The sequence below is a fragment of the Arachis hypogaea genome, chromosome 16 (assembly GCF_003086295.3).
Source record: "Arachis hypogaea cultivar Tifrunner chromosome 16, arahy.Tifrunner.gnm2.J5K5, whole genome shotgun sequence".
Taxonomy (NCBI): Eukaryota; Viridiplantae; Streptophyta; class Magnoliopsida; order Fabales; family Fabaceae; genus Arachis; species Arachis hypogaea.
In genome coordinates this window covers 80,445,348-80,517,436 of record NC_092051.1, presented here as the reverse complement: position 1 = coordinate 80,517,436, position 72,089 = coordinate 80,445,348, and the positions used below count along the sequence as shown (strand labels likewise).

Genomic DNA, 72,089 nt, shown 5'->3' with positions numbered 1-72,089 from the left:
GAAGTCTTGAAGTAATTGCAGTAGAATTCCCTTACCCAAGATGCATTGACCTCAGTCATGTTTCTTTCCAGGAAGAACCAGCCTCTTTGTTTGATTTGATCAGAGGTGTATTGCTGGAGTTCTTCTGGGATCTTCAGAGTCCTCTCCAGGTACAGGTTCCTGGAGGCTACAAACACCGGATACTTCAGCTCACAGTATCGGTTTGTAAACTTTAATGGATCATTAGCAGGGAGCAGCTGGTCGGCCTTCCCCTGCGGGGTAAAATTTTTTTCCCGCCAGGAGTCATCGTGCATGATATCCATGATGGACATAGCGGATTCTCCTCTTTTACGTCTGCCAGTAGTTGCCTTTGTTTTTCCCTTTCTCTGGGTGGCAGACGTCCTGAAAAACAGAAAACCAGGATATAATAAAAACAGAAAAATAAATAGGCAAATAATAAAAAGAAATACAAAGTGGCAAAGGAGCAATAGGATAAGGAAAATGAGTTAAGTAAATGTGCATTAAGGATTGTATAGGTGTTAAAAGTCCGAGAAGGAGAATTCACAATCCAAAATGTAATGGAATTCATGTTAAATAGAAAAATTAACATCATGCCATGGTTAGAATGTTAAAAGAAAGTGAAAGAAAATCAGAAGAGAAGTTTTGAAAGGTTAGGTTGGTTAGAATTGAAAAAGAGTTTAGGGAGTTAACATTATTGAGTTAGTAAAAAGTGGGTTAAAGTAAGTGGCATAATGAAAATATTCCAAGTAACAAGTATTCACAGTTAGAAGCTAAAAGTAACTCATATCCAAATAAGAAAAACAGGTTGATGATGATTCAAATAGATATAGAAATAGCAAAAATTGGAATCAAACATTAAAAATGCAAATTAAGAACCAGGAAATCAAAAAGAATAAGAAAGCTTGCCTTGGCATTCATGAATTGTTTTGGTTAAATCTAAGGGAAGCACAGTTGAAAATGCCAAAATCAAGACATGAATGGAAACATTTTACAAAAATTTGGGCAGCATTCTGGCTAAAATTGGATTGTCCCAGAAAATAAACAACAACAGAATAGTTCATATGAATCAAAAATACAGCTGCAATTACATATAAGGAATAAGAACATGAAAAATCAGAGTAAAGAGCAGCATGAAACAAGAAATTACAGCATATGAACAAAACTAACATCACAGCAACAGCAGAATTGCAAAAATAATGAAACAAGAAACACGAACAGCGCAATTAAACAACCTAAAATCCACTACAACATGCATATCTAACTAGCCTAATGACGAACATAAACAGAAAAAATATGAATTAACTACGAAGGATAGAAGGGTGGCGTTCGTCGGAACCTGGTAGGCGTAAAAAAGAGAGTGGGGCAGAGAGGTGGCTGGGGATGACGGCGGTGGCGTCCAGCACGGCGGAAGAGGGTGCCGCGGCGGCGGTGGCTGCTGTTCGGAGGAAGGGAGGGAAAGGTAGGGGTAATAGGGGTAAGGGGTAATAGGGGAAGGGAGGGGGGCGTGTGGGTGGCACTGGGCAGTGGTGACGGGCCAGCGGTGGTGGGTGGTGGTCGCGGAGGGGGGCAGTGGCGTTAGGGGGGAAAGAAGAAGGAAGAAGAAGAAAGAAGGAGGAAGGAGGAAGGGGGGTGGGTGGCGGCGGCGTCTGGGTGGTCGGCGGCGTGATGGTGGTTTGGTGGTGGTGGTGTGATTGGAGAAGAAGAGAGGGAAGAGAGGGGTTTGGGGGGGCGCGACTGGTAGGGTTCGCGTGACTGGGGGGTTATAAATTTGAATCCACGCGATCGCGTGGGGCACGCGGTCACGTGGTTGGGCTGAAATGGTGATTGACGCGATCGCGTCAGTGGCGCAATCGCATGGAATAGCTAAAAGAGTGAATGACGCGATCACATAAGGCAGGCGATCGCGTCGATGGAAATTGTGCTAAACGTACGATTCCAGCATCATTTCAGCGCAACTCTCTGTCTCCTTTTGGGGTGTTGCCCAATCCATGCGACGCGATCGCGTCGCTCACGCTATCGCGTGGGATTGAGGTTGTGCAAGTGACGCGATCGCATCTGGGACGTGATCGCGTGGGTCATTTGTGCAAAACGCACAATGGCCGCACGATTCCAGCCTAACTTTCTGGATGTTGGATCTTTACGCCGATCTCCAGGGCACGCGGCCGCGTGGATGACGCGGTAGCGTGGGAAGTGTTTTTTGCAACTTGACGCGATCGCATGAATGATGCGGTCGCGTCGCGCACCCCTTTTTTTTGTTATGCAGTATGCAGAATGCAATGATTAATATGAATGCGATGCAAAACTCCAGGTTCAATATAATAAAATAAAATAAAACTTGAAAGCGAATAAAACTAAATAAAAATTGAAGAAGGAACGATCAATACATGGTGGGTTGTCTCCCACCTAGCACTTTTAGTTAAAGTCCTTAAGTTGGACGTTGGATGAGCTTCCTATTATGGCGGCTTATGCTTAAATTCATCCATAAATCTCCACCAATGCTTGGAATGCCAATAGCCTCCGGAGTCCCAAACTAGGCATGTGAAGCTTCTGAGCAGCTTCAAACAAATTGTCAGGCTCCCGGGGTGACGAATGTCAGCATAGATTCTAGGATCCCAAACTTTGCTTTTAAATCCGCCTTCGTCTTGATCTATACTTTTCCATCTGGGCGGTTTAGAAATTAGATTCTCACCAGGATAACCAAACGTTTTCCGAGATCCATCCGATTGATCATGGTGCCAATCCGTGCACTTCGAGTTGAAGCGTGGAACCTTATTGAACTTCGTGCACCAGCTCTGGGTACGAGCTATTTTCCTTTTACTCTTAAAGCCGCAGAGAACTCTAAGCTAGCCATCTGTTTCAAGCAAACCATATTCAAGTGGAAAAATACAGTTAAAGGTTAAGGATTGTACCCACTTGAAACTTGTATTGGGTGGTAATGGTCTTGGGATAGGTGGTTCCAGTGGTTCTGTGAGTTCTACTCCCTTGTGCTCTTCTGTGAATTTCTCCACTTCCTTGCAGGATTCTTCAAATGTATCCATGTCCTAATCAAAGCCATCTATGTCTTCCTCATCACTTAAGTCATAAACTGGAGGTTGAGAGAAATCTACCTCCGTATCATCTTCGTAGTCACTTGGGGAAGATCCTTCGATCTCAGAGAATTCACTTGCGGATGCAAGTTCATTGCTAGGAGAACTTGACTTGAGATTATCATCATCAAGGAAACTTGCTTCTTGGGTTATTCTATCTAGTTCTTTATGAAAGACTTGCTCTGAGGATTGCGCACAATCCTCCTTAGCATCAATTGTAACATCCTTGACAGAATGCTCCACAACTCTGGATTCCCATGGAGGTTCAGCGTCTCCTAAGTCTTCAACCAACTCTTCTTCTTCAATAATGACAGCTTCCTCTACTTGTTCCAGTACGAAACCATGCTCTGTCTTGCCTACTGGAGTTTCTAGTATCTCCTTCATGCTACGCTCTTCATTAGATTGTCCACATGGGGCTGTGGGATGTCCTTGAATGTTCGAACGTCTAGAAGATAATTGACTTACTGCTTGCTCCAGTTGATGAAGGGTTGTTTGAAGTCAATTTACTGTTTCCTTGAGGCGAACCTCTAATTCTCGGGGTGATAGATTTGGATACGGTACAAGGAGAAGTGGTGGTGTTTGGGAGTAATTGGATTGGAATCGGGGTAAATGCAGATCATACGGTGGTGAATGGTGAAAAGGAGCTTGTGAGTGTGGTGGTTCGAAGTTGTGTTGAGAGGATGGTCTATAAGCACAGGGTGGGGCTTGTTGGTAATTACAAGGTTGTCCACCACGTCTATTTGCTTCGTATGCATTGTAGAATGGTCTTTGTCCATGATATCTTGGAGGGTTTGTTTCCAAAAGGGTTGATCAGATCCTCTTGGCTCCATCCATCTTTGATTGCTCTGACTTGATGCATGTTCCTGTTATAACTTCCATTCCTTTCAATAACATTAGAACCAAACTCAAAGTGATAGGGGTGAGAATTCATAGTAGCTAAAAAGAAATAAATAGGGGAAAACTAAAGACAAACAAACAAGTAAAAGAAAAATATTTACAATAACCAATAATAAGGCACACGATTGCAGTTCCACGGCAACGACGCCATTTTAATGAGAGAACTTTTGCGTGGTCTAGAAAATTGCAGATAAATCCTCGTTGCAACTATAGTTCCTAAACCAACAAAAGTCCTTTCATACAAACGTTTTGGTTGTCACAAGTAACAAACCCCTAAATAAATTGATAACCGAAGTATTCAAACCTCGGGTCGACTTCTCAAGGAACTGCAGGGAAGTATGTTCTTATTATTGGTTATGGAGATTGTAAATTGAGGTTTTGAGAATGAGGAGTGAATAGTTTAATTAGCAAATAAAGTAAATGAAGAAAAAGCAATTTAAATGGCAAGTAAAATAAATAATTGACTGTAAATAAACTTTTGGCAAGGTATGAGAAATTGGAGGTCCTATCCTAGTTATCCTTATCAATGATGATGAGAATTGAATCTTAATTCCACTTTGTTAACCTTTACTAAGATAAAGGAAGGTCAAGGGATTAATTGGTTTGATTTTTGAATCCTATTTATTTCCTAAGAAAAGATTGGGATTATTGAAGTTCAAATTTAATTAACAAAGATAACAATTATCATTCATGTTTGAGTTTGATAACTCCTGAGTTACTGATTTCTTAACCAAGACCGAAAGGAAAAAAGTAAATCTACTAGAATAAAAATGCCTTCAGATGGGAATAACAATAATGTAAATAAAAGAAAAGCAATAATAAACTGAAATACCTCAAATAACATTAATTCAAAAGAGTAATCTGTAACATGGAAGAATTCATAAATTAAATTGCAACATCAAATAACCAACTAAAGTAATGGAATGAATAAAAAGTGAAAGGGAAGCTTAAAGTAGAGGAACATTGAACCTGGGATCGAGAGTCACTCCTAAAACTAAGAGAAATCCTAAATCCTAATCCTAAAGAGAGAAGAGAGAGGAGAGAACCTCTCTCTAAACTAAATCTAAATCATCAAAACTAACTAAAGTTGAGTCTCTCTTCGAATGGATGCATTCCTCCACTTCATAACCTCTGGTCTATACCTTCTGGACTTGGATTTGCGCCAAAAAGGGCTTCAGAATTCGCTGGGAGCGTTTTCTGCAATTTCTGGTGCGTGGCCTCTATCACGCATCCGCATGGGTCACGCGGTCGCGTCATTCGGAGTTTTTCTTGGCATGCGGTCGCGTCAGTCATGCGGCCGCGTCATATGTATTTTGCTCGAGGCGCGCGGTTGCATCAGTCATGCGGCCGCGTTGCTGCTTCTTCGCGCTTGGCATGCGTCCGCGTCGCCCATGCAATCGCGTGGATGCCAGTTTCTCCAAAAACTCTGTTTTGTGTTTTCCTTCCATTTTTATATATTTCCTTTCCATCCTTTAAGTCATTCCTGCCTTAGAAGATCTGAAACTACTCAACACACGAATCACGACATCGAATGGAAATAAAGGTAATTAAAATAATTAATTTTAAAGCATAGGAAACATGTTTTTCACATACATCACATAATAAGGAAGGGAAAGTAAAACCATGCAATTAATATGAATAAGTGGGTGAAGGATTGAATAAATCACTCATATTAAGTACAAAATATATCATAAAATATGGGTTTATCAATGTGCTATTTTACTAATCAGAGGTTTTCCAAAATGGTTTTTTTTTAGTTTGATAAACAGGAAATTAAATTGGAGAATTTATGTAATTTAAATAAAATCTCGACCAGGAGAAGATTAATCGGAAGTTCTATCTTTGTTGGAATTTTCTCAAGATCAATCAATAATTAGAAGTTGTTTCCACTTAGTTAACCCTCAACGAATGAGGGAAAGTCAAGTTAAAAGTCAACTTCTATTCACAAGTCCTTGGGAAGGATTAGAGTTAGTGACTGATAAACCCTGATCTTATGGGTATAACTCTCATCCTAATGCATATAAATCTAATGGATGTGGTGACCTTTATTGTGATTATCAACAACCACCACCATATGCCTATGAACCACCCCCTCAACATGACTTTGAACCACCTTACTCACAAGCCCCATACCACCAAACACCCCCATATGACCCCAATCCTTATCCACCATATCAACCACCTTATGAACCATATGAACCACACATGGAACCACCACAATTCCAACACAACTACTCTCAAGAACCACCTCGATATACACCTCTACACCCTTACCAAGGTGAACCAACTTCCAATCATGAAACCTTCCTCCCAAAAAATGAACCTTCTCTTCCACCATCACCTCCCGATGAAGCCCCCATGCATGAATTGAGAGATCTTGAATCTCATATCTTAAGGCGACAAGAGGAGGATGAAAAGAAGTTTAAAGAGCTAGGAGCCAAGATGGTTATCCTAGTGGAAGCCGTTAGCAATATGGCCTCCTCCCGACTAAGCCTAAGCAACCAAGGCACTCCCATTGACGAATATGGAGAAGCAATTAAGGAGCCTAGTGAGGGAGTGAGTTTAGAGCTTCAAGGTGAAGAAGAGGAGTTGAAGCAAGGAGTGCAACAAGAGGAGGAAGTTGAGACAATTGAAAAGGAAGAAGTGGTTGAGGACCTAGGAGATGTTGGAAGTCCATGGGAATGTAACATTATAGAGCCCTCTTCCAAGATGCTTGATGTTGATGTTGAGGAGGGTGTACAACCACCAAAGCATATTATGATTGAAGACTTTGAAGAGGTTGATCAAGAGATGGATTCAATCATTGAGGAGTTCCTATCTACAATTGAATCCTCTCCCATTCGGCTTGAAATTGAGATCAAGGAAGAAGATGCACAACCTCCCATGCCCTTGGTGAGTAATGAAGAAGAACTTGAATTGGAAGCAAGTCACCAAGAGGAAGAGGTTGAAGTGGAGGAAAGTTGCAAAGAGGTGGAGATAATCAGGGAAGAGCACAAGGGAGTGGAACATGCAAGATCATTAGGACCATCCCTTCCTAAATCTCCATCCAATACAACATTTAAGTGGGTAAAATTCTTATCCCTAAGCTTTAATTTCTCACTTGAATATTGTTTGCTTGAGATGGATGGGCAACTTAGAGCTCTTTGTGGAGTCAAGAGTAGGAGAGAATTGGTTAATGGGTGGAAATACCATTCAAGGTTTCTTATGGTTGGAAACTCAAGGTCTAAGTGCAATGGTTGGTATAGTCCTCAACTAAAGGGGTCGAGGAAGATGCTTGGGTGTTTATTTGAGAATTCAGATCACTTCTCACCCAATAGAAATTGTGATGATCAACTTGAAGATGGGTGTAGAAACAAGATTTGGGATCCGGGAATATATGAAGACCAATTTTGGAAGCCCTTAGCTTGTGTGGAACTTCATCAAAACTTGGTGCCATTGATCTTGAATTTTGGAGCTTACTTGAAGTCCAAGCATTGGTGGAAGTTCCAAGATGAATTCAAGCACAAGCCACCATAACAAGGAGCTTCCCAAATGTCCAACTTAAGGACTTAAACTAAAAGTGCTAGGTGGGAGACACCCCACCATGATAAATTCTTTTCATTTTTTCCTTTTGTACATATTGGTAATTAGTTTAATTTCATGTTTTGTTTTGTTTGTTGAGTTTACTTGGTAGTTTAGTAGATCAAATAAGGTTTTATGGTGTTTTGGTAGCTGTTTGGAGGTTTGGAATGCTTGGTTTAGTGCAAGTACTTGGAAAAATTTTGAAAAATAGAGCACCAACCCGCGCGTGCGCGCACATGGCGCGTACGCGCGCCTCAAGCATTTTCGATCATCCACGCGGACGCGCCATGTACGCGTATGCGTGGATGCAAAGATTTCACCTCCAAGCCAAATTCCAAAGAGTTGTGCCTAACTTGCGCCTACTTTGTGCGCGAGGCACAAACCAACTCGTGCGTACGCGTCCATGAGCCAACCTGCGAATCGACGCATGGGCGTGCATGACGCGTCCACACCGGTTCAAAAAAAATTTCTTCCATTTCCTTTTATTGCATTTGCTTATTTTCATTTATTGCGTTTTAATTTTGTTTTTATAGCTTGTTCTTATCTTCTTTTCTAAGTTTCTTATTTTAATAATGGTGTTGAATGCTTTTACTCAATTGTTGAGAATTTCTTGGTTAATCTTGGTGCTTCTTGACTTGTTTGATATTGTTGGGTGATGAAACTTTTAAATCAATGCTTAATCTTGTATGACTCTTATATTCTTTGTGCATTGATATGAACTTGCATGTCTTTCATGACCTACTCTTTCTATTTGAACTTGATGCTTTTGAGTGCTCTTCATGCTTTAACTTGTTCTTGTATCAAGTATTAGATAATATGCCTTAGCTTATATTATTTTCTCACTTACATGCGTAGCTAACATGTAGTGAGAACCTTACTCTTACTTGGCATTAGCCCCTGCCTATGTTCTAATTGCTTTCATGTCTTTGTTATAGGCTTAATTCTCTTTCTTTTTCTTTTCTTTTAGGTTGGCCACCAAGAAGGAAAGGAATGAAAAAAGCTTCTAATGGGGCAACAAACAAGTCCACCTGCACAACCTTTTGGAGGAACTCATTAATTGTAGCAACCCGTCCACCTTGCTCTTCTTTGCATGCACCGAGGACGGTGCAAATTTCTAAGTGTAGGGAGGTCGTCCAACCGACATCCATGGGTAACAACTTCCTTTTTCAACACCAAATTCTTAATTTTTGTCCTTGTTAGTTAGTTGTTGCATTGCATGATAGGTTGCATGCTAGTTAGAAATTGTACATATTTTACCACTTCTTTTTATGTTAGGACTACTTGGTTAGGGTGATGATTTCTTTTCCAAGAAACTATTTTTAGGGCACCCTACCAATTTGGAAAAAAAAATTTGTGTTGAACTTGCTTGAAGAATGTATTTTGGAACATGGTTTTTGAGCTAAGAACACAAGCATGTGAGTTTTGAGCCCAATTGTGTGGTTACATCTTATAACCACTTATTTTCATTCTTGTGTGCATTGTTCTCTTTCTATGATTGTAATCTTTGATTTGTTTGATTCTTTATGTCCATTATTTCATGTATACATGCATTTATATGATTGAGGCCATCATTTCATTTAGCTCACTTACCCAAATAGCCTACCCTTCATCAACCATTGTTAGCTAAATTTGAGCCTATTGAACCCCTTTTGTTCTTAATGTTAGCACAGTACTACTCCTAAGTGAAAAATAATAAACGTCCTTAATTTGGATCTTTGAGGCTAGTGAGGGTGTGTATCATTTGGATATGGGAACCTTAGGACATTGGTTGAAGTAAAAGTGTATTTTTTATTTTTGTTGAAAATCATGGGATTGGGTACATGCTTATGCATTAAATATGTAAAACCATATGCATTGATACGTTTGTATATACTTTAAAAAAATGTGTGTGAAAAAAATTATATATATATATATATATATATATAAAGAAAAAAAAGGAGAAAAAGAAATAAAAAGGGGACAAAAAGGCCCCAAAGTAAAGTTCAATAAAAATCAATGCATATGGAATGTGAATTAAAGAGAATGCATGAGTATGTGAAAAAGTGGGAATCATGGGTAGCTAGGTACTATATTAGAATTTTATAGGTTGTTGTATGTGTTTAGTGAGAGCTTAGGCTAATCAAAGATACAAATTTCAAGCTCACTTGACCATATGCATCCCTACCTTGACCCTAGCCCCATTACAACCTATGAATAAGTCCTCATGATGAATGTATGCATGCATTGAATAATTGTTGATTGCTAGATGAAAGACAAATCTTAGAAAGCATGAGTAGAAGAGAATTGAGAGAATCGACCCTATACACTTGAGCGATTAGAGCGGATACACTTCCGGTGAGGGTTCGATGCTCAATTCCTTGTTCCCGGCTTTCATGAGCTTTCTTCTCGCAAGTCTATTTGAACTTCATTTTGATATTTGAATTGGTAGGATTCATGAATCATAATATGATCTTAGCCCAACTTGTGCATATGTGTTCTTGGGGATTGATTTACTTTTGACCAAGTAGGTAGAATCATATTGCATTTAGTTGCATGTATGTAGATAGGTGCATATAGTTTATTTGCATTGAATAAATGTTCATACCCTTTTCTTGTCCTTCTTTATTCTTAGCATGAGGACATGCTTGGTTTAAGTGTGGGGAGATTTGATAAACCCCGATTTTGTGGTTTATCTTGTGCTTAATTTGGGGGATTTTATCACCTTTTCTCACATTTATTCAATGAAATAGCATGGTTTTGCAATTCTCCCTTGAGTTGTGCTTAAGTGTAAAAACATGCTTTTAGGCCCTTAAATTGGTGATTTTAATCCACCTTAATTCCATTCGATGCCTTGATGTGTTTGTTGAGTGATTTCAGGTTCATAAGGCAAGTATTGGATGGAAGAAGTGAGGAGAAAAGCATGCAAAGTGGGAGAACTCGTGAAGAAATGAAGGAACCGTAAAGCTGTCAAGCCTGACCTCTTCGCACTCAATCGACCATAACTTGAGCTACAGAGGTCCAAATGAGACGGTTTCTTGTTGCTACTACTCTATTCTTCTTAGTTCTCTTGTCAATTTTACTTTTATGTCTCTTTTTATGTTCATGAGCCCTTTGTTGGATTTGGATCTTTTCTTTAATGAAATTTAATGTTTGATGTTCTTTTATTGATGATTTGAGTTGTTGATTTACTTTTCTTGCAATTGGTAGTTGGTAGATTTTATTATTCTTGCACATTTACCATGCTTTCCCTTTGTACCCACCAAGTGTTTGACAAAATGCTTGGTTGGGCTTTAGAGTAGATTTTGAGCATTCTTGACTTGGAAAGAGTAATTGGGCAATCTTGAGTCATGAAAACCCAACTTATGTTGGTGATTTAGAGTTGTTAGCTAATATTGTTTCCATTGATGCTAATCTTTTGCTAATTTAATTAGTGAGTTGATTAGGACTTTTGGAATATTGTTTCCATTGACGCTAATCTTTTGCTAACTAAATTAGTGAGTTGATTAGGACTTTTGGATTGAGATTAGCTAGTCTTATTAGACTTTCTCTCATGGAAGATAATATGATACCTTCTTCCAATGTTGGAGATGACGTAATACGATAAATTCTTGTTATTATTGTAGTATGATTGATTAGTCTTGTTTGACTTTCTCCCTATTTGTTGGAGTTGACTAAATAAGATGAATTGATCATTGCATGACTAGGATAGAAAGCCTATGATCTCAATCTTTGCCATGAATGTCTCTCTTTATTAATTGCTTTCTTTAATTGCTCTCTTTACTTTTTTTGTCATTAATTTTATTGCCCTCTCATCAATCAAAACCCCCTTTACCCCTTCATAGCCAATAATCATTCATTTCGTTGCAATTCCTTGTGAGACGACCCGGAGTCTAAATACTCCGGTTAATTTTCATTTGGGGTTTATGCTTGTGACAACTCAAATTTTTTATGTGAGAATTATTTATTGGTATAGAACTATACTTGCAACGAGATTTCAATTGTGAAATTCTATATCAACAAGAATTCGTTCATCAGTGACTAACAAGCTAACCAACAACGAACCAATTATAATTGAACTCTTGAGTATTCCAACTCAAGGTTCTCCTTTTAATCAACTCCCAATCAAGTTGGGAAACTACTCCATTATCATAAATGTAGACTTTACAAAATAAAAAGGGGAAATAAAAAGAGACATGATAAACGATAATCATAGAGATCAATTAAAATAAAAATAGTCTTGCATTAATGAACTCTAAAAGTAATCCAATGTTAACTCTGGACAGATTAAGGATATGAAAGAGTAAGTAAAAAGTAAGTAAACAAACTAGAATGACCAAGTCCGGAGGTAGACCCTTCTCAATAACCGAAGCCAAAATCTTCAAATCCTCAATTATGAGTATATAGAAAAAAACCTAGGGGAAGAGTGAAAATCAGAAAAAAAACTAAAAATTATGCGGAATGAATGTCGTCCTTTGTCTCTGCATGTTCCCTGGCTCTAATCTGCATTTCTGGGCCGAAAACTGGGTTAGAACGTGGCCCAGATCTCACGCCAGCGACTTCTGTAAATTCTGCAGATCGCGCACGCCACGCGACCGCGTCGTTTACGCGTTCGCGTCATCCAGCATTTTTCCGTGCCACGTGTGCGCGTTGTCCACGCATTCGCGTCACTTGTGCAGCTTCCAATCCACGCGGTCGCATCAGGCACGCGAGCGCGTCACTGAGATTTTCTCCAATTCACGCGGTCGTGTGAGCCATGCGCACGCGTCACTTCTCGCTGGTCATCTCTTCAACTTCTTGTGTTCCTTCCATCTTTGCAAGCTTCCTCTTCATTCTCTAAGCCATTCCTGCCCTATGAAACCTGAAACACTTAACACACATATCACGGCATCGAATGGTATAAAGGAGGATAAAATAAAAAAATATACAATTAAAAGATCTTTAGGAAGCAAGTTTTCAATCATAGAACATTTTTAGGAAGGATTTGTAAATACATTCAAATCATATGAATAAGTGGGTGAAGACTTGATAAAACCACACAATTAAACACAATATAAATCATAAAATAGTGGTTTATCAACCTCCCCACACTTAAACATTAGCATGTCCTCATGCTTTAGTTGAAGGAGATAAATATGAATGAATAGGGACATGTAAGACTCATGCAATGCAATGCAACCTATATATATGAATGCAACTATATGATTTTGTCTATCTGATTAAAAATAAATAAGTTCTCTAAGACAGAGCATAGAACAAATTCCACTAATTCAAATCATACAGTAAAAGCAAGTAAATTTGTAAGAAGACAGCTCGTGAAAGCAGGGGACATAGAATCAAGCATTGAACCCTCACTGATGATGTGTGTGTACTTTAATCTCTCTAGTGTATAGGGTAATCACTCTATCCTTCTCTAATCATGCTTTCTAATTTTTGTTCTTCTCCTAACCAATCAACAACATTTAATGTACCAATGCAAACATCAGGAGGTCTTTTCAGGGTTGTAATGGGGCTAAGGTAAGGATGAAGGTATATATGGCTAAGTGAGCTTATAAATTGAATCTTTAATTAACCCAAGCTTTCATCTAATCATATATGTGTATTCTATATAATTTCAAATTTCATACCTAGCTACCCAGAATTTCCTTTTCACATTCCATACTCGTGTATTAACTTTTTCTCTTACTTGTATCACATATGCATTGATTTTTTTTTTGAACATGAAAATAAACATAGCTTATCAATGCACATGGATTTTTAATTTTTATAGTTTCACATGAGTAGGTACCCAAATTCCCATTATATTATCATGACACATTCCCTTATTAACCTTTGTTCCCACAATCTTTCCAAACTCAATTAACACACAATTTCTATCTTAAGCTAACCAAAGATTCAATAGGGGTATTTAATTATTTTTCTGCTCAAGGCTAGTAAAATGGGGTTAAAACGGCTCAAAGTGGCTAACAAAGGTAATTAAAAGGGTAGGCTTATTTGGGATAAGTGAGCTAAACAAATAATGGCCTCAATCATATGCATGCATATAACACATTAACATTGGACATATAGGATAAAACAAATTTTAAATTACAATCATAGAGAAGTAAACACACAAGAAAAAATATTTATGGTTAAATAATGTAACCATGTACTTAGGCTCAAAATCTCACGGGTTGTGTATTCTTAGCTTTTTAAACTATGTTCCAAATAAAACTTCAAACAAATTTAACATAAAAATTTTGATTTAAATTAGTGAAATTTTTCAAAATTAGGGTCTTAGGAGAAACTTATTATTTTTTTTCAATCAAGTAGAACATGCATGCAATTAACCTATTACTATGCAATCTATCCTATTTTACAAAAGAAAAACTAACTAAATATCCTATTTTATTGGTGTTAAGGAAGAGAAATTACCTCCGAAAGTCAGGTACTGACCGACCTCCCCACACTTAAGGCTTTGCACCGTCCTCAGTGCCATCTGTCAGGAACAAAGGGGGGCTGGTAGCAGTATCTCCACAGTCGGGACCGTCATGGCTCCCTGTGCTGGTAAAGAAAGTGGAGTCTGGAGTGCCAGGGTCTTTGTCAGGTCTGTGGTTGCCTGTGAGTAGCTCCTTGAGGTAATCGAATCGGCGCTGGTTGCGGCGCTCTCGTAGCTTCGCTTTCTGGTCTTACCGGTCCAACCTCTCCAGTATTTGATGCAGCAGCTGACTTGTTGAAGGTGCTTGTGGTGTTGAAGGAGGAATGTCTGCAGAACGGTGGTGGTGGCCTGAGATATTTTCCGTTTGGGACGTACTGATCATCCCGTGGAAGCATAGCTTTGGTGTCCCCAGCTCTGTAGGAGACTCCAGCTGCTGAGACGAGATCTGAAACCAAGGCGGGGAAAGGTAAGTTGCCCGCAATCTGTACGTGTCCCATAGCATTTCGGATGTGTCTTGGTAGAGTCAGAGGCTGGTCTGTGAGGATGCACCATAGTAGAATGGCCATGTCTGCAGTGAAGGAGGACTCATGAGTGCGCGAACGATGGTATTCAAAAATCCAAGGTAAGTGCTAAAGCCAATATTCCCTTAGGGCGGGAACGATGGTATCCAAAAATCCATCTGCTGCCAGGTTGTGCAATAACTCTGAGAACAGCGTCCCAGTCAAATTTGTACGTCTAGCGCTTGAGTGCGGCCTCTTGAAATGCGTCCAGTCCTTCTGGAGCAGGGGGAAGATCTAGAGCTCATTGAATGGCCTCTTCTATAATGGGGACTTGCTTCTGCGGACATAGACAGACTGCAGGGTTGGCAGGTGGAAATTAGAGTAGAACTCGACTACCCAGGAAAGATTAACCTGTCGTGCCCCTCTTTTTTTTTATGCAATATGCAAATGCAGATGCAAACTATAGGCACTGGTACTGAGAAGAGTTATTGAAAAAGGAAATTAAGGAGAGGGGGAGGAACGATCATACCATGGTGGGTTGTCTCCCACCCAGCACTTTGCTTTAACGTCCTTAAGTTGGACGCTCCACTAGCTCAGTCTTCTACTGTGGGTGGATCTTCCAAGAGGAAGATCTCTAGCTCCTTGTTTTTCGCCATCTTTTCACCATGAAATAACTTCAAGCAATGTCCATTTACCTTTATAAGTTCGGAACTTGAAGGATGGCTCAAGTGAAAGACTCCGTATGGCTCCGCCCTCTCTACTCGATAGGGACCATCCCATCTGGATCTCAGCTTACCTGGCATGAGCCACAATCTGGAGTTGTAAAGGAGGACTAAGTCTCCAGGTTGAAACTCTCTTCTCTTGATGTTTTTATCATGCACAGCTTTCACCTTCTCTTTATACAGCCTGGAGTTTTCAAAGCTTCTAGGCGAAGGTTCTCTAATTCTTGCAGTTGCAACTTCCGTTCAGCTCTGACTTTCTCATAGTCCATGTTGATCTCTCTCACCGTCCAGAATGCTTTGTGTTCTATCTCTACTGAGAGGTGACAAGCTTTTCCATAAACCAAGCGGAAGGGACTCATTCCTATAGGTGTCTTGTATGCAGTCCGATATGCCCAAAGCGCGTCTTGTAGCCTGGCGCTCCAGTCCTTCCTATGAGGCTTGACTATTTTCTCCAGGATACGCTTTATTTCTCTATTTGATACTTCCGCTTGTCCATTAGCCTGCGGGTGGTATGCTGTGGCTACTTTGTGAATAACGCCATGCTTCTTCAATAGGGTGCTCAGTCTCCTGTTACAGAAATGGGTACCTTGATCGCTCACGATTGCTCATGGTGATCCAAAGCGACAGATAATATGGTTTCTAACAAAAGAGACAACAGTGTTAGCATCATCGGCACGGGTAGGAATTGCTTCCACCCATTTAGAAACACAATCCATAGCTAATAATATGTATGTAAAACCGCTTGAGTTTGGAAACGGTCCCATGAAGTCAATTCCCTAAACATCAAAAATCTCACAGAACAACATAATTTGTTGGGGCATCTCATCCTTCTTGGATATGTTACCAAACCTTTGGCATGGGAACAAGATTTACAAAAAGCAGTAGCATCTTTAAAAAGAGTGGGCTACCAGAATCCACAGTCTAGGATTTTTTTAGTTGTCCTTTGAGGACCAAAATGTCCACCACTCTCAGATGAGTGGCAGGCCTCTAAAATGGACTGGAATTCTGATTGAGGCACACATCTTCTAATTATCTGGTCAGCACCATACCTCCACAGATAGGGGTCATCCCATATATAATATTTGGACTCGCTTTTCAGCTTGTCCCTCTCGTGCTTAGTAAAATTTGGAGGGAAAGTATGGCTAACTAGATAATTGGCTACAGGTGCATACCAAGGAACTACTTCAGATATTGCATGCAAGCTGTCAAAAGGAAAAGCATCATTGATAGGAGTGGAGTCATCCTTAATGTGCTCAAGGCGACTCAAGTGGTCTGCTAATAAATTCTAAGAACCACTCCTATCCTTAATTTCTAAATCAAATTCTTGTAGCAGCAATATCCATCGTATTAGCCTTGGTTTGGACTCTTTTTTTGCTAATAAATACTTTAGAGCTACATGGTCTGAGTACACTACCACCTTAGTACCAAGTAAATAGGCTCGGAATTTATCCAGAGCAAAAATAATTTCCAAAAGCTCTTTCTCAGTAGTAGTATAATTAGACTGAGTAGCATCTAATATCTTGGAAGGATAAGCAATTACAAAAGGATCCTTACCTACATGGTGGGCTAGCGCTGCTCCCACAGCATGGTTGGAAGCATCACACATAATCTCAAAGGGCTGGCTCCAGTCTGGTCCTCCCATAATTGGAGCTTGAGTTAAGGCGGTCTTCAGCTTGTCGAACGCCACTATACAATCCTCACTGAACTCGAACTCAATATCTTTCTGCAGAAGTCTGGATAAGGGCAGTGCTACCTTACTGAAGTCCTTGATGAACCGCCGGTAGAAACCTGCATGGCCAAGGAACGAACGAACTTCCCTCACGGAGGAGGGGTAAGGCAGACTAGAGATGACATTTACCTTTGCCGGATCTACAGAAATACCAGTGTTAGAGACAACATGTCCTAGTACAATACCTTGTTTGACCATAAAATGGCACTTTTCAAAATTTAAAACAAGGTTTGAACTAACACACCTGTCTAACACTCTAGATAGACTATCCAAGCAAAGATTAAAGAAATCACCATATACGCTAAAATTATCCATAAAAACCTCCATACAGTTCTCAATAAGATCAGAAAAAAGACTCATCATACACCTTTGGAAAGTAGCTGGTGCATTGCACAAGCCAAAGGGCATTCTCTTATAAGCATAAGTCCCAAAAGGACATGTAAAAGTAGTCTTTTCTTGATCTTCAAGAGCTATATGAATCTGGAAATAGCTTGTGTAACCATCTAAAAAGCAATAATGTGATTTACCTGACAGGCGATCCAGCATTTGATCAATGAATGGCAGGGAATAGTGATCCTTACGAGTGGCCTGGTTGAGGCGCCTGTAATCAATGCAAACCCTCCAGGCATTCTGTACTCTGGTTGCTATGAGCTCTCCATGCTCATTCTTCACTGTAGTGAATCCAGACTTCTTGGGCACCACTTGTACTGGGCTTACCCATTCACTGTCTGAGATGGGGTAGATGATATCTGCCTCAAGTAGTCTGGTCACTTCCTTTTTGACAACCTCTAAGATAGTGGGATTCAGTCTTCTCTGGCGTTGACAAACAGGCCTTGCTCCCTCTTCTAAAAATATTCTGTGCTTACAAACTTGAGGGTTGATGCCTACTATGTCTGCCAAGCTCCACCCAATTGCCTTCTTGTGTCTCCTCAGCACACTAAGTAACTGCTCCTCTTGTTGGGAAGTGAGTTCCCTTGCAATGATTACTGGGAGCTTCTGATCATCCTCAAGGTAAGCATACTTGAGGTGGGGTGGTAGAGGCTTTAATTCCAATTTCTGCTCCTAACTGGGCACTGGGTCTTCTGGAGCTAGTAAAAATGGCAAGGTGTCCTCATTGTGTTCAGTGGGTTTCCCCACACTTGGACCTTGCTCCATGTGCATCTCTTCTATCTCTTCCTGATGAACTGCAGCTACAGTCTCATCAATGCTATCGCATTGGAAGACAGAATGATCTTCCGGACGGTGCTTCATGGCTTCATTCAGATTGAAGCTTACTGCTCGGCCGTCTATTTCAAAAGAATAGGTTCCTGAAAAGGCATCCAGCTTGAACTTTGATGACGGCTTTCCTGAGTCATTTTGGGGCATCTCCAGGATATAAAAGTCAATGGGAAATGTGAGCCCCTTAATGCCCACCAGCACGTCCTCAGTAATTCCAACCACTGTAATAATACTCTTATCTGCTAACACAAAATGAGCTGCCGACCTTTTTAAAGGAGGGAGCCTCAAAGCATCATATATGGACAAAGGCATTATACTAACACACGCGCCTAAATTACACATGCAGTCAGAAAATATTACACCCCCAATGGTTAAGTTAACTATGCATAGTCCTGGGTCACTACATTTTTCAGGTATATCCCCCATTAAAGCAGATATGGAATGGTGCACGAAATCGTGATCGTTCCTTCCTTGGTAACGGAACTGAAAAATTAATACGCACGTTCAATAATCTTAGTTCTTTGTCACAACTTCGCACAACTAACCAGCAAGTGCACTGGGTCGTCCAAGTAATAATCCTTACGTGAGAAAGGGTCGATCCCACGGAGATTGTCGGCTTGAAGCAAGCTATGGTCATCTTGCAAATCTCAGTCAAGCAGATTCATATGGTTATGGATATTTAATAATTAAAATATAATTTAAAATATAAAACAGAATAGAGATACTTATGTAATTCATTGGTGAGAATTTCAGATAAGCGTATAGAGATGCTTTTGTTCTTTCTGAACCTCTGCTTTCCTACTGTCTTCATCCAATCCTTCATACTCCTTTCCATGGCAAGCTGTATGTTGGCCATCACCGTTGTCAATGGCTACTTCCCGTCCTCTCAGTGAAAATGGTCCAAAATGCACTGTCACTGCACGGCTAATCATCTGTCGATTTTCGATCCTGCTGGAATAGGATTCAGTAATCCTTTTGCGTCTGTCACTACACCTAGCACTCGCGAGTTTGAAGCTCGTCACAGCCATCCCTTCCCAGATCCTACTTGAAATACCGTAGACAAGATCTAGACTTTCCAGATCTCAAGAATGGCCGCCAATAATTCTAGCCTATACCACGAAGACTCTGATCTCACGATCAGGAGGCTAAGAAATATGCATTCAAGCTTGCTTTCATGTAGAACGGAAGTGTTTGTTAGGCACGCATTCATAAGTGAGAATGGTGATGAGCGTCACATAATCATCATATTCATCATGTTCTTGTGTGCGAATGAATATCTTAGAGAAGAAATAGGCTTGAATTGAATAGAAAAACAATAGTACTTTGCATTAATTCATGAAGAACAATAGAGCTCCACACCTTAATCTATGGTGTGTAGAAACTCTACCGTTGAAAATACATAAGTGATAAGGTCCAGGCATGGCCGAATGTCCAGCCTCCATGATCTAAGAACTAAACGTCCAGAGATGTAAATAAAGTAGTAAAAAGTCATATTTATACTAAACTAGTTACTAGGGTTTACAAAAATGAGTAAATGATGCAGAAATCCACTTTCGGGCCCACTTAGTGTGTGTTTGGACTGAGCATTGAAGCTTTCATGTGTAGAGGTCTTCCTTGGAGTTAAACACCAGTTTGTAACCTGTTTCTGGCGTTTAACTCTGCTTTGCAACCTATTTCTGGCATTTAACTCCAGAATAGGGCAGAGAGCTGGCATTGAACGCCAGTTTGCGTCATCTAAAATCGAGCAAAGTATGGACTATTATATATTGCTGGAAAGCCTTGGATGTCTATTTTCCAACGCAATTGAGAGCGCACCATTTGGACACCTGTAACTCCAGAAAATCTACTTTGAGTGCAGGGAGGTCAGAATACAGCAGCATCTGCAGTCCTTCTTCAGCCTCTGAATCTGATTTTTGCTCAAGTCCCTCAATTTCAGCCAGAAAATACCTGAAATCACAGAAAAACACACAAACTCATAGTAAAGTCCAGAAATGTGATTTTTATTTAAAAACTAATAAAAATATACTAAAAACTAATTAAATCATACTAAAAACTATGTAAAAATAATGCTAAAAAGCATATAAATTATCCGCTCATCACAACACCAAACTTAAATTATTGCTTGTCCCCAAGCAACTGAAAATCAAATAAGATAAAAAGAAGAGAATATACTATAAATTCCAAAATATCAATGAAACTTAGCTCCAATCAGATGAGCGGGACTAGTAGCTTTTTGCATCTTGAATAGTTTTGGCGTCTCACTTTATCCAATGAAGTTCAGAATGATTGGCATCAATAGGAACTTAGATTTTAGATAGTGTTATTGATTCTCCTAGTTCAGTATGTTGATTCTTGAACACAGCTACTTTATGAGTCTTGGCTGTGGCCCTAAGTCTGTTTTCCAGTATTACCACCGGATACATAAATGCCACAGACACATAACTGGGTGAACCTTTTCAGATTGTGACTCAGCTTTGCTAGAGTCCCCAGTTAGAGGTGTCCAGGGTTCTTAAGCAAACTCTTTTTTTTCTTTGGACCTTGACTTTAACCGCTCAGTTTCAAGCTTTTGGCTTGACACCTTCACGCCACAAGCACATGGTTAGGGACAGCTTGGTTTAGCCGCTTAGGCCAGGATTTTATTCCTTTGGGCCCTCCTATCCACTGATGCTCAAAGCCTTGGATCCTTTCTATTACCCTTGCCTTTTAGTTTAAAGGGTTACTGGCTTTTTGCTCTTGCCTTTTGGTTTAAAAAGCTCTTGGCTTTTTCTGCTTGCTTTTTTTCTTTTTCTTTCTTTTATATATATTTTTTTCGCCAATTTTCTTTTCTTTCTTTTTTTTTCGCAAGATTTTCTCTATTCACTGCTTTTTCTTGCTTCAAGAATCAATTTTATGATTTTTCAGATTATCAAATAACATTTTTCCTTTTTCATCATTCTTTTAAGAGCCAACAATTTTAACATTCATGAACAACAAATTCAAAAGACATATGCACTGTTCAAACATTCATTCAGAAAACAAAAAGTATTGTCACCACATCAAAATAATTAAACTAGTTTCAAGGATGAATTCGAAACCATGTACTTATTGTTCTTTTGTAATTAAAACATTTTTCATTTAAGAGAGGTGATGAATTCATAGGACATTCATAGCCTTAAGACATAGACACTTAGACACTAATGATCATATAATAAAGACACAAACATAAATAAAACATAAGGCATAGTAAACGAAAAACAGGAAAATAAGAAGGAGATTAAGGAACAGGTCCACCTTAGTGAGGGTGGCGTCTTCCTCTTCTTGAAGAACCAATGGTGCTCTTGAGCTCCTCTATGTCTCTTCCTTGTCTTTGTTGCTCCTATCCTTAGTTGCTCCAATAGTTGTGGGGAGGAAAATGTATCCCTTGAGGTATCTCAGAGATTTCATGGTGAGGAATTTCCTCATGCTCTTGTTGAGGTCCATGATCTCTTGTTTGTTCCATCCTTTTCTTAGCGATGGGCATGTCTTCTTCAATGAGGATGTCTCTGGCCTTAGGTGCCATAAATGGTTATGAAAAAACAAAAAGCAATGCTTTTACCACACCAAACTTAGAAGGTTTTCTCGTCCTCGAGCAAAAGAAGAAAGAAGTGAGTAGAAGAAGAAGAAAATGGAGGAGATGGAGGTGTGTGAACGGTTCGGTCAAGGGGTTTTAGGTGGTTATGATGTGTGAAAAGGAAGGAGTGATGGTTTGAATTTGAGTGGGTGGTTGTAGGTGGGTTGTATGATGGTTTTGGAGGAGTAATGGAGGTGATTGGTGGAGGTTAATTGAGGAAGAATGTTATGAAAAGGTGTGAAGAGGAGAGAAGAAGAGGTGGGGTATGTGGGGATCCTGTGGGGTCAAGGACTTAGCATCCCTGCTCCAAGTGGGCGTGCAAAACGCCCTCTGTATGCAATGTTGGCGTTTAACGCCAGATTGCTGCCTGTTTTTGGCGTTAAACGCCCAAATGTAGCCTGTTTCTGGCGTTTAACGCCAGGTTGATGCTTGTTTCTGGCGTTAAACGCCAGCTTGGTGCTTGTTTCTGGTGTTAAACGCCAGACAGATGCTTGTTTCTGGCGTTTAAACGTCAGAATGCTCTTCCTCCAGGGTGTGCTATTTTTAATGCTGTTTTTCATTATGTTTTTTTATTTTTCAGTAGTTTTTGTGACTCCACATAATCATCAACCTAAAAATACATAAAATAACAATAAAAAATAAATAGATATAATTAAATAACATTGGGTTACCTCCCAACAAGTGCTTCTTTAATGTCAATAGCTTGACAGTGAGCTCTCATGGAGCCTCACAGATGTTCAGAGCAATGTTGGGACCTCCCAACACCAAACTTAGAGTTTGAATGTGGGGGTTCAACACAAAACTTAGAGTTTGGTTGTGGCCTCCCAACACCAAACTTAGAGTTTGACTATGGGGGCTTTGGTTGACTCTGCAGTGAGAGAAGCTTTTCATGCTTACTCTCCATGGTTACAGAAGGAGATCCTTGAGTTTTAAACACAAGGTTGTCCTCATTCAGTTGAAGGACCAATTCTCCTCTGTCCACATCAATCACAGCTCTTGCTGTGGCTAGGAAGGGTCTTCCAAGGATGATGGATTCATCCTCATCCTTCCCAGTGTCTAGGATTATGAAATCAGCAGGGATGTAAAGGCCTTCAACCTTTACTAGCACGTCCTCTACTAGTCCATAAGCCTATTTTCTTGAGTTGTCTGCCATCTCTAATGAGATTCTGGCAGCTTGCACCTCAAAGATCCCAAGTTTCTCCATTACAGAGAATGGCATTAAGTTTATTCCTGACCCCAGGTCACACAGAGCCTTCTCAAAGGTCATGGTGCCTATGTTACAGGGAATTAGGAATTTACCAGGATCCTATTTCTTTTGAGGTAATTTATGCCTATCCAATGCATTCAGTTCATTGGTGAGCAAGGGAAGTTCATCTTCCCAAGTCTCATTACCAAATAATTTGGCATTCAGCTTCATGATTGCACCAAGGTATTTAGCAACTTGCTCTTCAGTAATGTCTTCATCCTCTTCAGAGGATGAATACTTATCAGAGCTCATAAAGGGCAAAAGGAGGTTCAATGGAATCTCTATGGTCTCTAGATGAGCCTTAGAGTCCTTTGGTTCCTCAAAGGGAAACTCCTTATTGGTCACTAAGCGTTCCAGGAGGTCTTCCTCACTAGGATTCACGTCCTCCTCCTCCTCTCTGGGTTCAGCCACACCAAGTAAGGTAATGGCCTTGCACTCTCTTTTTGGATTCTCTTCTGTATTGCTTGGGAGAGTACTAGGAGGAGTTTCAGTGACTCTTTTACACAGCTGGCCCACTTGTTCCTCCAAATTTCTAATGGAGGACCTTGTTTCATTCATAAAACTTAGAGTGGCCTTAGATAGATCAGAGACTATATTTGTTAAGCTAGATGGATTCTGCTCAGAATTCTCTGTCTGTTGCTGAGTGGATGATGGAAAAGGTTTGCTATTGCTAAACCTATTTCTTCCACTATTTTTAAAGCCTTGTTGAGGCTTTTGTTGATCCTTCCATGATAAATTTGGATTATTTCTCCATGAGGGATTATACGTATTTCCATAGGGTTCCCCATGTAATTCACCTTTGCTATTGCAGGGTTCTCAGGATCATAAGCTTCTTCTTCAGAAGATGCCTCTTGAGTACTGTTGGATGCAGCTTGCAATCCATTCAGACTCTGAGAAATCATATTGACTTGCTGAGTCAATATTTTATTCTGAGCCAATATGGCATTCAGAGTATCAATTTCAAGAACTCCCTTCCTCTGAGGCGTCCCATTACTCACAGGATTCCTTTCAGAAGTGTACATAAACTAGTTATTTGCAACCATGTCAATAAGTTCTTGAGCTTCTGCAGGCGTTTTCTTTAGGTGAATGGATCCACCTGCAGAATGGTCCAATGACATCTTTGATAATTTAGACAAATCATCATAGAATATATCCAGGATGGTCTATTCTGAAAGCATGTCAGAAGGACACTTTTTGGTCAGTTGCTTGTATCTCTCCCAAACTTCAGAGAGGGATTCACCTTCTTTCTGTTTGAAGGTTTGAACATCCACTCTAAGCTTGCTAAGCTTTTGAGGAGGAAAGAACTTGGCTAAGAAAGCCGTGACCAGCTTATCCCAAGAGTTCAGGCTATCTTTAGGTTGAGAGTCCAACCATATTCTAGCTCTGTCTCTTACAGCAAACGGGAAAGCATAAGCCTGTAGACCTCGGGATCAACCCCATTGGTCTTAACAGTATCATAGATCTGCAAGAATTCAATTAAAACTGAAAATGATCTTCTGATGGAAATCCATGAAACTTGCAATTCTGTTGCATCAGAGAAACTAATTGAGGCTTTAGCTCAAAATTGTTTGCTCCAATGGCAGGGATTGAGATGCTTCTTCCATGTAAGTTGGAATTTGGTGCAGTAAAGTTACCAAGCATCTTCCTTGCACCTCCACCATTATTATTGGTTTTGGCCATCTCTACTTCTTTTTCGAAAATTTCAGTAAAGTCCTCTTCAGAGTGTTGTGCTTTAGCTTCTCTTAGCTTCCTCTTCAGAGTCCTTTCAGGTTCCGGATCAGCTTCAACAAGAATGTTCTTGTCCTTGCTCCTGCTCATATGAAAAAGAAGGGAATAGAAAATAATAGGGATCCTCTTTGCCACAGTAGAGAGGTTCCTTTATGTGAGTAGAAGAGAAGAAAATGAATTCGAACACAGAAAGAGGGAGAGGGTTCGAATTTTTAAAAAGAAGAGAAGTGTTAGTAGATAAATAGAATAATTAGAAAGAGATGAGGGGGAGAGAATTTCGAAAATTAAAAGAAGAAAAAAAAGAAAAATATTTTTGTTTTTATTTTATTTATTAATTAGTATTCGAAAAAGTTAGGAGAAACAATTAATTAATTAAAAAGATTTTTGAAAAAGAGGGAGGTGATTTTCGAAAATTAGGAGAGAGAAAAGTAGTTAGGTGGTTTTGAAAAAGATATGATTGAAATAGTAAACTTTTAAAATCAAACAAAAAGTTAAGTGGTTAATTGAAAAAGATTTGAAAATCAAATTTGAAAGAGTGAGAAGTTATGAAAGATTTTGAAATTGATTTTGAAAAAGATATGATTGAAATTGAAAAAGATATGATTGAAATTTAATTTGAAAAAGATTTGATTTTTGAAAATTAAAGTTGATTACTTGACTAACAAGAAACTAAAAGATAGGATTTTAAAATTTAAAGAATGAACCTTTCTTAATAGGCAAGTAACAACTTGAAATTTTTGAATCAAAATATTAATAGTTAGTATTAATTTTGAAAATATGAGATAAAAATAAGAAAAAGATTTTTGAAAATCATTTTGAAATTTTCGAAAATCATAAAAGAGAAATGAAAAAGATTTGATTTTTGAAAAAGATTTGAAAAAGATATAATTTTTAAAATGAAAATTTGATTTGACTCATAAGAAACAATTAAATTTAAAAACTTTTTTACTAAATCAAACCAAATTTTCGAAAATTTATGAGAGAATAAGGGAAAGATATTTTTTTTATTTTTGAATTTTTAATGAAGAAAGAGAAAAACAATAAAAAGACTCAAAACATGAAAATTATGAATCAAAACACACAATGCATGCAAGAACACTTTGAATGTCAAGATGAACACCAAGAACTTATTTTGAAAATTTTTAAGAAAAGAAAAACATGCAAGACACCAAACTTAAAAATTTTTAATGTTGAGACACTAACAAATTGAAAATGCATATGGAAAACAAGAAAAGACACAAAACATAAAAATACAAAGATCAAACAAAGGAGATCATCAAGAACAACTTGAAGATCATGAAGAACATATGATGAATTTTCGAAAATTAAAGAAAATTATAAAAGCATGCAATTGACACCAAACTTAAGAATTGACACTATACTCAAACAAGAAACACAAAATTATTTTTTGGTTTTTATGATTTTATTAAATTTTTTTCTTTGAAAATTTTTTTCGAAAATAAAATTAACAAAAACAAAAAGCTTAAAATTAAAATAAAATTACCTAATCTGAGCAACAAGATGAACCGTCAGTTGTCCAAACTCGAACAATCCCCGGCAACGGCGCCAAAAACTTGGTGCACGAAATCGTGATCGTTCCTTGATAAACCACTATTTCATGGTTTATCTTGTGCTCAATTGAGTGGTTTTTATCAACTCTTTATCCACTTATTCATACTATTTGCATGGTTTTACATTTGCCTTCCTAATTATGTGCTTTGATTGAAAACATGCTTCTTTGGCCTTAAGTTCCCTATGTTTAATCCTCTCTTATTACCATTAGATGCCTTGATATGTGTGTTAAGTGATTTCAGAGATTACAGGGCAGGAATGGCTCAGAGGATGGAAAGGAAGCATGCAAAAGTGGAAGGAATACAAGAAGTTGGAGAAATTGCTAAGCTGTCCAGCCTGACCTCTTTGCACTCAAACGGCTATAACTTTAGCTACAGAGGTCCAAACGACGCGGTTCCAGTTGCGTTGGAAAGCTAATGTCCGGGGCTTCGATTTAATATATAATATGCCATAGTTTCCCTGACTCTAGGCGACGCGAACGCGTGCTCCACGCGAACGCATCGTAGTGACGAAAAAACCAGCGTGGCAGATTTCGCAACCAGCGATTTCTGGGCTGTTTCTGACCCAGTTTTTGGCCCAGAAAGCACATAGTAGAGGCTATAAAGTGGGAGAATGCATCCATTCATAATCATGCTCTCATAATTCACAATTTTAGTTTTAGATGTAGTTTTTAGAGAGAGAGGTTCTCTCCTCTCTCTTAGGATTTAGAATTAGGATTCTTTTCACTTTATGATTATTTCATCTTTTGCGATCACAGGTTCAATGTTCCTTTCATTTATTTTTCCAATTTAATTTATGAATATCCATGTTAGATTTAATTCCTTTTGTGAATGCAATTCGAGGTATTTTCATATTTAATTTTGCTTTGCTTTATTTATATGAATGCTTTTAATTTAATTTAGATATTTTCCCTTTTGGCTTTGGTTAAATAATTGGTGACTCTTGAGTTATCAAACTCATTGTTGATTGAAAATTGGAATTCTTCAAGAATTAATTCGAATTCCAATAACTCTGACTTTTTCCAAGGAAAGACTAGGACTTGAGGAATAAAAATTAATTCATCCACTTAACTTACCTTCATGGTTAGAGGTTAACAAGGTGGGAGAAAAATTCAATTCTCATTACAATTGATAAGGATAACCAGGATAGGACTTCCAGTTTTAATACCTTGCCAAGAGTTTATTTTATCATTACTATTTTTCTTATTGTTCAACATACTGTTTCCTTACTTTCAAAACCCCCATTTTACAAACTCATAACCAATAATAAGAACATACCTCCCTGCAATTCCTTGAGAAGACGACCCGAGGTTTAAATACTCGGTTATCAATTTTAAAGGGGTTTGTTACTTGTGACAACCAAATGTTTGTAAGAAAGGTTGATTGTTTGGTTTAGTAACTATACTTGCAACGAGAGTTTACTATAACCTCTAAACCATCAATCTTCAGTTCTTTCATTCCTTCCTTGGTAACGGCGCTGAAAACTTAATACGCACGTTCAATAATCTTAGTTCTTTGTCACAACTTCGCACAACTAACCAGCAAGTGCACTGGGTCGTCCAAGTAATAAACCTTACGTGAGTAAGGGTTGATCCCACGGAGATTGTTGGCTTGAAGCAAGCTATGGTCATCTTGCAAATCTCAGTCAGGCAGATTCATATGGTTATGGATATTAATAATTAAAATATAATTTAAAATATAAAATAGAATAGAGATACTTATGTAATTCATTGGTGAGAAATTCAGATAAGCGTATAGAGATGCTTTTGTTCCTTCTGAACCTCTGCTTTCCTACTGTCTTCATCCAATCCTTCATACTCCTTTCCATGGCAAGCTGTATGTTGGGCATCACCGTTGTCAATGGCTACTTCCCGTCCTCTCAGTGAAAATGGTCCAAAATGCGCTGTCACCGCACGGCTAATCATCTGTCGGTTCTCGATCCTGCTGGAATAGGATTCAGTAATCCTTTTGCGTCTGTCACTACGCCTAGCACTCGCGAGTTTGAAGCTCGTCACAGCCATCCCTTTCCAGATCCTACTCGGAATACCACAGACAAGATTTAGACTTTCTAGATCTCAAGAATGGCCGCCAATAATTCTAGCCTATACCACGAAGACTCTGATCTCACGATCAGGAGGCTAAGAGATATGCATTCAAGCTTGCTTTCATGTAGAACGGAAGTGTTTGTCAGGCACGTGTTCATAAGTGAGAATGGTGATGAGCGTCATATAATCATCACATTCATCATGTTCTTGTGTGCGAATGAATATCTTAGAGAAGAAATAGGCTTGAATTGAATAGAAAAACAATAGTACTTTGCATTAATTCATGAGGAACAGTAGAGCTCCACACCTTAATCTATGGTGTGTAGAAACTCTACCGTTGAAAATACATAAGTGATAAGGTCTAGGCATGGCTGAATGGCCAGCCTCCATGATCTAAGAACTAAACATCCAGAGATGTAAATACAGTAGTAAAAAGTCCTATTTATACTAAACTAGTTACTAGGGTTTACAGAAATGAGTAAATGATGCAGAAATCCACTTTCGGGCCCACTTGGTGTGTGCTTGGGCTGAGCATTGAAGCTTTCATATGTAGAGGTCTTCCTTGGAGTTAAACGCCAATTTGTAACCTATTTCTGGCGTTTAAATCTGCTTTGCAACCTGTTTCTGGCGTTTAACTCCAGAATAGGGCAGAGAGTTGGCGTTGAACGCCAGTTTGCGTCATCTAAACTGGGGCAAAGTATGAACTATTATATATTGCTGGAAAGCCCTGGATGTCTACTTTCCAACGCAATTAAGAGCGCGCCATTTGGACTCTTGTAGCTCCAGAAAATCTACTTTGAGTGTAGGAAGGTCAGAATCCAGCAGCATCTGCAGTCCTTCTTCAGCCTCTGAATCTGATTTTTGTTCAAGTCCCTCAATTTCAGCCAGAAAATACCTGAAATCACAGAAAAATACACAAACTCATAGTAAAGTCCAGAAATGTGATTTTTATTTAAAAACTAATAAAAATATACTAAAAACTAATTAAATCATACTAAAAACTATGTAAAAACAATGCCAAAAAGCGTATAAATTATCCGCTCATCATGGAACTACCTAAAGGAATAGTTTCTAATTCATTAATCTTATCCTTATGTATTCATAGATCCTTTAGAAATTTTTCATATTTAGGTACTTGCTGAATAACATCAAAAAGTAGAACAGTTACCTCAACCTTTTTGAAGATTTCTACCATTTTAGGGTCAAGTTCCATCTGTTTCCTGGATTTTCTTGCAAGGTGTGGAAATGGGATAGGAATAGTGTCTCTTACGAATTCTGCTTCTTTTGGTTCTCCATTCCTTGGTTGAACTGCTTCTTCTTCAACCATGTCTTGTATTTCATCTTCCTCTTCCACATCCTCCACTTCAACCATGTCTGCATCTGGGGCGTGTTCCTGTGGGCTTGGCTCCTCCTGATTTCTCTCTTGCAGTGTGGTTCCGGACCTTAGGGTGATGGCATTGATGCCACCCTTTAGATTGGGTAAGGGTTGAGAAGGAATTCCACTAGATCTTGCAGGTTGAGTGTTAGAAGTGCTGGATGATCCCATCTAAGAAATGAGAGCTTGTATAGCGGATGTTAGACCGTTGAGTGTACCTTCCATGTTCTTTTGTCCTTGTGCAATGGACTGAAGCAACTCGTCATTGGAAGAGGAGGGGTAAGTGATTTGAGGGACCTGCTGTTGGTTGTTCTGAGGTGCTTGGGCTTGCCTTAGGTGAGGTGCTCTGTAAGGCTGGTTCTGGTTCTGCTGTCTGTTGTTGTTATTATTCCACCTCTGATTTCCCTGGTTGTCTCTGCCTCCTCTGTTATAGTTGTCCCTCCAGCCATGGTTGGAATTATCTCTCCAACTATGGTTGGAATTATCTTGCCAACTTTGGTTATAGTTCCCACCTTGGTTGTAGTTGCCGCCTTATTGGTAGGAGCTTTGATTTGGGCGGTCATAGAAATTGTGAGTGGCTGCCAAGGTGTTGTCCTCTTGTTGGAGCTGTGGACACTCATCAGTATAATGACTATAATCAGCGCATATCCCGCATACCCTCTGAGGAACCAGTTGTTGACTATGTTGGGGTGAGGGAGGTTGAGACTGTTGTTGATTCAGGTTTATCTGCTTCAGTAGATTGGTCACCTCTCCCAGAGCTTTAGTGAAAGCAGCAGCCTCACCACTAGAGGACACCTCCGCAACAGTCTTAGGATGGTTGGTCATGTGTCTAGTGTTCCGGGTAGATTCAGCCAGATCAGCGATCAGCTGCCACGCTTCTGTCACCGTCTTGTACTTCTTCAGAGAGCTATTACTTGCAGCATCTAATGTAGTTTTATCTTGAGGCTTCATACCTTGTGTAAAGTAACTGATCAACACCATCTCATCAATCTTGTGGTAGAGACATGAGTCCAAGAGGTTTCTGAAATGTTCCCAATATTCGTAGAGGGTCTCTAATTCTCCTTGGATAATGCAGGAGATCTCTTTCCTTAGTCTGTCTGTAACTTCAGCTGGAAAGTATTTGTCCAGAAATTCCCTCCTGAGCGCGTCCCAGTCGGTAACTACTGGCTCCGATTGAGTGTAGTACCACTCCCTCGCCTTTCCCTCAAGAGAAAATGGGAAGGCCATAAGCAAAATAGTAGTTTCATCTGCACCATGACGCCTAACAGTAGAACAGGCTGTCCGGAAATCCCTGAGGTGCTTTATGGGCTCCTGAGCAGGTAAGCCATGAAACTTGGGTATCAAGTTGATTAGCGATGTCTTCAGTTCAAAATCTGCAGCCAGATCTGGGTGACGAGCTTGATACGTTTGCAGGATAAAATCTGGGGCTCCTGCCTCCTGGAGGGTAATCCTCCTAGGTGCTGCCATGTCACCTGCACGTGAATCAACTGAATCAGTAGTAGAGGAGCTTGTTTCCTCCTAAAATGTCGGTTCAGATTCGCTCTCAGATAAGACTGTTGAATTGGCAACAACCACTTCACCACCCTCAGAGGCTAACCGACGCCGAGCTCGCCTAATACGGGAAAGAGTTCTTTCAATTTCAGGATCAAAAGCGGCTGAGCTCGGATTAGGCAGTGAACGCATCATTCAATGAAAGAAACATACAGCTCATGGTAACAAAATAAAATAACATAAAATGCAAATAAATAAATTCCAACCAATAAATTAGCACTCTATTGCAACTCCCCGGCAACGGCGCCAAAAATTGACACGGCAGAAATTTGCAGATTAATAATTATTAAGAAAAATGGCATTACAAGTACAACTCTTAACCAGCAAAAATCTATTTGTCAATTTAGAAAAGAGTTGTCACAAATTTTAGAAATAAAATACTCGGAGTATGAGTCCCAGGTCGTCTCCCAACGAGTTGCAGGAAGATGTGCTATTTTACTAATCAGAGGTTTTCCAAAATGGTTTTTTTTTAGTTTGATAAATAGGAAATTAAATTGGAGAATTTATGTAATTTAAATAAAATCTCGACCGGGAAAAGATTAATCAGAAGTTCTATCCTTGTTGGAATTTTTTCAAGATCAATCAATAATTAGTATTTGTTTCCACTTAGTTAACCCTCAACGAATGAGGGAAAGTCAAGTTAAAAGTCAACTTCTATTCACAACCCCTAATCCTCTCCCTTGGGAAGGATTAGAGTTAGTGACTAACAAGCCAACCAATAACAAACCAATTATAATTGAACTCTTGAGTATTCCAACTCAAGGTTCTCCTATTAATCAACTCCCAATCAAGTTGGGAAACTACTCCATTATCATAAATGTAGACTTTACAAAATAAAAAGGGGAAATAAAAAGAGACATGATAAATGATAATCAAAGAGATCAATTAAAAAAAAATAGTCTTGCATTAATGAACTCTAAAAGTAATCCAATGTTAACTCTGGATAGATTAAGGATATGAAAGAGTAAGTAAAAAGTAAGTAAACAAACTAGAATGACCAAGTCCGGAGTAGACTCTTCTCAATAACCGAAGCCAAAATCTTCAAATCCTCAATTATGAGTATATAGAAAAAAACCTAGGGGAAGAGAGAAAATAAAAAAAAAACTAAAAATTATGTGGAATGAATGTCGTCCTTTGTCTCTGCATGTTCCCTAGCTCTAATCTGCATTTCTGGGCCGAAAACTGGGTTAGAACGCGGCCCAGAATTCACGTCAGCGACTTCTGTAAATTCTGCAGATCGCGCACGCCACGCGACCACATCGTCCACGCGTTCGCGTCATCCGGCATTTTTCCGTGCCACGCGTCCAGGTTGTCCACGCATTCGCGTCACTTGTGCAGCTTCCAATCCACGCGGTCGCGTGAGCCATGCGCCCGCGTCACTTCTCGCTGGTCATCTCCTCAACTTCTTGTGTTCCTTCCATCTTTGCAAGCTTCCTCTTCATTCTCTAAGCCATTCCTGCCCTATGAAACCTAAAACACTTAACACACGGATCACAGCATCGAATGGTATAAAGGAGGATAAAATAAAAAAATATACAATTAAAAGATTTTTAGGAAGCAAGTTTTCAATCATAGAATATTTTTAGGAAGGATTTGTAAATACATGCAAATCATATGAATAAGTGGGTGAAGACTTGATAAAACCACACAATTAAACACAATATAAATTATAAAATAGTGGTTTATCACCACTCATTCGAGACGGCCTCTGCTTAACGCAGGAAACTCTGCTCTGCTTTGGGGAATCGGAAAATGGCTGTAGGTAACTTAGTATCACTACAGAAACTCTGGGTTGCATCAAGCAACTAATATATATAAATATAGCTCTGGGTTGCATCAAGCAACTAATATATATATAAATATAGCTCTGGATTGCATCAAGCAACTAATATATATATAAATATCTCTTTATTATATTACTCTTCTCTTTATATCTCTTTACTCTGTTCTGGTTTCTCTTTTCTCTGTATCTCTTTACTCTGCTTTGGTTACTCTGTTCTCTGTATCTCTTTACTTTTCTCTGATTACTCATTCCTTTATATCTATGTTACCCTTCTTTTCTTTATCTCTTTACTCTACTCTGATTACTCTGTTCTTTGTATTTCTCTATTCTACTCTGATTTCTCTGCTTAACGTATATATTTAAAGCTTATGTAAATTTCGATATGAATAGTTAGCTTGTCCCAAGTATAGGTTCATTAAGTCTATACTGAAACAGTTTAACTTTTCATATAATACCTAACCCTAGTCGCAACTCAAGTACTAGCTAAGTTACCCTAGTTCGTTCACTAGTCTCTGTCTATTTTTCTGTCATTAAAACTTTACATACTTTTCTTTGACTTTTATCTTTTCTTCAACTTTTTATCTTTCTTTTATCTTTGCCTTACTAATATGTTCTTACCACTCCCTAAGTGATTTATGAAAGTAATTATGAGATTTTGCGCTTAAAGTTATCTTTCTAAAGCTTGTACAGAAAACTACCTTTTCCGCATTATTTTATTATTTTTATTAAAATATTATTTTTAATTAAATATTATTATTTAATATTTTATTATTATTTATTATTTTATTATTAATTTTTCGAAAATTATCTTACCTTTTACTTTTAACCTTTAAAATTCACTTTTTACCACCCGTAACTTTTAATATTTCTACTTTAACCACCCTAACTTTTAGAAATTACCAAATAACCCCTTAAACACCAAAAATTTTACTTCCTTGCCCTTTTAAAGATCTAAAGCCTGTTCTTTATTGTTCTTCATCACACTCAAAGTGTTCTTCATGTTCTTCATAAATTCTTCAGATTCTTTCTCTGTTTTTACCCGTTTTTCAGTCTTTTCAGCAACCGATTTTTACTATAATTCATAATAAATTAGCAGCCACTAAAACCCCATCTTTTCTACATGATTTTAACACAAATTGAACCCCAATTTAGGGCCTAGGGTTTCGTTTTCCAGCAGCTCCAAGAACATAAACTCAAAGCTTAAATTTCATCAAATTTCATCAAAATTTCACTAAATTTTCACCAAGAATCAATCATATATGCAACCAATTTTTAGCACAGCCAAATCATACAACATTCACACAACTCAAACACAAATAATCAAGATTAATTTCGTTACACCCTACCTTGATTTGCTGCTCCAAATCCGGTTACCCTTTGAAGTGTTCTTAAAGCACTTTTTCCTCCTAAAACACATCAAGAACAACTTTAAAACTCTAAACCATCAACTAAACAAACTTCAGCACTATCTTAGGAAGGTTATCCTCACCTTAAACATGCAGGAAATCAAATATCTTTGACCCACAAGTCAAGCTAAGCAAGAGATCTAAGGAAAACATCAAGAAAACACTTGTTTAAGCATGTTTCCTTGAAAACCAAATTCAAATGGGAAAGGGACAGCCATATAACCTTATTTTCAGCCTTGATAAGTTACATGGTTATGTAGAGAAAGAAGAGAGGATCATTTTGGTGAAATCGGAGTTTTGATTTGAGTTTTAGTTCAGAAGAAATCAAGCTTTGAAGATTAAGTGTTCATGAAAGTTTCTCTCTTTTCTCTCTTGTTATTTTCGTCCAAAATGAAGAAATGAGACAGCCTTGGAGTGTCTTGGGAGTGTAGGATGAGTTGTGATTGGTTGGCTTGGAGGTGGATTAAAATAATATTAAAATATCTCAGGTGTATAACTACTAAAACTAGGTGTATCGGAACACTTATAAAAACATCTCTAAAAAGTATTTTCTGAGCTACTAGCATAAATGACACAAGTAAAATATTTATTGTGAGAATAAAACATGTATAATGAGGCCTTAGCATTGCTAAAGTCATCAGAGAGTGCTGGTGCTAAGCTGCACCAGTAAACTGTGAACCCGGTTAAACCAATTTTCTGTTTTAAGTAAAACTAATCAGGTAACCTTATAATATCATTCAAGAAGCTTCTAATACTCATATAATGATGATATTATCCTATTATCTCTCTTCTCTCATGAATCAAGTCCGGTTCATCAAATTGAGACTATTTACGAAAAACCGAATCAAAACTCCTAACCGATACGGTTCAAAAACTAGGTTCTTCGTGACTGTGTTATCGAGCTTGCCTCATAAAAGGTTCTAACTTAAAGATGACATAATGACAATGATGATTGAGATACTTGATGATATATCAGAGGTTCTCCCCTTACTAATCCTCCGGAGAAATCTGTACTTTCAGAAAAGATCTCGCGTACTTAAAAATCAGGGTTGTTACATAGTTAACCTCTAACTATGGAGGAAAGTCAAGTGGACTAATCAATTTAATTCCTCAAGTCTGAGTCAACTCCTAAGGAAAGACTAGCTTTAGAGGGATCCAAATCAACCAGCAACCTTCAATTAACAATCAACAAGGGAGTTTGATAACTCAAGAGTCTCCAATTACTCGACCAAAGCCAAGAACATAAAAATCTAACTTAAAATCCTCCCAAGCATTCTATCAAACACTTGGAAGGCACAACATAAAAAACTAGCAAGGAATATTAAATCTAAAACCAACAATTGCAAGCATCAATAACACAAATTAAAGAAAGCAATCATAAATATGAAGTACCTCGAATTGCATTAAATAGAGAAATAAAATCTAACAAGAGAATTCATGAACCAAATAGCAACATAAAGTAATCAATAAGGGAAATAAATAAACTAGAATGCTAGAACAAATAAAAGTAGAAGAGAAACTAAATTAAAGGAACATTGAACCTGGAATTGAAAAGAAATAAACCTAAAACTAAGAGAAATCCTAAAACCTAGAGAGAGGAGAGAGCCTCTCTCTCTAGAAACTACATCTCAAACCTAAAATTATGTGAATGAATGTTGTATGAATGAATAGATTCTCCCACTCTGTAGCCTCTAATCTGTGTTTTCTGGGCTAAAAACTGGGTCAAAAACAACTTAGAAATTGCGGGGGCGATTTCTGATACGTCCAGCACGTGGCTCTGTCACGTGTACGCATCGTCCACGCGTACGCGTGGATTAAACTTTCGCCAGGTCACACGTATGCGTGATCCACGCGTGCGCGTCACCTAACAGCATGGCAACTATGAAAAATTATATATCATTTCGAAGTCCCAGATGTTAGCTTTCCAACGCAACTAGAACCGCCTCATTTGGACCTCTTTAGCTTAAGTTATGGTCCATTTAGTATGAAGAGGTCAAGCTTGACAGCTTTAGCGATTCCTTCAATTTCTTGTATTCCTTCCACTTTTGCATGCTTCCTTTTCATCCTCTAAGCCATTCCTGCCCTATAAACGCTGAAATCACTTAACACACATATCAAGGCATCGAATGGTAATAAGAGAGGATTAAAATTAGCAAATTTAAGACCAATGAAGCATGTTTTCAATCGTAGCACAAAATTAGGAAGGATTTGTAAAATCGTGCAAATTGTATGAATAAGTGTGCAAAGACTTGATAAAAACCACACAATTTTAGCACAAGATAAACCATAAAATAGTGGTTTATCAATCCACCAGCTGAAGGTGGCAACCTGGAAAGTCGCCACACCCCTAGCTCATCTTTGAGTGCACTGAGGACGGTGCAAACTTTTAAGTGTGGGGAGGTCATCCAACCAGTCGGTGTTTTTGGGTGACAAGTTTCTAATCCCAACACTTTTGCATTTCATTCTTAGGTCTTTTTAGGACTTTTTGTTGCATTTTCTTATTTTGCATATATATACATAATATGCTTAGTCAAAATGATGAAATTTTCCCAAGAAATCTATCTATAGGGCACCCCATTTGATTGAAAAAAGAAATTAGAACTTGTTTGAATTACATATATTGTGGAACATGATTTTTGAGCTAAGAACACAAGCATGTGAGATTTGAGCCTAAGTGTGTGGTTACATCATATAACCACTTATTTTCATTCTTGTGTGCATTATTCTCTTTCTATGATTGTAATCTTTGGTTTGTTTGATTGTTTATGTCCATTATTTTGTGTATGAATGCACTTATATGATTGAGGCCATTATTTCAAATAGCTCACTTACCCAAATAGCCTACCTTTTATCTTCCATTGTTAGCCAACTTTGAGCCTATTCTAAACCCATTTGTTCTTAGTTTTAGCATATTACAAGCCTAAAGCGAAAAACAATAAATATCCCTTGTTTGGATATTTAATTAGTTTAAGCTAGTGAGAGTGTTTATCATTTGATTTTGGGAAAGTTGGAAACATTGGGTAGAGATAAAAGTGTATTTTGCGACTTTGTTGAAAATCATGGGAATTGGGTGCATACTCATGCATCGAATGTTAAATCATATGCATTGATGATTTTGTATATATTTTAGTTTGAAAAGAAAAAAAATGAGAAAAACAAGAAGAAAAAAATAGAAAAAGAAAGAAAAAGAAAAGTAATAAAAAGGGGACAAAATGCCCCAAAGTAAAGTTCAATAAAAATCAATGCATATGTGTGGTGATCAAAAGAGAATGCATGAGTATGTGAAAAAGTGAAGAATGGGTAGTTAGGTTAGCTTTGAGATTGTATAGGTTGCTATATAGGTTAGGTGGGAGGTTTAAGCTTATCAAAGATTCAAATTCTAGTCCACTTGACCATATATACACCCTTACCTTGACCCTAGCCCCATTACAACCTATGGGAAAGTCCTCATGATATTTGTATGCATGCACGAAATAATTGTTGATTGTTAGATGAAAAACAAATCATGGAAAGCATGATTAGGAGAGAATTGAGTGAATCAACCCCATATACTTGAGTGACTAGAGCAGATACACATCCGATGAGGGTTCGATCGCTCAATTACATGCAGAATTCAAGCTTGAGGGTATTTCATGCAGAATTCAAGCTTGAGCAAAGGGTGAGCAATTAGTGGTAGCTTGGCATCATGTAGTTTAGTTTCTAGAGAGAGAAGCTCCTTCTTCTCTCTAGAATTAGGGTTCTTAGGCTTATTTCCCTCTTAGATCTAGGTTTAATTAATTGTTCTCATCTTGTTTTCTTTACATTTTCATGCTCTAGTAGTTTGATTCTCTTAGTTTTCATGTTAATTTTCTCTTTATGTCTCTTTTATGTTAATGAACTCATGTTGGATTTGAATCTCTTTTAATGTAATTTAATGTTTGATGTTCTTTTATTGTTGATTTGAGTTGTTAATATTGTTGTCTTGCAATTGGTAGTTGGTAGATTTTATTCTTCCTTGCAATTTATTATGCTTTCCTTTTATGCCTTCCAAGTGTTTGACAAAATGCTTGGTTGGATGTTAGAGTAGCTTTTTGAGCATTCTTGGCTTGGAAAGAGGAATTAGGTGATCTTGAGTCATGAATACTCAACTTATGTTGGTGATCTAGAGTTGTTAGTTAATATTATTTTCATTGACGCTAGTCTTTTGCTAATTCAATTAGTAAGTTAATATTGTTGACTAAGACTTTTGGATTGAAATTAGCTAGTCTTATTAGACTTTCTTCGAGTGTGAAGATAATATGGTACCTTCTTCCATCATCGGGGATGACGTATTAAGATAAATTCTTGTTAATTATTATTATTAGTGAATAGGATAGAAAGCCTATGATCTCAACCCTTGCCATGAATGTCTCTCTTTATTACTTGCTTTCTTTAATTGTTTTCTTTACTTTTCTTGCTATTTATTTTCTTGTCCTCTTATCAAATCAAACCCCCTCTTGTATTTTCATAGCTAATAATTGACCACTTCATTGCAATTTCTTGTGAGACGACCCAAGGTTTCAATACTTCGGTTAACTTTTCAATGGGGTTTGTACTTGTGACAACTCAAATTTTTTATGTGAGAATTGTTTGTTGGTTTGGAGCTATGCTTACAACAAAGTTCTTATTTTTATAAGAGAAATTCTAGACCGACATGACAATTTCCTCATTATCAATTCACGAAACACAAAAATAGAGTATGATAAACCTAAATTTGGCCAGAAAAATTGAGCCCTAAGGTTTATCACGAAGAACAAAATCACAAAATCAGGATATATATACCTGAAATTCGAGATGGTTACGAGAAGAACTGAGAGAGCGAGTTGAGATTAGATGGAAGAAGCGCCAGAGGGAGCAGATGCGATGAGAGCGGCGGCGTAGAGAGCTCTGCAACAATGGGAGTAGACGCGACGAGAGCGACGGCAGAGGGAGCTCGTGCGACGGAGAGAAAAAGCAGTTGTACGATGGAGAGAGGAAGAAGCACATAAAGGTAGGAGTTGGCAGCTGTGTTTTATTTGTGAATGGAGCTCCAAACAGAGTGTGAATTGAGCTCGAGAGAGAGAGTGGATAAGCTAGGTTTAAGCTAATATTTTCCGATGTAATGTTTTAAATTACAGACAGATTTTCTGTCTGTAATAATTTAATAAAATACAGTATTTTTGTTCATTTAAATATAGACGGATTTTCTGTCGGTAATTATTTTTCACGAAAAAAATTAATTTTTTCGTACAAAATTATCGACAAATTCTCTTTTTCGTCTATAATTTATCCTAATTCATTTTTCTTTGTTTTCAAAAAAAATTCTCTCGTAAAATTTTTCTATATTTTCGTGGGATAAAATCGTCAGAAATATCCATTTGTAATAAATAAATTTTTAGTAGTGCTTATATATATTTTATGTGGACCCGCCTTATTAATACAAAGTGAACTATAATTACCGTTTGCAAATTTCAATCACAAAAGATTCAAAAAAATCGTATTACGAAAAATCAAATTTTTACATAATAAAGTATAATTTGATAAAAAAAAACACATTATCATTTGAATCAGATATCGAATTTAATCTTATGATTCAATTTAAATACTCAATTATCCTATATATTCAATTAAAAAATATAATTTATAATATCATCTTGATGCTAATTTATAGTTTTAATATATTATAATATTAATTTGTTATAGTATTGATCAATAATAATAATTATTAATTTTTAATTTCTTTTTTCTTTTTTAAATATTATAAATTTTTTTTCATTTTTTTTATATGTTTTTATTTTTACATTTTTTTTATTTCAATTGGATATTTAATTATCTAAACTGAATCAAGCCGATTTTAATCGGGTTGGATTAGTTTGAATTTGACTTAAAACAACGTTGAACCTTATCCAAACAAATCCAATTACATTTTAATATGAAAAGGTAATTGGTGCATTTCATATATATTACTTTGTGGGGTGTTATCCAGAATTGTGAACCTACAACTTTGCAGAACCAACATGCATGCAGGCAGCGTGCTGCCTAATACTAACACAAATTGTGTGATGCAGGTAGCAGAATAAGAAGCAGCACTAATAGTGGGTCAACACGCCACTTGTGTGTTGGCCTGTTGGGCTTACATCTCTACCACCTTCATATATACTAATAATTATCCCTGATTAGCCTACTTTAATTTAAAATAAAAAATAAAAAAAAAAACTCATAATACCTTTTCATATTTAAAAAAATAGCCCCAAAACTTTTTGTTGGTTTTGCTTCTTTCTAAGAAATAAAACGCCTTCCTGAAAAAAAAAATATGCGTGAGGAATCGGTCCCTAATAAATATAAATAATAAAATAAAAATTTTTAATTTTAATGTAAAAGATTTTATGCTTGACGTTGATACATTTTGGATATAATACTTATTAACATTCTTCTAATAAGCATATTTGCTTTGTCTAAATGTGTCTTAGTACGTCACCAAAAAAAAAATGTGTCTTAGTAAAAAAATAAAATATTTTTTTCGAATATACTTTGACACATCTAAATACTATCACGTGTCAACGTGTCCAACATTATTTTTAATATGTATTCTTGAAATGAGTTTAAAAATAATATATATTATTATTTATTAAAATATAAAAATATTTTAAATATTTTATATAATTAAAAAAGACATTAAAATAGTTAAAAATTTATTTTATATTTTAATGTTAATAAAATATTAAAATAGTATTATAATTTACCTAAAAATAATATATATATATATGTCGTGTCCTATCTTATAAGATTTTAAAATTTGTGCATTCATGTTATATCGTATCTCGTGTCTTTATCAGTGTGCGTGTGTTATAGATTTTATGAAACTAAAATTTTCTTAATAATTATTTAGATGATGAATATAAATAATAATTTGAGAAAATGATAAATAAGTAGTTGACTTTTTTATTTACAAAGATTTAAATTTTTAAAAATTTAAAAAAATACATTTAAATTTTTACTTTTTTTTTTTAAATCTGGATATATCGATTTTTTATGTTCACTTCAGTCGGTCAAACCTAACAAAAAAATTAAAACAAACTCTCGTCGTATTAACCTAGTTAATACAATTATATACGTGAAAGAATTTTTAAATTAAAACAAATTAAATTTATGTGTCCAAAAATTAAAAATTTAAATATATTTTTAAATATTGGTAAATTTTGTTACAGCATGAATAGATAAGGATGAATGCTCATTTAAGGGTGGATCTAATTTCCTATGTAAGGAGCAAATTCTCATGGAAAAGTACAATTAATAAAGTTTGAATAGTTGAATTTATTTGCCTATAAAAGCATGAACGAGGCAAATGGATTTTACACAGTTACAAATACTTCTCCTTCTCTTTCTCTTTACAACAATAAAATTATCTTCTCTCTTTATGTTACTGCATATAAATATATAAAGTATTTTATCAAGTTACTTATATTAATATTAGAGTCTTCTATTTACATTTTATTTTATATTACCTCTTCCTTATTTATTTATTTAGTTATTTTATAACACGTTATCAGCACGAAGCTCTAGTCAAATTTTAGGAAGACTTCAGGTAACAAATTTTTCATTATGTCGAAACTCTCTCATCTTGAATTCAATGCTCTTGATATATCTGAAAATAATTATTTATCATGGATATTAGATGCTGAAATCTATCTTGATTCAATGGATCTTGGAGATACCATTAAGGCTGAAAATAATGCATCCCAAAAGGATAAAGCTAAAGTCATGATTTTTCTTCGTCGTCATGTTGACGTATGATTGAAAAATGAATATCTCACATTAAAAGATCCTGCAGATCTGTGGAAAGACCTTGAAGAAAGGTACAATCACGTGATACTTCCTCAAGCCAGATATGTTAGAAATAATTTTCTCGACCTTCCATGTCTCGAATGTGCTCCTGCAGCAGCAGTATCGAGAAAAAGAAATTAAAAATATTCTGAGTTAATTTCTTGCCTTCTTGTTGCTGAACGCAACAATGAGTTGTTATTAAAAAATCATGAAGCGCGCCCAGCTGGCGCTGCCCCATTTTCTGAAGTAAATGCGGCAAATTATCCTAAAAGAGGTAAATGGCAAGGTTTTAGTAACATGAAAAATTATGGAAGAAAAAGAAATTATGTTCACAAGAAAAGATCTCACCAGAAGTGGGATAAAGAAAGAAACAATGGGCAAAGTAAATCAATTGAGGATAAATACTTCTGTTGTGGTGGAAAGGGCCATTGGTCACGTACCTGTCGTACCCCAAGGCACCTAGTTTATTTTTTATCAAGTATCCTTGAAAAAGGATGACAAAGAAAATGAAACAATTTTTGTTTCAAATGATGAAAATTTCACCACTCATTATGATGCATCTAATTTCTTTAAGGATTCTGAAGGAAATATTGGCTATTTGATCAATGATGGAATAGTTTGATATATGTATGTGTTTGTTAAGTATTCAGGTGAATAATTTTACTGTACATGTACTTCTACTCATTTTATTATTATCATTTATTTTTGAAGAAAAATGGCAAGGACATATTATGAAGATATTTGCCTTGCGGATAGTGCAAGTTCGCACACTATTCTCAAAAGTGATATATATTTTACCCATCTTGTGCCAAAAGAGGAATATGTTAATATTATTATTGGCTCAGGCAATGTGATAGAAGGCTCCGGAAGAGCTATAATTTTGTTTCCTGGAGGAACAAAATTAATAATAAATAATGCACTGTTATCTACCAAGTCTCGTAGAAACTTGTTGAGCTTTAAAGATATTCGCCGAAATGGATATCATGTTGAGACAATGAATGAGGAAAATCATGAGTATTTATGTATCACAACTCATGATTCAAATAAGAAAGTTATATTAGAAAAATTACCCTCACTTTCATCTGGGTTGTATTATACGAAGATTAGTGCAATTGAATCACATGCCATTGTAAACCAGAAGTTTACTAGACCAAATGAATTCATAACTTGGCACGACCATTTGGGTCATCCGGGAATAACCATGATGAGGAGAATTATTGAAAACTCTCATGGACATTCACTAAAGAACCAGAAGATTCTTAAAACTAGTGAATTTTGTTGTGCTGCATGTTCTCAAGGGAAGTTAATTTTAAGGCCATCACCAGTAAAGATTGGATTTGAGTCCCCTGAATTCCTAGAAAGGATTCAAGGTGATATATGCGGACCTATTCATCCACCATGTGGATCTTTTAGATATTTTATGGTCCTAATAGACGCATCTTCGAGATGGTCACATGTGTGCTTATTATCTTCTTGCAACCTGGCGTTTGCGAGATTACTGGCTCAAATTATTCGATTAAAAGCACAATTTTCAGAAAATCCAATCAAAGCAATTCGTCTTGATAATGCTAGTGAATTTACTTTCCAAGCTTTTGATGCTTATTATATGGCTAATGGAATAAGTGTTGAACATCCAGTAGCTTATGTTCACACACAAAATGGGTTAGCAGAATCACTTATTAAGCGCCTCCAATTAATTGCTAGACCCTTGCTTATGAGAACAAATCTCCCAACCTCGGTTTGGGGGCATGCAGTTTTACATGCCGCAGCACTTATTCGTTTGAGGCCAACGAGTTATCATCAATTCTCTCCTATGCAATTAGCTTTTGGCCAGCAGCCAAATGTTTCCCATTTAAGAATATTTGGGTGTGCTATATATGTTCCCATTGCACCACCTAATCGCACCAAAATGGGACCCCAATGAAAATTGGGGATATATGTTGGATATGATTCTCCCTCTATAGTGAGGTATCTTGAGATACAAACTGGTGATGTGTTTAAAGCCCGGTTTGCGGATTGTCATTTTGATGAATCAAAATTTCCAACATTAGGGGGGAGAATAAGCTTCCTGAAAAGGAACTTAATTGGAATGCATCATCATTGATGCATTTAGATCCTCGATCAGGGCAATGTGAACTAGAAGTTCAAAAGATTATACATTTGCAAAGAATAGCAAATGAATTGCCTGATGCATTTTCCGATACAAAGAGGATTACCAAGTCGTATATACCAGCGGAAAATGCTCCAATTCGAATTGATGTCCCAGTAAGACAAGTAGCCACTGAAGCAAATTCACGCCAGAAGCGTGGCAGGGCGAAAAATGCCCCAATTCGAATTGATGTCCCAGTTGGACAAATTGCCACTGAAGCAAATACACGCCAGAAGCGCGGCAGGCCTGTCAGTTCCAAAGATAAAAATCCTCGAAAGTGAAAAGAGGTAAATATTCCTGTTGGAAAAGACATAGTAAAGACACCTGCAGTTGTCCAAAATTCTGATATAACGCCAGAAGACGTTCAGGTACCTGAAAATTGTGAAAATGACGAGATTTCGATAAATTATGTTTTTACAGGAGAGAAATGGGACCGAAATAAGACAATTGTCAATGAAATATTTGCATATAATGTGGCATTAGATATCATGCATGAAAGTAAGGATCTTGAGTCAAGATCAGTCGAAGAATGTCGACAAAGGAATGATTGGCCAAAATGGAAAGAAGCCATGAAGGCTGAATTAGACTCACTTGCAAAACGTGAAGTCTTTGGACCTGTAGTCCGTACACCTGAAGATGTAAAACTTGTTGGATATAAGTGGGTATTTGTGAGAAAACGAAATGAGAAAAATGAAGTTGTGCGCTATAAAGCCCGACTTGTGGCACAAGGTTTTTCACAAAGGCCCGGTATAGATTATGAAGAAACGTATTCCCCTGTAGTGGATGCGATAACATTGCATTATTTGGTCAGTTTATCTGCATATCATAAACTGCATATGCATTTAATGGATATGGTAACAGCCTATTTATACGGCTCATTAGATCGGGATATCTATATGAAAGTCCCTGAAGGACTAAAGATATCTAAACCATCTAGTGAATATTCGCAAGGGTTATACTCAGTCAAATTGCAAAGATCTTTATATGGTCTAAAGCAATCTGGACGAATGTGGTATAATCGTCTTACTGAGTATCTGGCCAAAAACGGATTCAAGAATGATGATATCTGCCCATGTGTTTTCATAAAGAAAACTACATCTGGGTTCATTATAATTGCTGTGTACGTTGATGATTTAAATATCATTGGGACTCCTGAAGAGATTCCAACAATTATAAAAACTTTAAAAGAAGAGTTTGAGATGAAAGATCTTGGAAGAACTAAATTTTTTCTCGGCCTGCAGATCGAGCATATAAAAAGTGGGATCTTTATTCATCAAACAACATACACAGAAAAGATCTTGAAGAGATTTTATATGGATAAGTCACATCCATTAAGTACACCAATGATCGTAAGATCTTTGGATGTGGAAAAGGATCAATTCCGTCCCAAAGAAGAGAATGAAGATATCCTTGGTCCTGAAGTACCATATCTTAGTGCCATTGGAGCACTAATGTATCTTGCTAATAATACACGACCCGATATATCATTTGCTGTGAATTTACTAGCAAGATATAGTTCCTCTCCAACCAGAAGACATTGGAGTGGAATCAAACAAATCTTTCGATATCTTCATGGGACGGTTGATATGGGATTGTTTTATCCCTATGGATCCAAGTCACAACTAGTTAGCTATGCAGATGCCAGATACTTGTCTGATCCACATAAAGGGAGATCTCAAACAGGATACCTGTTTACATATGGTGGAACAGCTATATCATGGAGGTCCACGAAACAGACGATTGCTGCAACATCCGCTAATCATGCCGAAATACTGGCGATTCATGAAGCTAGTCGCGAGTGTTTTTGGCTGAGGAGTCTGATCCAATACATTCTGTCATCATGTGGACTGATTGATCATAAGATAGCTCCAACTATCCTGTTTGAAGATAATGCAGCATGTATTGCTCAACTTAAAGGCGGATACATCAAAGGCGATAGAACAAAGCATATTTCTCCCAAATTCTTCTTCACTCATGACCTTCAAAATCAAGGGACAATTGATGTCCAACAGATCCATTCAAGTGACAATCTGGCATATTTATTCACAAAGTCACTCCCGAAATCCTCCTTTGAAAGACCGGTACATGAGATTGGGATGCGCCGATTTCGAGACATTAAATAATGTCAGCAAGAGGGGGAGACTGTACTCTTTTTTCCTTAGTCAAGTTTTTTTTTCCATTGGGTTTTTCTTGACAAGGTTTTTAATGAGGCAGTCCCCATCACAAAGGATATTGTACTCTTTTTCCTTCACTAAGGTTTTTCCCACAGGGTTTTCCTTTAGTAAGGTTTTAATGAGGCAATAATCCTAAATGAGCATCCAAGGGGAGTGTTACAGCATGAATAGATAAGGATGAATGCTCATTTAAGGGTGGATCTAATTTCCTATGTAAGGAGCAAATTCTCATGGAAAAGTACAATTAATAAAGTTTGAATAGTTGAATTTATTTGCCTATAAAAGCATAAACGAGGCAAATGGATTTTACACATTTACAAATACTTCTCTTTCTCTTTCTCTTTACAACAATAAAATTATCTTCTCTCTTTATGTTACTGCATATAAATATATAAAGTATTTTATCAAATTGCTTATATTAATATTAGAGTCTTCTATTTATATTTTATTTTATATTACCTCTTCCTTATTTATTTATTTAGTTATTTTATAACAAATTTTGCGGACAAAAAATTAGGACTGATTTGTTATTTTTTTGAATATTTTTTTTCTAAAGGTGATATTACGAAATTGAATGTAACTATGAATTATTTTTGTGTATTAAAATTAAATTTTAAAATAAAATATGAATAATCTAAAATATTAGTGAGTGAGTGTCGAGTGGTTCTTCCAGAAACTTTTATTTTCCTTCTGCTGCTGCTTGTGCGCCAGAGAGACGATCATGGAATTCTGGGGTAACCATAATCATCTTTCTTCCTCACTTCTTATGAACCTTAACATTCCCACTTGCTTTTGTATGCGCTATTCTGTTTTCCTTTAACTCTATTATTTTCTTCTCATCTCTCTAAATTTACAGGAATGACCTTGTATCTGTCTTGCGTATAATGTACGTCTAGTTTCTTTTCTATGATTTGGTTAATGCTCTTAGGGTTTGTGAATTTTGATTTCTGGTCAAAATTGACTTAATCCATAATGTAATTTTGTTCATTGGAGCAAAATACCATTGCCTCTTCCTTCATAATTCGTATCGTAACTGTTCTTCACTTCACGGGGAATTTTTTCAAGTAATCGGAGTTTGTAGATTACTTCCTTTGAAATACTTGACTGTAAAGAAATTAAGAAAATAATGCATGTTATTTTTAGAGTAGTTCTAGAAAATGTTGCCAGATAAATTTGTTACTCGGAATAAAAGAAAGGGGTAAATTAGTTTTTTATTTTCCCTTTTTTTCCCCTCTTGAAATAATGCCGAAACATATTCTAATAAGTTTCATAAAATTAACATGGTAATAGTGGATGTCTTTTTACAATTTTTTCAGGTGTTGAAGTAAAAAGCGGAGAAAGTCTCGAGGTTGATCCAGGATATGGCAAGATGATCCATCTTTCAATGGTATATACACATGATGACAATTTAAAAGAAAAGAATTGGAGTAATTCTGATCGCTTGAATTGATAATGGTTGTGTTTTAATGAAAAATGCTTCATATACAGGCATGCCTGGGTGAGGTTAAGAAGGATAAAGGCGAACCAGTGACTGTGTATGTGAAATTTGGTGACCAGAGGCTTGTGATTGGAACACTTACTTCTGAGAACTTTCCTCAGATTTCTTATGATTTAATATTTGAGAAGGAATTTGAGCTATCACATAACTGGAAAAATGGGAGTGTCTTCTTTACTGGATATAAAGCTGAACCTCCTTTGGAATCATATCCTTCTCAATAGTTGTTTGCTTTGATATGATATTACTTTTGTCTTCTAATGGTCAATAATCCATTCATATAAGTTCTATGCAGACACAGATATTTCCTTAACTTATTTTGTTTTTCTAATCCTTACTGAAAATGAAGAAGACTCTGAAGGTGAGATACTCTGCTCTATTTCCCTTTGATTTATGTTTTTCTACTATTTATTAGTATCTCAGCATAATCTATCACCTTTCTTTCAGAGTTCGAAGATATTCCAGTTGCTGCTGCCAATGGTAAGTATTCTGTCTTTTGTTGTTTTATCGTCAACTAGACATTTTCTGCACTCGATATCCTTAACTTTATATGTAGGAAATTCTGAGCTTGAGGTAAAGAATGCTGTCAAACTTGATGCCAATGAAGCTAAACAAAAGGAGAAAATAGGGGATCCAAGAAAGAAAGAGAAAGCAAATGAAAAGGATGCAAATGGTGAAGATGAGGAAGATTCATTTGATGCTGACTCTGATGAATCTGATGAGGATTCTAGTGAAGATGAGGTTTTCATATAATCTTGAAAATAGCTTGCAAAATCTGATTTTTTTTTTTTTTAAGGTTTTCTTAACTCATACCAAGAGAATGGATCATGATGCACATGTTTGTTTAATACTATTACTATGTAATTATTAGGCTTCTTTTGTAGTGAAATCAATATTGCTTTTGAAAAAATTAGAAAAATCCAGAGTACTGGTGTTTATGTCATTAAAAAGGGAAAATAATTGCTCTAGATGTCTTGGTGCCTAACATGCATGGGGTATGCCACTGCAGCTGATGTAGCAAACTTGATTGTTTGGCACCAACGTGTTCCACTGATGATTCCTGTGGTGGTAAACAGCTTAAGTGTGTTTCTTATGTGTTAATTTCATGATCATATCTGCTGCATTTTGTTTTGTGGTTTAGTCATATAATTTAATCTGAAATGAGATTGGTATTTTTGGTTAGCGATTCTTAAGGGATTTTATGTTGCTTTTTTTTTAAAAAAAAAAGGTTATTATTATTTATTTCTTATTTCTGTAACAATGTATTGTCTAGGCCATGGCAAATGGTGAGAAAGATGGTGAAGGTGAAGATGACTCTGATGATGATGATGACAAGGACGAAGATGATGACGATGACGATGAATCTGACAAGGAGGAGACACTCAAGAAGGTAGAGAGCATCATGCTTATTTTTTGTTTTAGCCGGTTGATTTTGAATTTTTACTTATGTTTTTCTATAGGCTGAATTGAGCAAAAAGAGGGTTCATGAATCATCCAAGAAAACACCTGTTCCAGAGAAGAAGGCAAAATTTGTTACTCCTGAAAAGATTGGTTAGTGAGTCAGACTTTCTCATAGTCATTATATCTTGTAGGAGATTTGTTTGTGTAATATCTGTCATGTTTCTGCACCCAAGCCTTGCATAGTTGCATGTTTTATACTCAATTTATGTACAGTAAATTAGATAAAGTTAATGTAATATAATTTGGTTGCACGAGTCATGTGGGCTCATGATTTGCATGGGCTGATCCTACTACCTTACAACGATGAGTTTTGATGCATGGTGATTTGCAAAAAGGTTGAATAATCACTCATGTCCCATTACCTCAATCTTTTGGTTGGACAAATTTGTGAAATCACCAGCACAAGCAGGGATGGACCTGGGTTAGGACATTTTGGGGCATATGCCCTGTTTCCAAGACTTTAGATTTTGTTTACATGTATATTATTACCCTTATTATATTGACTCGTACTTAAGAAAAAAGGAAAAAAATGTTAAAACATTTAAATATAATTATGTAAAACTAAATCAAAATCTTGGAGCAATAGTTAAGTTGTCCCGGGGACCTTAACCTCATGGGTTGAAATTGTGGAATTAGCTACCGACATTTGCATTAGGCTTGACTTTCCTTGGGTGTGACTGTGCCCCAAACTTGGGATGCTTGTGCACTAGACTGTTCCTTTATAACTATGTAAAACTATTTATTTTCTTTTGTATCATGCTTTAATTTTTTGGGCCTAATACTAAGATAGAAGTACAATGGTGAACAAAGTGAGACGTGCCTCTTCGTGCATCCATGCATGTTGTGAACAGACTAAAACTTGTGAATTATAAAATTGATGAGAAATATTCATATGTTCAGACAACAAGGGTGGTGTTCATGTTGCAACTCCTTACCCAACTAAGCAGGCTATCAAGGCAGCTGCCAATAATAGGCAACTGGTGAAGCAGCAGACTCCAAAGTTAGTTGGAGACTATGGCTGCAAGGATTGCAACAGGTGATTTGCATTCTCTTTCTGATTTATCGGCCACCTTATTTCCTTTTGCTAATTTTGTTTTCTCTTAAATATATTTCTTGTCTGCTCGCTATAAATTTGGTATTATATTGGTTTGCAGGTTGTTTAAGACAGAAGATGCCTTAAACTCCCATAACAAGGCCAAGCACAGTGCTAAGTGAAGGAATGAAAGTACATAAATATAAGTTTTTTCCTGAACAGTAAGCATGTGAATGTTTGTGGATTTTGGATGGATACAAGTTAGAAAAAGAAAAATGTACTCTAGCTGATCTAAGAAATCTAGTCTAGCCTAGTAGTTTTGTTGCTGAGGGTTATTCCACTTGGATTGTGTATTGGAGAGAAGAACCCTACTTTTTCGTATTGTTGGTTTGTCGCTATTATTCAGCCTCAAGTTTCTCGTAATTGTGTTGGTAACGAGGCTCCAACGTTGATGCTAAGGCCTTCCTTAAAATGATTTCTCTTATATTGATATCTTCTTGAGGACTATATATATTGCTGGAGGATTGGCAGTAATAAGATGAATGGAAGCTAACCTGTTAGGCTCAGCAAAATGGAGTCACTCAGGATTCAGCTTTTATTAATTTACTAATCAATGAGATGAACAATGTCTCAGCTTCTACGCAGGACTCATGGTTTTGCCAAGAGAATGGGTTTGTGCAATGCACAGTAGAGGTTATGGTTTTCTTTTGGACATGACACGAGTTCAAGAGGATATTTTTGGTATATTAAAATTAAAGGGCAAAATAGTAATATTATCTTATTCAAGAATCTGAACACTAAAAGAATTATATTATACTGGTTTTGGACATCGAAATTGATTCTCTTAATTGTTAAAAAAAATTGTTAATTGTTAAAAAAAATTGAGGGAATAAAGTGTGATTTCTAACTCTTGATTGCTCTCTCTCATATTTTTTATTGGTCCTACTTATAAAATTAATGGTGAAAGATCATATTTTAATGGTGAAAGATCATATTTTACTCCTTTGATTGTTAAAAAAAATTGAGAGGATTTATTCCTCTTAGACATTAAGGAGACTAAGAGTACATTTCAAAAATAATAGTATTGAAATGGCAGTACTCATAAGGTCTATTGGGCTAAATGAGAACATCAAGAAGTCCCAGAATACTCTTCAAGTTCATTGGGAGTCACAAATTTTGTATTAATTTTTAAAATTATTTAGTCTATATTTCAGTTTGATTTGTTGTTAAGATTCATCAAAAGATTTGATTTGGTTTTAATTTGTTTATTAATATTTTTAGGTATTTTAAATTTAAATCAAATCTGATCTAATTTAATAATCTAATAAGTTCAAATTTAATTTAAATTAGTTATTATATATTTAGATTCATATCTTAGAAGATTTGACACTAATCTATTAAAGTCTATTTAAACATTTTTTGTAAGACAATTTAGACAATTTTTTATGATAAATTTTATGGGTGTTATTATGCATGTTTTTCAATGTATATTCCAATAAGGCAAGAGCTTTGCTTGGTGCATGAAGAAATTCGACAAATTCAGTCTAAGGTAATTTTTAGTATTAGTTCTTTCAATTATAGTCTTTTGATCTAGGTTGTCAAGGACAAATTCTTTGAAAGTCTAGTAAAAAAAATCCTTCCGATGACCTATATTGCAAAGAACATGTTTTTTAGAGATCTAATAGAAAAATTTCCTTTATCTATCTTTTGTATTTTCGTTGTGTTTTTTATTATTCCTTTCAATTTTGTCTGTCGTTTCTTATCACGACATTATAGAAGTACCTACATTTTATCTCCCTTTGTGTGCGAAAAACTAAATCCTAAAAATGCCCAAAAAAATATAAAGTACCTTAACATAAGGTTTGGAAGAGAGATAGAGACTGAGAAACAGAAACTTAATTAAATCTCAGTATTATGTTTAGTGTAAGATATACATGACTGAATTATGTTTTATTATTTTGTTTGGTTCAAAATAAATACAAAGACTAAAATGAATAAAATGACCAAATCACCCTTGGTCATAAATTAAAATGAATACAGAAAAAACCCCCTAACTTTCTCCTCTTTTCTCTCGTTCACGTGCACTCTATTCCTTTCCTCCCATCCCTTTCCCCCTCTATTCTCTCTCTCTCTCTCTCTCTCTCCCCCTCGCATGTGCTCTCTCCCTCTCCTCTCATCTCTGTCTTCCTCTTTCTCCGGCAGCAGCAACGATAGCACTCACCACCATCGTGTCTCCCTTGTGTTTGAGTTCCAGTTTTGTGTCGTGCGGTGTCGTGTTGCTGTGTTCGAGTTCGAGTTCGAGTTTTGTGCGTTGTCGTGTCCAGCAGCCATGTCCGAGCTCCATTACCGCGCTGTGTTCGAGCTCCAGTTCTGCATCTTGCCGTCATGTTCGAGCTCAAATTCCACCCCGCGCCGTGCCGTGCCGCCGTGTTCAAGTTCCAGCTTCACGCCATGCCACTCTGTACCCTACTACAACGCTCAGTTCCAGTTTCGCACCGCCTCAATTCTTCTCTTTTCTATTTTGATTTAGAAATCCTTAGATGGTTGAATCTGTGTTTATGAGATTGAATTTATTTTTGGTATTTGTTCATACCCTGACCCAACAGATAATAGCCAAGCCCAATGACACTAAAAGGCCGACCAATAAAAGTGGATCTCATGATAAGTCCAACCTCTTTGAAGAGGTCGGACACTAACTCCAAGGGGTAAAAGCCCTACTTGCTCAAAGTAGATAAACTGTTTCCTAAAATCTCTACCTCGTCTAGAAGGTGGATCTCAACAAACTCCCAAGATAAAAGGAACACTTATCTATCAGAAAAGATAAGATTACTCCAACAATGGTGGTTAGCAATTCTACTATAAAAACACGGGCACCCCCAGGTATGACTCACGCTCTAATCTAGAAAAAAGCCTACTTAAACCCTTGCAAATTTAAGTATTGGAGTCTCTTGCAGGTATCACCCCCCATCTCCTCACGAGGAACTCGGACAGGCGGCACATCGGCACAAAAGAGGTCGGACACTGCCATACTAAGGGACCTGGACCTCACGTTCAGGACCAAATCAACGTTTCAAGAAACCCTCGGAATATTGGCACCATTGCTGGGGACTTGGAATTCATTCCACAACCATACGGACAACTGACAGGAAGACGGCCACATGCAATCTGAATCTGAGCAAGAAGTTCAGCTGGAGGCCCACGCCATCGTGCTCCCTCTTCCACCACAACACACTGAAGGACCCCACAGAGAAGGGCCCTTGGGAAACCCTCATCGAAGGAGGATCCATTTTGAAGTACACCACTTCGAGGATGTGGATCACCCCCAGGCGACAGAGATACTGAACATGGTCCACGGACAGCAAGATCGCTTGAGACAGCTTAAACATGAGGCCGAGCGACAACGAGAGGCAGAACGAAAATTAAGAAGAGAAGTGAGGTGACATAGGGAGCTAGAAGAAAAGCTCCAGAAGATGGTGATGCGTGAGCATCTTTCCTATCTTTTCCTAGTGAATTTGCATCTAACTTGTTCAGTTTAATTAAGAATTAATTATATTTTAGCCACTATGGATGCTATTTTGAGTTTTGTGCAATTTTATTCATTTTAGGTAGCATTCGGATGGATTTGATGAAGTTTCTGCAGAGAAAGAGAAGAAACCAAGGAGATGACCAGCAAATACTGACGCGGACGCATGGCTCACGCGACCGCGCGGAATGGAGGAAATCACAATGATGCAATCGCGTGCCTGACGCGAACGCATGGACTGGAATCTGCACAAATGATGCGAACGCGTGACCGACGCGTCCGCGTGACTCGCGAAAAAGGACCATCGACGCATGCGCGTGACCGACGCGTACGCGTGACATGCGCCACATGCAGAAAACGCAGAAAGACGCTGGGGGCGATTTCTGGGCTATTTTGACCCAGTTCTTAGCCCAGAAATCACATATTAGAAGCTGCAGAAGGGACAAATCAAGTGGTCCCCAACCCATCAGCTGAAGACTTGTTAATTAATTCGAATTTAAATTCAAATCTTATTAGAGGAAAAGATATTATTTTAATTTTAATTTTAGAAATTTGATTTTTAAATTATTAGGATTAGTTATAAAAGGGATCCCAATAGGGTGGTTCGAGAACAACATTCCACAACATTATTCTATACAAATTTACATTCCATATTCCATGAGCAACTAATCATCCATTGTTAAGGTTAGGAGCTCTGTCTATTGTATGGATTGATAATATTATTTTTCTATTTTAATTCATGTTTTGATTTATATTTCAATAATTGTTTTCGTTCTTTATTTTATGAATTTGGGTGGAACGGAAGTATGACCCATGTTCTAATTGAGTTCTTGTATAACTTAGAAAAGTTCTTTACTTGAACAATTGCTTGAAAACGTATTATCCTGAATTTCTAATTGTTTGTATTTAACGGGATACGTGACATATAATCCCTTTATTTTTGGATAATTAGAATTCTTGTGGCATATAAACTAGAATTTGATCATCACTTTCTAATTGGAATTAATTGACCAAGGAATTGGCAGTTGATGAATTTTAGAGGAGACTAGGAAGGTCTAAGGAATTAGGGTCTAGTCACAAATAGTTTGCCATGAATTAAATCTTGCATGATTAAAATAGTTAATAAGAAAAGTCAATCCAGAAATTAGATAACTCTGAAACCTTAATTGCCTTCTCAATATTTTATTCCCAACATTTTTACTTGCCTTTCTTCGATATTCTTTATATTGTTTAATGTCTTTTAAACTCCCAAACATTACTTTCTGTTTGTCTAACTAAGCCTATCAAACAGTATTGTTGCTTAATCCATCAATTCTCGTGGGATCGACCCTTACTCACGTAAGGTATTACTTGGTACGACCCGGTGCACTTGTCGGTTAGTTTGTGGGTTATAAATACCGCACCAAGTTTTTGGCGCCGTTGCCGGGGATTGATTGTGATTAACAACTACTCGTTGTTTGATTGCTTAGATTAGATAATTTTTTTTTATATTTTTTTCTATTATTATTTTTTTTATTTTGCATTTTTTCTTACGATTATTTTTTCTTTTTTCTTTTCTTTACGTAAATTTTTTTTTCTTTTCCCTTTCGTTTACGTTATTTTTTTTTTCCTTTTCCTTTACATCCCCCCTCCCCTTTATACCGTACCTTTTTTTTAACTTTTATTAAAAATAATAAAAAAATTAAAAATTAAAAACATTAAAAAATATATATTTAAATAAATAAAATAGCACTAAAATTTATTTTAATTTTTGAATTTAAGTTTGGTGTTACCCAGTTAATTTTATTTTAATTTTTCTGTTTATTTTTTTCTTTTAAATTTTTAAATTTTTTTATTTTATTTAGTATTTTTATTTTATTATTTTACACAGGTTACCTCACAGGGACTTCTCTGCACTCTGACGTAGAGAGTCTCATTTTTTCTTGTTTTCTGCTTGTGTATGTGCAGGAATAGAGACAAAGAACATCTCTTAGACTTTGATCCTGAACCTGAAAGAACTTTCAGGCGACGTTTACAAAAAGCAAGACTTTGCAAGGCTGCAGAATCCACTATGGCAAATAATAATGCTAATGCCAATGTGGTAAATCCGAATGGGGATGATCAACAGAGGAGAGTGCTTGACTCTTATTCTGTCCCTACTGCGGATCTTTATGGAAAAAGTATTGTGGTGCCTCCTATAGCTGCAAACAACTTTGAGTTGAAGCCACAACTAGTCACCCTGGTACAACAAAGCTGCCAATATCATGGACTTCCTCATGAAGACCCAAATCAGTTTATTTCTGATTTTCTGCAAATATGTGATACTGTGAAGACAAATGGAGTGAACCCAGAGGTGTACAAACTCATGCTTTTCCCATTTGATCTGAGGGATAAAGCAAAGCTATGGCTAGATTCCCAACCAAAGGAGAGTTTGGATACTTGGGACAAGGTTGTTACTGAGTTTCTCACAAAATATTTTCCACCAAAGAAGCTGACTAAGCTTAGGTTGGAAGTTCAGACCTTCAGGCAAAAGGAGGGTGAAACTCTTTATGAAGCTTGGGAGAGGTACAAGCTACTGACTAGGCAATGCCCTCCGGACATGTTCTCCAAGTGGACTCAACTAGATATCTTTTACGAAGGCTTGGGCGAGATGTCCAAGATGAGTATAGATACTTCTGCAAGCGGTTCACTACACAAGAAGAAGACACTAGAGGAGACCATTGAACTGATTGAATTGGTTACAAGCAACCAATATTTATACTCATCTAACAGGAATCCTGTGAACTCTGAGACCTCTCAGAAGAGAGGCATGTTGGAAGTAGAAGCTGTGAATGCTCTTCTTGCTCAGAACAAGCTTATGTCTCAGCAAATAAATCTACTTACTCAACAGATAGGTGGCATGCAAGTCTCAGCTATCAACACCCAAAATCCACCACAGGAAATCTCCTATGACATGGCAGGTAATTTTGTTCAAAATGATAATCATGATTATGCTCAACCTTCTTATGAACAGGTGAATTACATGGGGAGTGGTCCTAGAAATCCCAACAATGATCCATATTCTAAGACATACAACCAGGGATGGAGAAATCACCCAAACTTTGGGTGGAGGGACCAACCTCAGAGACCTCAGAACTTCAACAATAGTTCTCAGGGCGGTTTCCAGCAGAACAATTATTTGGAAGTAATATTGATAGGTTTTAGACAGGAAACCAGATCATCCATCAAGAACCTGGATATTCAAATGGGTCAATTAGCCACAAAGGTTAATGAAATTGATCAGAGGACCACTAATAGCCTTCCTGGTAACACAATTCCAAATCCAAGAGAGGAATACAAGGCTATCACCGTAATAAGTGAACAAGTGGCAAGTACGGAAGCACAAGTTATACAGGAAACCAGAGCCTCTATTAGAAACTTAGAGGTGCTAGTGGGCCAACTGAGCAAGCAAATACTTGAGAGGTCTGCAAGTACATTTCAAGGTGATACAGTGGTGAACCCAGGAGAAGATTGCAAGGGTATTCAATTGAGAAGTGGTAAAGTAGCTGGCTCTGAAACTAAGGCCAATGAAGAGCTAGTTGAAAAAGAAGCTCCAAAGGAGAAGAGGGAAGAAGTAGAACACGCCCCTCCAAAGCGTGCGGACAACCCATTCCCAAACTCTCTTGACACTTATCCTACTTTGCCAAAGGCTCCTGAGTACAAGCCTAAAATGCCATATCCTCAGAGACTTCAAAAGGAGACCAAGGACAAACAGTTTTCAAAGTTCTTGGAAGTCTTCAGAAAGCTGGAAATAAATATTCCTTTTGCTGAGGTTTTGGAACAAATGCCTCTCTATGCCAAGTTCATGAAGGAGCTGTTGTCAAAGAAGAAGCCTTTAAAGGGAGATGAGACAGTGGTCTTGACTAAAGAATGCAGTGCCATCATTCAGAATAACTTACCAAAGAAGATGCCAGATCCAGGGAGCTTTCAAATTCCATGCACCATTGGGAGCACAACCTTTGAGAAAGCGTTATGTGATCTGGGAGGAAGCATCAATTTAATGCCCTTGTCTGTGATGAAGAAGCTGCAGATCCAAGAGGCACAACCCACAAAGATAGCATTACAGATGGCAGACAAATCCATGAAGCCAGCATACGGATTAGTGGAGAATATCTTGGTCAAAGTGGGTAAGTTCTTCCTCCTAGCAGATTTTGTGATTCTTGATATAGGGGAGGATGAGAATGCCTCTATAATTCTAGGAAGACCATTCCTAGCCACTGGAAGAGCTCTGATTGATATAGAAGTGGGTGAATTAGTGTTTAGAGTGCATAATGAGCAACTGGTCTTTCATGTCTTCAAAGATATACATTCAACTGGTGAAGAAGAGAGGTGCATGCAGGCTGAGCTTATTAATCCAAACCTTCAAGAACCCCCTGATGATGCACAGCAGAGTCTGCAACTCAAACCTCCTTTGGTGACAATCAGTAAAATTCCTCCTGACATCAAACCTAAGTTTGGTGTTGAGAATGCATCACCCACCGAGGAGGAGGTTCCCAAAAAGAAGAAAATACTCAGGGGATGGAGAAACAAAAAGATCCCCACTGAAGGTTTCTCCCCAGGAATGAAGGTGGTGTTGACTAAGACTCCAGCATGGATTTATACAGTGAACAAGATCCTCTCTCTAGAGCATATTGAGCTACTTTATGGAGACACAGGAAAGAAGTTCAAAGTAAGGGGTGAAGAGCTGAGCCCCTATGATCCTCCTCCTTAGAGGAGCTGACCGTCAAGCTAGTGACGTTAAAGAAGTGCTTGTCGGGAGGCAACCCGATAATTTCGTATCCTTAGTTATTTTTTTCGTAGTAGTAGTTTTCTTACTTATTTGATTTTTATTAAGTTCTTACTAATTTTCTGATCATGCAGCTATTTTAGAACAGGAGCTGGAAAAAAAAAGTTACAGAGAGTTGTGCGGGAGTGGCGCCGGCATGAAGCCTTTCGCACGAACAAGCCCATGCGGACGCGTACGCCACGCATGCGCGTCACTCATGATTTTGGCACTTCACGCGTCCGCGTCACCCACGCGGACGTGTGACCCGAAAAATCGACGTAAAAGGTGTTTAGACAGAGAGTTATGCTGGCTTGGGGCTGGAAGTATTCTAAAAGCACAAAATTGCCCACGCGAACGCGTGACCGACGCGTCTGCGTCATTTGCATAAATGGCCATCCACGCGTGCGCGTGCATGACGCAAACGCGTCGTATGAAAATTTGGCTCCCAAGCCATGCGAACAGAAAGTCATGCGGGCGCGCGGCTGGCTTTGCGTGAATCGCACAAAATCCAGGGCACGTGGACGCGTACCTGACGCTAACGCGTCATTATTAAGAATGCGTGACGTACGCGATCGCGTGCTGTACGCGAACGCGTCGTTTGCACCGCCCAGTTTTCTTTCTCTCTCTCTCTCCCAATCCCTATTCTCTCTTGTTCTTTTATCCTTTCCTTTTTCTTTCATAATAATATTTGTCTCTTTCTATTTTCAGTTCTTCTTTGCTTGAGGACAAGCAAACCTTAAGTTTGGTGTTGACGCTTCGCTTAAGGGTTTTCTGTTTATTCCTATGGCACCAAAAGGGAGGCAAATCATCTTCACAAAGGAGCACAACCTGAAGAATAAAATGACCGCTCAGATAACTAAGGTGGTTGAGTTCCTTTCATTTTTTTCTTTCCGCTTTTATTATGTATGTTCTGGTTTTCTGCTAGTTTGCTTTGTTTGCTGCATGATCCTTTATTAGTAGATTCATAGGTTATAGTTTAATTTTTCTGTTAAGTCCTTTAATTCTGAAAGATGTCTCATGTATTGCCCACTAAGCTTGAAATCAAAAAGAAAGAAGAACAGATGTAGTGCATGAGAATTTGAATTTAATTTTTAGAGTAGTCTCACTTACTTAGATGTGGTGGTATTTTCTGTGATTCTGAATGAATGCTTGAACAGTGCATATTTTTCATAATGAAGTTTATGAATGTTAAAATTGTTGGCTCTTAAAAGAATGATAAAAAAGAGAAATGTTATTGATAATCTGAAAAATCATAAAATTGATTCTTGAAGCAAGAAAAAGCAGTGAAAAACACAAATCTTGCGAAAAAATATATATAAAAAAAAGAAGTAAGCAGAAAAAGCCAATAACCCTTTAAACTAAAAGGCAAGGGTAAAAAGGATCCAAGGCTTTGAGCATTAATGGAGAGGAGGGCCCAAAGGAATAAAATCCTGGCCTAAGCGGCTAAATCAAGCTGTCCCTAACCATATGCTTGTGGCGTGAAGGTGTCAAGTGAAAAACTTGAGACTGAGCGGTTAAAGTCGTAATCCAAAGCAAAAAGAATGTGTTTAAGAACTCTGGGCACCTCTAAATGGGGACTCCAGCAAAGCTGAGTCACAATCTGAAAATGTTCACCCAGTTATGTGTCTGTGGCAATTATGTATCCGGTGGTAATACTGGAAAATAAAATGCTTAGGGTCATGGCCAAGACTCATAAAGTAGCTATGTTCAAGAATCAACATACTGAACTAGGAGAATCAATAACACTATCTGGATTCTGAGTTCTTATGGATGCCAATCATTCTGAACTTCAAAAGATAAAGTGAGATTCCAAGACTACTCAGGATTGCAGTTGTAAACCCCACTATAAGAAGAGACATGAGCTTAATCAAACTCTCATTCTCATGCAAATTCACATCCTAAGCTTATATTAATTTTTGGTTGCTTGAGGACAAGCAACAGTTTAAGTTTGGTGTTGTGATGCGTGAGCATCTTTCCTATCTTTTCCTAGTGAATTTGCATCTAACTTGTTGAGTTTAATTAAGAATTAATTATATTTTAGCCACTATGAATGCTATTTTGAGTTTTGTGCAATTTTATTCATTTTAGGTTGCATTCAGATGGATTTGATGAAGTTTATGCAGAGAAAGAGAAGAAACCAAAGAGATGACCAGCGAATACCGACGCGGACGCATGGCTCACGCGACCGCGCGGAATGGAGGAAATCACAATGACGCGATCGCGTTCCTGACGCGAACGCGTGGACTGGAATCTGCACAAATGACGCGAACGCGTGACCGACGCGTCCGCGTGACTCGCGAAAAAGGACCATCGACGCGTGCGCGTGACCGACGCGTACGCGTGACATGCGCCACGTGTAGAAAATGCAGAAAGACGCTGGGGGCGATTTCTGGGTTGTTTTGACCCAATTCTTAGCCCAGAAATCACAGATTAGAAGCTGCAGAAGGGACAAATCAAGTGGTCCCCAACCCATCAGCTGAAGACTTGTTAATTAATTCGAATTTAAATTCAAATCTTATTAGAGGAAAAGATATCATTTTAATTTTAATTTTAGAAATTTGATTTTTAAATTATTAGGATTAGTTATAAAAGGGATCCCAATAGGGTGGTTCGAGAACAACATTCCACAATATTATTCCATACAAATTTACATTCCATATTCCATGAGCAACTAATCATCCATTGTTAAGGTTAGGAGCTCTGTCTATTGTATGGATTGATAATATTATTTTTCTATTTTAATTCATGTTTTGATTTATATTTCAATAATTGTTTTCGTTCTTTATTTTATGAATTTGGGTGGAACGGAAGTATGACCCATGTTCTAATTGAGTTCTTGTATAACTTAGAAAAGCTCTTTACTTGAACAATAGCTTGAAAACATATTATCGTGAATTTCTAATTGTTTGTATTTAACGGGATATGTGATATATAATCCCTTTATTTTTGGATAATTAGAATTCTTGTGGCATATAAACTAGAATTTGATCATCACCTTCTAATTGGAATTAATTGACCAAGGAATTGGCAGTTGATGAATTTTAGAGGAGACTAGGAAGGTCTAAGGAATTAGGGTCTAGTCACAAATAGTTTGCCATGAATTAAATCTTGCATGATTAAAATAGTTAATAAGAAAAGTCAATCCAGAAATTAGATAACTCTGAAACCTTAAATTCCTTCTCAATATTTTATTCCCAACATTTTTACTTGCCTTTCTTCAATATTCTTTATATTGTTTAATGTCTTTTAAACTCCCAAACATTACTTTCTGTTTGTCTAACTAAGCCTATGAAACACTATTGTTGCTTAATCCATCAATCCTCATGGGATCGACCCTTACTCACGTAAGGTATTACTTTCTGTTTGTCTAACTAAGCCTATCAAACACTATTGTTGCTTAATCCATCAATCCTCGTGGGATCGACCCTTACTCACGTAAGGTATTAGTTGGTACGACCCAGTGCACTTGCCGGTTAGTTTGTAGGTTATAAATACCGCACCAGATGGAGGTTGATCTTTGAAGTCGGGTCACTAGGTCAGACAGGGAAGAAAGCCTTTTTGGAGGAGACGATCCATTCACATAAGAGATCATGAAGGCCAAAGTTTCAAGAAATTTCAAATCGCCCGACATGGATCTCTATGATGGGACGTCCAACCGAAGACACCACCTAAGCAATTTCAAAAGTCGAATGTACTTGGTGGATGCCTCTGATGCCACACGTTGCAAAGCCTTCCCTACCACTCTAACTAAAGCTGCAATGAAGTGGTTTGATGGCCTGCCTCTAAGGTCGGTCGCCAACTTCGACGACCTAGCCAGAAAATTTCTGACTAGGTTTTCTATCCAAATGATAAAACAAAGCATGCACCCTTGCTAGGAGTAAAGCAAGAAGTTGGGGAAACCCTTCGAGATTACATGGAAAGGTTCAACAAAGCTTTCTTGGAAATTCAGAATCTACCAACTGAACCTATAATTATGGGCTTAGTCAACGGCCTCAGAGAAAGACCATACTCCCAATCAATATCCAAAAGATGCCCGACCTCTTTGAACGAGATTCAAGAAAGGACAGAGAAGTATATCAACATGGAAGAAAATTCCCGACTAAGAAAGCCTCCCTCGAGGTCAAACCTACCCTATCCACCTCGGGACAAAGAAAGAGAACCCAATAAAAAAGAGGAGCCAAATATAGAGAAACCTCGAAAATATCACAACTACACTCCTCTCAAGGTCTCCCTAGTAGATGTTTACAAAGAGATATGTCACACAAAGAAGCTTCCACCACCTTGTCCGATTAAGCACAAGGAATGCTTTGACTTGAAAAACATCATAGAAAAGTTGGCCAGAGAAGGCCGACTTGATAGATACCTGGCAGACAAGTCGGACGATCCGAGGAAGAGAAGAAGGGATGAAGAAGGAGGATGACCCAAACATACTCCTCACACCCCAGAGTGACACATCCATATGATTAATGGCGGATTCGCAGGAGGAAGAATGTCAAAATCCTCCCGAAAAAGACACCTCAAAGAAGTGTACCAGGTTGGGGAAAGTAGTTAATTGACCGACCTGCCCACCATCTCTTTCACTAAAGAAGATGCACAAGGCCTACTTTCCAAGCATGACGATCCAGTGGTAATAACACTAATCCTGGCCAATGCTAACCTTCATCGCACCTTGATAGATCAAGAAAGCTCGGCTAACATTCTGTTCAAACCCGCTTTTGACAAGCTCGGGTTAGAAGAGAATGACCTAATGGCCTACCTTGATAGCTTGTTCAGACTGGGAGACACCCCAATCCAAACTCTTGGTTATATCTCATTATACACCACCTTCAGAAAGGGTGCTAGGTCAAGAACCTTGAGCATCGATTACATTGTAGTTGATGTAAACTCTGCCTACAATGCTCTAATAGGTCGAACCACCTTAAATAGACTGGCAGCTGTTGTCTCTACTCCTCACCTTTGCATGAAATTCCCTACTGTCGAAGGGATTGTCACCGTAAAAGGGGATCAAAAGCTAGCAAGAAAGTGCTATAATGAAAGCCTTAGTTTGAAAGGCAACTCGGGAGGCAGGGAAGTCAATACCATCGAATTTGGGGGAGTCCGAGTTCGTGAAGAATTTCGTCCTCAACCTAAAGGCAAAATTGAAGAGATATAAATTGGAGACCACCCTAGCAAGACAACAAGTATATGGGCAAACTTAAAAGAAAGCCTAAAGAAGCAGCTCGTCAACTTGCATTGTTAAGAAAAAACTCCGACCTCTTTGCCTGGAAAGCTTCTGACATGCCCAGCATAAATTCCGACATGATGTGCCATAAGCTTGTTGTGTACCCAGGTTCCCGACCTGTTCAGCAGAAGAGCAGAAAGCTCGGACCAGAGCAAACACATGTCATGGAAGAGCAAGTGCAGGCCTTGTTAGAAGCAGGATTTATAAGGGAGGTAAAATATCCGCTTTGGCTAGCCAACGTTGTATTGGTTGAAAAGCAAAACGAAAAATGGAGAATGTGTGTCGATTACACTGACCTCAACAAAGTCTTCCCTAAAGATCCTTACCCATTCCCGAGTATTGACGCTCTGGTTGATGCGGCCTCAGGCTACAGATATCTTTCCTTCATGGATGCCTACTCGGGATGTAATCAGATCCCTATTGTTACGTAGTAATGCCTTTTGGGTTGAAGAACGCAGGACACCAACGACTGATGAATAAAGTGTTTTTCACCCACATAGGAAAACTAATGGAGGTCTATGTGGATGACGTTCTTATCAAGACTTAAGAGGAAGAGACACTACTGTCCGACCTCTTTAAAGCATTTTCCACTATAAGAAAGCATGAGATGAGGTTAAATCCCTCAAAATGCACATTTGCAGCAGAAGCTGGGAAGTTCCTAGGATTCATGCTAACCCAAAGAGGCATAGAAGTGAACCCAGACAAATGCCAGGCTATACTTAAAATAAAGAGTTCGACTTACATCAAAGAAGTTCAACAGTTAAATGGAAGGTTGGCAGCTCTATTCAGATTCTTAGCTAGGTCAGCCTTAAAATCACTTTCCCTTTATTCAATCCTAAAAAAAGGGAAACAATTTGAGTGGACCCCAGAGTGCGAACAAGCTTTTCAAGACTTTAAGGCATTCTTGGGACAACCACCTATACTTACCCGACCTGTTAAAGGGGAAGAACTCGCGTTGTATTTGTCAGTGGGAAGTCGGGCTGTAGCTTCAGCCGTGGTCCGAGAAGACAAAGAGGGACAACGACCTATCTATTTCATCAGCAAAGCTCTACAAGAGGCCAAGTTGAACTATCAAAAGATAGAGAAATTTGCTTATGCCCTCATTCTCACATCCAGAAAGCTCCGACCTTACTTCCAGGCTCACACCGTTAAAGTCTGCACTAACCAGCCCATAAAACATATTCTACAAAAAATGGACTTAACCGGAAGGATTCTACAATGGGCAGTAGAACTATCCGAGTTCGACCTCAAGTACAAAACCCGGACAGCCATTAAGTCGCAATATCTGGCCGACTTCATTGTTGAATACACTGAAAGCACGGGAAATCCCATCATATGGAATTTATATGTCGATGGGTCATCTAACAAAGCTGGAAGCGGAGCTGGTATTAACGTAGAAAGTGATCAAGGAACTTGGATAGAGCTATCCTTAAGGTTTGAGTTCCCTGCCTCCAACAACCAAGCAGAGTACGAAGCTTTATTTTCTAGCTTGAAGCTGGCTAAGGATATCAGAGCATAAAAATTGATAGTTTTCAGCGATTCGCAAGTAGTGACTCAAATCAATGGCACTTATCAAGCTAAAGACCCCACTATGAAGAAATACCTGGATAAAGCTCAGGAACAACTCACACACTTTACAGAAAGTAAGGTCCGACATATAGCTCGGGAGTCCAATGCTCGAGCTGATGCCCTTTCAAAATTAGCCAGCACCAAGCTAGGGGGCAACAATAGAAGCCTCATTTAAGAAACTCTGCAATCACCATCAATTTCAAAAGAGGAAGAAGTACTGACCATATCCAATCAACACTTAGGTTGGATGACTCCTATAGTCAACTACCTCAAATTTGATTCCAAAGAGGAAAAAGAGGCCAGAAGACTTATAAAAGAAGCACTAAATTATACATTAGTCCACAATGTCTTATACAAAAAAGGGATCTCAACACCCCTGTTAAAATGCGTCCCGACCTCCAATATAAAGAAAGTTTTAGAGGATGTCCACAGCGGCATATGTGAAAACCACCTAGGAGCTCAGGCACTATCCAAAACAGTAATCCGAGCTAGCTTCTTCTGGCCAACTGATGAATCCATATTTCATAGTATTTATTTGCTCTAATTAGGTGGATTTCATCAACTTTCCTTGCATTTATTCAATGAAATAGCATGGTTTTGTAAATTCTCCGAAAGTTGTGCCTAAAAGTGAAAACATGCTTTTTAGGCCCTTAACTGCTAAATTCTATTCACTTTAATTCCATTTGATACCTTGATGTGTTTGTTTAGTGATTTCAGGCTTGTAAGGCAAATATTGGATTGAATGAATGAAGAAAAAGCATGTAAAATTGGAGAATTCATGAAGAAATGGAGTTTGGAGCTTTTTAGCAAGTGTGCGTACGCACAACTATGCGTGCGTACGCACAGGTGAAAGTTCGTGCAAGTGTGCATACGCATAACCCTCTGTGCGTACGCACAAGTGGAAAAATCAGCAAATGTGCGTACGCACAAGTCCCAGCCCAAGACCTCATTAAATGCAAAACACTAGCAGCAATTTTTGGGCCTCTAGAACCCAATCCAACTCATTTCTGAAGCTATTTCAAACAGAATTCAAGAGGAAACAAGGGGGAAACAATTAGGGTAGCTTAGTATCATGTTGTAGGTCATTTCTAGAGAGAGAAGCTCCCCATTCTCTCTAGAAATTAGGGTTTCTTAGTTTATTTTCTCTTCAATTCCTCTCTTTAAATTCTTGTTTTAATGTAGTTTTATTTACTTTTCCTTGTTCAATGGCCTTAATTCTCTTAGCTTTTCTTGTTAATTTTTCCTTTATGTCACTTTTTATTTTATGAACTCTCTTGTTAACTTTAATTTTCATTTAATGCAATTTGATATTTCTTTGTTTATTGTTATTCAATTGAGTTGTTATTATTGTTATCTTGCATTTGGTAGCTTTAGATTTTATTTTTATTGCAATTTAATATGTTTTTATTTTTATGCACACCAAGTGTTTGATAAAATTTTTGACTTAGTTTTAATGTAGCTTTTTCCCACTCTTGGCTTGGAATTGAGGACTTAGGTGACCTTGAGTCATTGATGTCCATTCTTGATTGATATATTAGGGTAGTTAGTTGATTTGGTTTCTATTGACGCTAATCTTTTACTAAGTTAATTACTGAGTTGACTAGGACTTATAGATTGTGATCAATTATGCCTATTTGACTTATCCTCAATGTTAGGGTTGACTAAGTAGGATTAACTCTTCATAATCAACATATGTTTGTGGTCAATGGGTAAAATAGGTAACCTTAACTCTCAACCCTTGCCAAGAGTTTCCTTTTGCCATTTAGTTCCCATTTTTGTTGCTTTAATTGTTTTACATCTAATTCCTTGCATGCATCTTTATTTTATTGCTATTTACATTACTTGCCTCTTGCAATCTCAACCTCCATTTCCTCATACCCAATAATTACACACTTAATTACAATTCCTATGGAGAACAACCCGGGATTTAAAACTCCCAATTATTTGATTTGAATTGTGACATCTCTTGATTTAAACTTTGATATTGGTCAACAGTTGGGTTTAGACTATACTTACAATGGAGAAATTCTATTTTTGGGAAATTCCTAATTCACTTTTGGCCATCATTAAGTTTTTGGCGCCGTTGCCGGGGACTTGCAATAGTGTTACATTATTGGCTATTGTTAATATGTAAATATGTGAATAGTTTGTTTTTGATTCGTTCCTTTTTTTTTGCATGTAAATATGTTTCTTCGTTGTTAACTTGCCTTAATAGATTTTTGTTTTAAAATGTATATTTGAATAGTTAGTAATTTTGTTTTCAATGGCTTTTTCTTTACTTGAATTGCATGTTTAAAATTTTCAATTAGTTTTTGGATGGTTGAAATAGTTTTGTTGAATTTTTGTTTGTGCATATTACAAATGCTTTGAATAGTCCAATGATTTTAATGTGAAAAATAAAATTTTGGATAATTTTAAAGTTTAACGTAAATAGTTGCGTATTTTGGTTATTTTTTTGTTTATATGCATTTTGCATTTTTGGGTGAAATTCTATTTTTTTTTTTTTAAATCGCCCTTTGTGCGTACGCACACTTTCATACCACCCTTCTGTCCAGAGCACGCACACACCTTAGTGCGTGTGCATACTTCTTCTCAAGAGTGCCTGTCAGGCGTACGTGTGACGTTCCATTTTCAGCATATCATGCGTACGCCAGCTAGACGCATACGTGTCGCTTTCAATTTTTCACTAGTTCCGCTTACGCACTTTTCTGTACGTACGCACCCCACAATTCAACCCCTTCTGCTGGAAGCTCCTTCACAGCTACGTAAGTCCGCATTCTCCTGAACACCGACACAGGACACGACACGACACGGGACACGCTGACACACGAATTTTAAAATTTTATAAGACACGGGAACACACATATATATATATAAAATATAAAGTATTTTTTATATAAATCATAATAGTTTGAATACTAAAATATAAATTAATTTTTTAATTATTTTTAATATCTTATTTTAATTATATCAAGTATTTAAAATATTTTTTGTTTTAATAAATAATAAATATATACTATATCTAAATTTATTTCAAAAATATATGTTAAGAATAAGATTGGACACGCTGACACGTGATGATATTTAAGTGTGTGTAAGCAATAAAAATTTTTTTATTTTTTTATTAAGACACAATTTAAACAAAGTAGACGCGTGTCAAACGTATCCAAAATGTATTCCACATTCGAACACCCGGCTTCCGTGCCCCGAAAGCAGCCCTATCACCTTCTCGCTTCTCTTTTGTTCTTCTCTCAGCCATCATCTTCTTCCGTTTCAACTTCACCCAACGTCCACCATCATTACCACCACAGCGCCTCACCGTCCACCCACTTTCCCCCTCTTCGTCCCTTTCCTCTCTTCTTCCTCTCTCTTGCCCCTTCCCTTCCCCATTCCCGGTTCTCTTCTCCTCTGCCACCCAACCGCCGCGGCACCCAACCTTCGCCGCTGCGTCCTTACCCCGCGACCCTCTACCCTCTTCTCCCCCACGCGTCTCTTCTCAGCGTCGAACCACCGCTCGGGCCAGTGCCGCCGTCGAAGCTCTTCCCCTCTCTCTATCTCACTCGCAGAACCACCGAACCGAAGCCCAGGACCACAGCGCCGCCAGCAACCCTGATCGCAGCTGCCGCTGCCCTGCTTCCACCGCGCCTCCCTTCCCCCTGTCCGAACCCTAGCGCCGCCCAGGTCCGCTGAACCTTCGCGAACCACCCTCTCCACACACGAGCCTCTCCCCCCAGTTTCTCTTCACTGCCTGGGACACCCAGAACAGGGCAGAGCCCCTATTTCCGTATCACTGCAACCCACAGTAGCCAGCATTGCTGCCGCACCACCTTCGCTGCCGCTTCTGCTCCAGCCGCCCATTTCACACCACCTCCATCCTCCCTTTCCTTCCTTGATCCAATTTTCTGCTTCCCAGGTCTCAATTATTTCTCTTCTGTTTAGTCTATTTAGTTTTGTTAATTCATTTTGTTTAGTTAGTTTAGTTAGATTAGCTTAGTTTAGTTAAACTAGGTCGTTAGAGAATCTGAGTTGGATAGTGGATTTAGGTTTGTTTTGAATAATGCTGCTGTTTGGAAATGTTGCTGTTTCATTGATTTGCCCAGTGCTAAATTTGCTTGTCTGGTTCTGCTGCAGCCCTGTTTCTTGCTGCTGTGCTTTTGTTCATGGTTGTTTGGAGTGAACCAGTTGCTAAATATTGTTAATGCTTGCTTGTGCAGTGATAATTTTTGCTCAATGTATGAATTTAAGTTGTTATTGCTGCTGAGTTCTTGTTTCAATGTGACCTTCATTGTTGGATTCAGTTGGGTGTAATTGTTTTAAATTCATATTGCTTGCTTGTAATTGGTTATTGAATTCAACAAATAGAATACTGCCCGAATCCATTACTTTTGTTCATTGTGCTGTTTTGGTGCTATATTTGAAGCCATTATTTTGATTCATTGTTCAAACAAAGCATGCTGCTTGTTGCTTAATTGGTTATGGCTTAATTGTGCATTGCTCTTTGCTGCTGTATGTTGGCTTATTTGTTTATTTCATATGAATTCACATGTGATTTTTGTGTGTTTAGTGTTAATACATTCATATGAAACTTGGTTTGATTGATTGAAATTGGAAAATAGGCCAATTTACTGATGAAATGCTGCAGGATTTTTCCTAACCTTGTTTCATTAAATGACATTGTTTTATTTGGTGCAACAACACTCTATTTGACGGATTTCTGCATCAAAAAGAATCTTGTTTGCTAAACGGTTTTGGAAAATTTCTCAAGAACTTCATTACGAGTTTTGGTCAACTCTTTAATTTCTTTGCTTGTTTTAAATTGTGTTCTTCTTAAGCATTGAATAAGCCTTAATTGAGTTTTAAATTGACCATAAACTTGGATTTCATTTAAAATTAGAGCCTCCTTTGCATGCTCTCACAAGGCTGAAGATTTCTTTTTACCCATGTGGCTAATTTGATTCATTTTTATTCATACCTGACTTACCTTAAGTCACATAGGGCATAAACTTTTCAACTCTTGTCTCAACCTTGTGACCTTCATGCCTCATTAGAATTTGGTGTTTGAATGTTGCTTGGTTAACTTGTTTCTCAATGTTTTTAACTTTGTCAACGCCAAATCCTTTCAATTTATGCCAATTACTTGTGATTGATACCTATTTGATTATGTGCTCTACACATACATGTGCATTACTTGTTTTGTCATTTTGAATTGTTGAGAAGTTGAACATGAACTTGTTTGTTTTGGAAATTGTTGAAATTTTCAGAATTAAGGTAGCGTTTGTTTTGAGGTACTGAGACAGAGACTGAGAGACTGAGATTCAGTATTGTGTTTGTTAGTTCAGAGACTGGTACTAAAATTTCTGTCTCTGTCTCTAAAATTTCAGTATTTCAGTACCTCCAAAAAGTAGGGACACAGGGGACTGAAATTTTTAGAGATGGAGACTGAAACTTTAATAACATTTTATACCTAAAATAGTTTCATTTCAATTAATTAATTCCAATTTTACCCTTTGTGCAAATTAAATTAGAGTTTCATTCTTGTTTCAATTCCTGTCTCCCATTTTGCACCAAACAGAATACTGAGATTTATTTCAATCCCTGTCTCTTAGTCTCTGTCTCTCAGTCTCAGTCTTTCCGTCTCTGTCTCTCCACCAAACGCTACCTAAGGGACGTTTTTGCTATACACATAACTTTTGCTTTTCTTTTTTTGTTTTCAACTAACTCTTTTTTTCTCTTTCCATGACTTTTAACCTTTGTTTTCTTTTTCAACTAACTTTTTCTTTTCCTTCATATAACTTTTGACTTTTCTTTTTCAACTAACTTTTTCTTCTTCTTAACTTAACTCTTCACTATCTTTTCTTTCTTTTCTTTTTTCAACTAACTATTTTCTTTTTACTCACATAACTTTTAACTTTCTTTTTCTTTTCAACAAACACTAACTTTTTAACTGTTTTCTTTTCTTCACCTAACTTTTGACTTTTCTTTTCCTTTTCAACTAACTTTCCTTTTAACTTTCTAACTATTTTCTTTTTCTCTGTGCATAGCAACAACGCTTTTTTCTTCTCTTTATTTTGATAAACAAGCAAGTTAGTTATCTTGGATTGATTGGAAGTTGCTTCTGTTTACTTTTAAGTTGAATCTCATGCATGCTTCCATTCAAATTTTTATTATCTGTTCACTTCATATATATGCTGTTTTGTGGCTTAGTTCTTTCCTTCTCAGCACCACCATCGTTTTTTGCAGCCACTCCATCGCCTAACCCACCAGCTGAAAGTGGAGGTGACACAGTGACGACTCTTTCCACAGTGACGACTCTTTCCACTCCGCCTGATCGTGAGCACCGAGGATGGTGCTACATCTTAAGTGTGGGGAGGTTGTCTAACTTCAGCAGCGCATTTTGGGTGAAATTTTTCATTTCCGAACACTCTTAGTTTAGTTTTATTATTGTGCATTTTAGTTTCT

The 72,089-nt window shown here is 37.5% G+C and overlaps 1 protein-coding gene, 1 long non-coding RNA gene and 1 other non-coding gene across 4 annotated transcripts in view; all 3 read left to right on the top strand.

The window, feature by feature from the left end:
* Positions 1-24,114: 24,114 nt before the first annotated feature.
* Positions 24,115-24,222, top strand: LOC112761953 (small nucleolar RNA R71). Its single transcript, XR_003182319.1, has one exon. It is a non-coding gene; the product is annotated as a small nucleolar RNA R71 (small nucleolar RNA).
* Positions 24,223-47,046: 22,824 nt separating this feature from the next.
* On the top strand, positions 47,047-51,041 carry LOC112754389 (histone deacetylase HDT1). 2 transcript variants are annotated; one of them, XM_025802015.3, is made up of 11 exons: positions 47,178-47,279; positions 47,402-47,431; positions 47,862-47,932; positions 48,034-48,248; positions 48,379-48,401; positions 48,488-48,520; positions 48,597-48,781; positions 49,314-49,430; positions 49,501-49,591; positions 50,402-50,537; positions 50,656-51,041. In XM_025802015.3, the coding sequence occupies exons 3-11, from the start codon at positions 47,915-47,917 to the stop codon at positions 50,714-50,716; spliced, it is 879 nt and encodes a 292-aa protein (XP_025657800.1). In that variant the 5' UTR covers positions 47,178-47,279; positions 47,402-47,431; positions 47,862-47,914; the 3' UTR covers positions 50,717-51,041. The 2 variants fall into 2 exon arrangements, with proteins under 2 accessions (XP_025657799.1, XP_025657800.1); XM_025802014.3 differs by lacking the exon at positions 47,402-47,431 and having other exon boundaries at positions 47,047-47,279.
* Positions 51,042-68,794: 17,753 nt separating this feature from the next.
* Positions 68,795-72,089, top strand: part of LOC140180344 (uncharacterized) — a 5,766-nt gene continuing 2,471 nt past the window's right edge. The window contains exons 1-2 of the long non-coding RNA XR_011874337.1: positions 68,795-69,543; positions 71,871-72,028. This is a non-coding gene — a long non-coding RNA (uncharacterized lncRNA). The remainder of the gene's footprint in view (positions 69,544-71,870; positions 72,029-72,089) is intronic.

What these genes read in the sequence shown, in the direction of transcription:
- LOC112754389 (XM_025802014.3), top strand. An exon ending in AGATGATCCATCTTTCAATG is followed by an intron (nt 47,933 to 48,033) that starts GTATATACACAT and finishes CTTCATATACAG; the next exon opens with GCATGCCTGGGTGAGGTTAA. An exon ending in GCTGAACCTCCTTTGGAATC is followed by an intron (nt 48,249 to 48,378) that starts ATATCCTTCTCA and finishes TCTAATCCTTAC; the next exon opens with TGAAAATGAAGAAGACTCTG.